Below are 72,089 nucleotides of genomic sequence, written 5' to 3'. Positions count from 1 at the left end.
CTCACAAATGACGCAAAGCTCAGAGTAATCGCTGAGGGTCAGATGGTGGGACCAGGAGTCAGAATAATATTAAAAGGCCAAATTAATAGTCCCAGCGTATAAGATGTAATGTGAAAAGATGAATGTCATGTCTTTTACTTAGCTTTGAAAGATCAGTTGCTCACTAATAAGATTGAAAAAATTTGTTCACGTATGTGTGTGTTGGGGGATATCCTAGGAATTTAGATGGACAAAGTCAATAGAAACTGAAGGTGTGTTGTGATTGCTAAAAAGTTAAAAGGCTGTATTTATAGAAATAGATTGCTTAAATTAAAGGAGGTTATACCGCGCTGTTATCTGTATTGAGCAAACTCATACTAGCCGTATTGTATTCAGATCCAAACCACTATTATGTATAGCTGGTGGACTAGAGATCATCATCAAGGAATCAGAAATTCTATGAATTGAGGAGCAGTTCAAGTGGTTACATTTAGAAAGGGCGGAGGCAAGAATGCACTTGGTACTTTAGGGTATATGACTGATTCTCACAAGGAAGGATGTTCATTGATCAAATGGTAGAACAAAAGCCCATGAGGGAAAATGTTACAGATGCAGAATTTGGCTCATACAGAGAATAATTTTCTTTTCCAACTTTTAAAACAATGAAGTTTACTTTTACTGAAATTAAATAATATTTTCTCATTACAGAATTTTTATAACATATGAAAACAAAACTATAAAAAAGAATTTAAAAATCAGCCATGACCTTAGCATCTAGAGATTATTGCTATTAACACCAGGGTTGACTTTGTAAGAACAGTGCAGGGGCACCTGGATGGCTCAGTTGGTTAGCATCCAACTTAGGCTCCAGTCATGATCCCATGGCTCGTGAGTTCTATCCCCACATCAGGCTGTCTGCTGTCAGCATGGAGCCTTCCTTGGATGCTCTGCCCCCCTCTCAATCTGCCCTTCCTCTGCTTATGCACTATCTCTCAAATAAACATTAAAAAAAAAAAAAAGAACAATGTAAAGCTGAGGAGTTTTTCTTGGGGGTTATGGTAGTTTGAGCAGATAGACTAGGAAACATCCGAGGGACTATTCTACATGTTGAGATTCCATTCTTTATAATTCTATATAAAACAAGGTCAGGCTAATGCATACTTCCCAGAAAGCTTATTTGCATCATTTCCACAGGACCGTCTATAGGTTGACCCAGGGTCAAGACAAGTGTTGAGCATTCCAGACCCTAGGTCATGATCAGTATTAGAAGAAGAGGGGAGAAGAGGGCAATTTTGTATCTTTCAAATCACACTTGGTGATAGCTAGTACCTGTCAACCTGCTTATGTTATACAAACACCCAAGTTTAGAACCCTATAGCATCTTCTTGGCTTAAGGAAAAATTGCTCCCCTCCATCTTAGCATCAAAAGACTAGGAACTCCATGATGTCCCAGCCTTAGTGGACTGAGTATGGCACAGTTGGGTGTGGGTCCTGAAGTCAGAGCAGGCAAATGTCATGACCATCCAGGAAAGCATGGGAGGCCTCGGGAGAAGCTATAACTGGTGGACAACTTAATGGCCTGAACCATGAATACCAGAGTTAGCATTTAAGTGAGAGCCAGGGTGGAAAGCTAGCAGGAGCTAAAGTGGTAGCAAAAAACAATCACTCAAGGAAGATATCAGGGCAGACCAGTGAGATCCTGCAAAATGTGTTTTGCCAGCATTAGACTGGTTCCCCCTTCTCCCTCCCAATAATAGAGCTTTCTATCAGGATTCCAAATTCTAGTACTAATCTGTAAATAGCAGATATAAAGTGGGGAAATGTGATTTAGAGCAAGGATTGAAGAAAGGAGTCCTTGTGAGTGGAATTGGTTTCATATGGCATTCTAATGACACAGGAAAGTATGTGTGTGCCCCGTTGGCTTGTGTACCAAACAAGAGGCTGGCCTTTGATTAACTGAAGCTAACGTGGGTGCTGGGAGGTGGCGGGTACTGAATAGTCCCCCTGCCCCCAAGACACGCCAGCACCGACATGGAAACAGCAACAAAATCTCACTCCTCCCAATTCACACTTTTCAAACAGTAGATCAGCACACCAAATTCTAAAAGAAAAATAAAAGGGAAGAAATTAGAAGAAGGGAAAGATTTAGTCTACATTTAAATTTTTTCTTCCAAGGCTTACATAGAAATAATGACTCGGAAACGTCTTAGAGTTTCCATGGCATATTCGTGGCTTCGTTGGTCTTATTGTTGCTGTTTACTTACAAGCCACTCAGAGTCAAAGGTCCTAATAGCTGCTTCTCATTTTACTTTCACTTCCCCAGTCACTGGCGGGATCAGGATCAATAGTTAGATGCCCACTTAGAAGGGAAGGTAGTATTTACCCTGGTTCTCTGCGTCATCATGATCCACGGCCTCTTTTGAAGGCTGGGAGTGCACCCCGAGGCCTGTGATGGTGTCGGAGATACACAGAGGCACAGAATCGAAAAGCTTAGAGTCGCTAATTCAGTGGAGCTAGCAGTTTTAGAACTGTGGAGTCCTGGAATCCCAGATAGGGAAGGGCCACTGAAGGTCATGCCTCATCCACCCTGAGCCTCTTGCATGAAAAGGATTACGGTAGAAAGAGAGGGACGGCGAGTCTAGCCAAATTGCAGTAGCTAGCTCTACCATACCAAGAGAGGTTTAATCCATTTCACTTAAATTTAATTTATGACTACTTTGGATTGGTAACATTGTTGGTAACGAAAGCTTAAAATATGACTTAGTCTTTGATTCCAAATAATATCAGATTTCTTCATCCCGCAGAGTGGTGGGTTTATTTTTTGTTGTTGTTGAGCTTTGTTTTAAGGGCTAAATCAAAACATAGCCAGTCTTTTTTTTCTTTTTTTTTTTTTAATACGTATCAGCTGAGGCTTCAGAACACTTCCAGTAGACTGTAATAATGAAGAGAAACGTTTAGTAAGGTAGACTACTTAGCAAGGCATTGGAAGCCACATGCCATTATAAAGAAGCACGTCTGGTTTGGCCGAAATCCTGCCTTTGTCTCCAGAGCTATTTTGCTGTAAATTTAGAACAGAAATACCCTTTCTGGAATAAAAATGTAGCTTTGTTGGCTACAAGTGCATGTTTGCTGCCTCACAATTTTAGAATTAGACGATGGACTTATTTAGTAGACATCGGAGGGCAAAAAGCAAAAGCCCATAATTTAAAACATTCCACTCCACCACAGTCCAAGAAAAACATGGACCGGTGAACAAAACCAGCAGTATTGTAATAAGAAAACAACTAGGTGCATTTTTTCCAAAACCTAAAAACCAGGAATCTAAATGTATGAGTTACTGGCTAAAAATTCCATTTTCATGTCTCAGTTTTGAGCTGGAAAAACAAGCTAGGCCCCGTTTTAAAAAATGCACAAGTTCTACTGCGGCCCGAGGTGTGGACAGCAGCCTCGCATCCATCTTTATACACTCAGGGGCACTTTTCTGTTGCCTGGAGGAATCCTGTGCTAAAAGGATTTTACTTTGCAAGGATTCATAGGCCTCCAGTCAGGCCTGCAGTGACTTCTGAGGCTCCCTCCCCACAAGTTATTTGGCAGTGCCGTTAAGGTATTTTATTTTACCCCTAAACACTTTGAATATCTGTTCGAGGTCCGTGGAGTTTTCCAGGGCAAATGATGTGGTAACTTTTAGTAATGCAGGTGGGCTCACCCAGGCTGAAAGGTAGGAGGGATTGGCATTTCTTCAGGAAGAGAGCGGAGGCCTCTGTTTGGAGACAATTACAAGCGTGAATCAACCAACCTGTGGCACAAATGGTTGTGTGTGTGTGTGTGTGTGTGTGTGTGTGTGTGTGTGTGAGAGAGAGAGAGAGAGAGAGACAGAGACAGAGACAGAGAGACAGAGCTGGCACAAATGTCTGAAAAAGGCTACAAGTGACTCAGAAACTCCCAAGAACACATAAAAAAGACAGCAGTCAATCTACCTGAGAGCTAAGACTTGATTCTACAACTGGTCCTGGACTTGTAGACAACAGACAAGGCTGCAGCTTGTGAAGACAGAGTTCTGGCCCTAGGACAACACGAGACATGGTAACATAAAATGATGAGAGAGACGAATGTTTTGTGAGCCAGGAAGAAGAAGAAAATAACTTTTTGAGAAGAGGAACTTTTCAGAAGGAGAACTTTTCCTCGTCAGTGGTTGGTTACCCACCGGCAAGTGCCTCAGGCAGCAGCTTGCAGGTAACCGGCGTGACGCCTGAGTGAACAGGTCTATCACTGGAGCATATGTGATGTCAGAAGAAATACATGCAGTGTCTGAAGGAGTATGTGTAGGGAGTTTGAGTCTACAAATTAAAAAATCAGGATATCATAACAATCATAATTTATATTGCATCCACCCAAGAAAATCTCCTGCTTGAGAGTTTTGACAGAAGGAATGTGTGGGGACAATGGAAGTGAGGAGACTCATTGATGGGCTCTATTTACACATAGGCTGTCTCTTCTAATTCTTGCCTCCCTGCTCAGGGATCGAGTCAGGGTTATTTTTCTTCCCTGTGAATCTTTTCTTTTGCCCTTTTGTGGAAGGCAAAAATGAGCAGGGCTATTCACTTGCCATTTAAATAAGAGGGGGTTTATTACCTTTAACCAGTTGTTATGGCAAGAATGCCATACATGTCAGTGGTGGCTAAGTTCCCAGGTGCCCTGCTGGCTTTTCTGGCTCCCAGAGAATTCTTCTGTCTGCACTGCGTACGTGTCTGGGGACTGGACCTCTGGAACACAGCCAGAAGAGAACCACACGCTGAGGCGCTGCTGTGGAAATGCAGGCACGTGCTTCCTACCTCTGGCGACCCCTACCATTTTCTTCATCACTCAGTTATGGCTTCGTCAGAATTGAGTGTTGAGTGCAGAATAATGCCTCTTCCTCTGCTACTCACTGGCTGGTTCTCGCGTGGCTACACTCACTCGTTTGCCTGTCTGCATGGCAGTCAAAGGGGAGGAAGACCACTACGGGTGAGAATTTAGGCAATTGATACCGTCTTGGGATACAACCTGATGATATCATAAGCATCAGGGGGACGTATCAGGGAGTTGATACAACATGTTCTCTCAAGACCTCACCAGCACGTCTTTTGTCAGGGCATAATGTGGGGCACATGCCATCCCAGGCATTAAGAAAGGTGTGTATCAAATATTTGAGGGCTTGAAACTTTCTTGCTAGACTATTACAAACAGTGCCTTAATTTCTCTGCAGAGCTGTGAAAAGGCTGACCACTTCCACACAGCTTTACTAAAGCTGGAGACGAGAAAAGGGAAGTGTATCCAGACGATAAACTGGAAAACAGTCATATCTGGCTGACAAGCCATGGTTTGCTCACAGACCCTACCTATACCATCCTACCTCCAGACGTGCCTTTTAGTGACAAAAGCCATTTCACCACTCACCTCCTAGCGCCTAGCATGAGACAGTCTATTATTTGTCAAATCTAGGTCCCCTAATGAAAGTAGGGGGGGGCCCTCTCCACCTGCAGAAGGGTTCCTATTAACTATATGAGGACCTCGGCCTTTGCAGGATAACTGATGACTGGTAGACCATACTCATTGCCTGAGTTTCTAAGCTTCACTATAATAGCTTTGATCATATTCATGTCAAAGATGTACCCAGAGTAGTCAAGACAGAACAGATCTTTGCTTGAGGCACATCGCTTCTTTCTGAGTCTGAGTGAATTGGACACAGGGCTGTGGGAGCACTTGTATTCCAGGGAGGTCACAACCTATTCTACAGAGATTATTTATCTGGATGCCTTAAGAAACTAACATTTTTGCATTTCACTTGTATACCTTTACTGTAAAGAATTAAATTGTAGTGTAGGGTCTCTCCATAGAGGTATTTTATGGACAAATCCCATTTACTTTTTTTCCCATGAAGAAAATCTGTTAATTATTCCCATAGAAAAGATTATGGAAGTGACGTGTTCCAATTTACATAGCTATTAAGTATCTAAACCTAGGCCTGATGTTAATAGGCATGCATAGTCTACATAAAAAATTGCTGAAAAGGTAGCAAGGGGACTGTTCATTATTACTATGACTATTAAGCCTTGGTTATTATTATATTAATATACTGCCTTTTAGACTGTAAGCTTTATGAGGGCAAAGGTCAAGGTTCACTATATCCTAAGCGCCCAGCACAGTGTCTAATACAAAATAGGCATATGAATATTTATTGAATTAATGAGGGAAGAAATATTTTGTCCAGCATACCAACCAATAAATTATATATTTTTGTAGTGTTGTTAACAATTATAGCCATACGTATTTCTATAGCATTTTAACTTTTCAAAGACTTTTCTTTTTCTCATTAAAGTTTGCCTGAGCACACTTAGCACAAAGTGAAAGTTAAGGGTCCAGACACTGGGAATACACATGGGTTTCCTAACCCTGCAATAAGACGATTCATTGTGATGGAGACAAACCTCACAAAATTGCTTCTGCAGCCTCTCTTTCTGGGCCATATGTTCCAGGTTCTCTGGAACATTCCTGGTTGCTATATCTATTCCATTGTCCCCATAAGGATATTCTTACTTGTCAACCATGTGTCCTGATTTTTCATTTAGGAAATATGGTCACCATATGCATGTTATAAAACTTGAGTCCCTAGACTAACTTCACTCTCTGTGCAGGTATTGCCAAAGCTCATATCCTGTTAAATTTTCTGCATGTGTTTCAAGGAAGTGCTGATTCCAGCTCTTTGCATTGATCATGACCAGATTCATTGAGTCTATTTAAATTAATAACTTAGTTTTCCTTAGAAAGATGCTTTCAATGATTCATTAGAAAAAATGCATTTTTTCAAAACACATTTAAATGATTTCTCTAATGTAATCAATGTGTGCCTTTTATTCAATCTGAGTATTTTCTGGTTTTCTACAATAAAAGGTGATGATTCTGATAGGAATCCATGAATTAAAATATGCTATGACCTTATGCCAGATTTTTATTTTATACATTTTCCCAAATAACGTGGGCCAAGTCAAATGGAAATATTTTGATAAAGTTAATTATCTGATTCCAGGGATATCCTGGGTGAACTTTTGAGACAGAGCAGAGAAATCTCAGTGTGTAAGTCAGAGCAGGCATTGTTTCTAGCTTAGGTACTAATACCAACTTATTCTGTGACTGGGCAAACTACGTCCACTCCTGGGGCTCAGTGTCCTCCCTTGTAAATTAAGTGACTTGGTCTGGGTCATTGATTTTCTTCCTAAGCCCTGTGAGCCCAAGTCCTTGGAGGTCTAAGGCTCTGCCTGGGAAAACTTCCTCCCTTCCCCTTACTTCATCCAGAGCAATTTGGTACATATCAATTATTTATACATACCAGTCCCTGTGTAAAATACTATTTGGGAAAAAAAACTCTATAAAAAAATTTGATAGTCTTTTGGTGTCTAGATCTATGTTTCCACCTCATTAAAATATTTCTGTGAGGTATATGGGGTCTACCTGGATGGAGAAGAGGCCTAGACATGTTTATAAGGGTTGGATATGATAAGAAATCTTTTAGTATAACCTTCTGGAGAAAAGGAGGCAGTGGTTAAGAATATTGTCAGGCTGGAGTAGAGTAATGAGGTAATCACTGACTGACTTACAGACCTGTGAAGGGAGTATCAATGTGATCAAGGTAAAGTTTCAGCCTATGGTTATATCTCTGGTTCTAAGCATTGGTAAGAGAGAGAAATTGAGTTACTGGTCACATCATGGAAATAGACTTTCAAGTGCACCACAGATAGAGATATTTGTTGAGAGCTGGTCCTCCAGAACATGCACCACACTTTGATACAGTTTTATGCATGCAGGGATTGAATGGGTCTAACAGGGAAAGCTCCAGGAAACTGAGAGCACTCCATCACTGAGATGATCAGTCCTTGACTTCTCAAGCTCTAGGCACTAGTGTTTTCAATCAGGTCCCTCCCACTGAGGAAATTTTGACCAAGACTGACAGAATATTTGCAGGACCAACCCCTCTATATAGTGGAGCCTGAAATTCACCTTGTTGTGCTCAGCCCCATTATTCAGTGGCCTAGAGGTCATTCAGGGTTCCATATGACCTCTGAATTGCTGATTTACCACTATTCCTGATACACTGATCCATTCAAACTGGATTTCTTATTGCTATACTGACCTGCTGAGTAGATTTTCTTTGACAGAAACTCCAGCCTAATTCAAACTTGAGCTCACCACACTCATTTGAACATATAAAGGTCCTTTGGCATTTCCTTTAGAGCAGGGTCAGTCCTTTTTTCTTCTCTATCCTTTCAAGTATTACTGCAGAGGGTCCGATATATCTTGAGATAAGTCTGGCCGACTTATAACCATTAATCTCATGCTCGGATGCTCCGAAAGCAGCAAGATTTTGGCTGGAATCTTAAAGTTATGCTTGTTCTAGAATTCTGTAAGTCTAGAGAAGGGCTCTTTCATGGGGCAGAACCAGGCAAGTGGAAGGGTCACTGAGAGTGCAGCTCAGTGTCAGCCCTGGCAGTTTTTCTAGGACACCAGCTGTAGTGATTCCAGAAGCCTGTCCAGCCCCCCTGGCCCCTGAGGGCCACTGTGGCTACTAGAGCCTGGAGTGAATTCAACTTTCCCTCACTTAATTCCTTTTTAGTTCCTGGCCCCACACATCGTAAGTCCATGGTGCTCACTTTCTCTCTATTAGTGTATATCTACTCTTATCCCTATTGTGGCTTTTTTCCAGGAAATTTTGATCTCTCTGAGGACCTCGAAGCCATTTCCAGGAGCTGAAGCCTAATTCAGAGGATAATTGGCCTCAAAAAGGTCCCTATGTCCCCTGGAGAAGGGTAGGCCAGAATTCTAGCATCTTAGCGATAATACCACATTACTTTGCCCTCTTTGCTCCAAGATTCTGTTCCCTGAAATAAAGTTTCACCAGCAGAGCCCATGGCAAGTTAGTTGATTTTCCCTGAATGTGCCATATCAAATCTCTCTCCCCAAGGAGAAGTGGTGTGACAGCCTCATTATGTGTTCTGACCTTCAGAGGTGCACACTGCCCCCAGCCCTGTCCCCCACCCTGACCTTTACTTCCCTTCCATCTCTGTGGTTCAGACAAGAGCTGAGTGGGACAACACGTGAGGATACAGCGTTGTCTCAGTACACAAGTATGTCTTGTTCTCCAATGGCAGATCCTTAAGAATAGGGTTGACATCCCCTTCCCTGTTCTAACCACCACAGTCTGGCTGAGCTCAGCACTGAACACACACACGGTTGACTGAGTGTGTGATAGCACAAACCTGTGTGCTTGTGCCACTTCAAGAGCACCGTTATTTCATTTGACCTTTTGTGATAACCATGGAAATCAGGAAAGGCTGAATTTGACTGGCAAGTTGAGATGGCTGGTCTTTCTCTCTGTCTTTATGTATTCTAGGGCCTCTCCCTCTCCAACTGACCTCTCCATTTGGTTTCTCCAAGTGTGCTTTCTAGCAGGTGGCATCTCAGGACTCCTAAAAGTGCAAACACGGTCATCATATACTCTTAAAGGCTGGGCCTAGAAGTGTCACAGCATGGCGCTGCATTCTATTCATTAAAGGGAATCACAGACCAAGCCAGCTTCATTGTGGGAGGAGACCACACCAGGTCATGAATACTGGGAGGAATGGTTCATTGGGGAGGCCATCTTATCTTTGAAGACAAGCTACCATGAACTGTCATCAACTTCTTGGATTCAAGGCTCTTACTGCTGTTTTAGTATTGCAGTGTCTTGGCTAGTGAGAAGAATGGCCAGGTAATTTTAAGTCAGCAACATAAGGCTCTCCCTCCTGAGTAATCCTAAAGTTTAGAAGGAGGAACTAATATTTCCCAAGAAGATCCTCTTAAATCAGAGTGATGCTCTATAGCCCTGAAGATAAAGATGACCTTAGGCATGTGTCCAGGTTAGCCTTTATGAAGAAGTAGGCCATATTGCCCCTTACGGATAGCATATTTTAATGCACAGCCAGAGATAAGATAATGGCAAATTAGGATCTGTGTAGGCCTTTTCTTATAGCCCTCCTGTTAGCCCCAAAGCAATGACCGTTAGAGGCATATGGTATATAAAAAAAAGCAGGAGCATTCCAATGACACAGGCCTTGGTTTGGTTCCTTGTATCACCACTAAATGGCTTTGGGCACTATAGTCCTTGCTTCAGAGTAGCAATTTAATAAACGTTAGATTTTCTTTTGATCAGGTACATCTGTGCCTTAACATAAACAACAACAAACAATTAGAGAGACTACACAATGAGTCAGGTAATGTTGTGGTTGCCGGGAATATTTTTACTTGATGGCTGGAGGATGTAGGGGGTAAAGGCCAGGGAGAAGTAGAGAATTACTCATGTACCTATTTGTGGCCCTGGGAAGCCAGCTAGATGGTGAAGTCATTCACTGGATTAAGGCATACAGCAGGAGGAGACCGTTTCTCCCCTCTTGTAGGATTTCCTGATTATTATAACACCATCTCTGAAACATTAACTCTTTTCCTTTGAAATCACGTTCTAGCATAGAAGTGGATGCATCAGCATTCACTGGGTGAGGCTCACATTACACAGAAACAAAAGAAACTTCTGGTTGGAAGTCACTGAGATTTTAGGTTGTTACCATGGTCTTACCCAGTGAAAGCTGACTAATGCAGAAACTACTACCAGAAGTGAGGTGTTACCGTAACAAAACAAAATGAAACAAAAACAACCAAATTACGTGGCACTAGCTCATAGTCAAGCAGCAGGCAGGGAGGACACTATTTTTGAAGCTGGCAACAAAGTGACTCATGTTAGGCAGTGGCTCAACATTTGGTAAAACTATTTCCTGGGATAACTTCGAAGACAGATAATTTACCTAATGATGCTGTGGCTTTAGGAGAAGAGTTTGGCAAACAGAATGAGACTTGCGTGGCTTGCTTGCTCTTAGCTGCGTTGTGACAAGACACTGTAAGAAAGAAATGAGTCCAGAAGTGCTTGTCCAATTTTCAAGCAGTAATAAAAGGGAAAAGAGAGAATCAGGAACTTTCAGGACTTGTAGGATATAACTGATTCTCATCTACAACCCATAAAAGTTAAACTGAAAAATATGTTGAGCAAAAAGGCTAATGGTATTTTGGCCTCAAGGCAAAGTTCAAATCAAGGGTGTAAACTCCACACCCTTTGTTAAAACCTTTAAATGAATTAAGGCGGTGGCTCATCAGATTATTTAAAAAAAATTTTTTTTTAATGTTTATTTATTTTTGAGAGAGAGAGAGACAGAGTGCAAGCAGGGGAGGGGCAGAGAGAGGGAGACACAGAATCCGAAGCAGGCTCCAGGCTCTGAGCTGTCAGCACAGAGCCCGAAGCAGGGCTCGGGCTCACAAACCATGAGATCATGACCTGAGCAGAAGCCGGACGCTCAACCGACTGAGCCACTCAGGTGCCCCTCAGCAAATTATTTAAATTGGACAAAATAGTTAATGGAAAGGAAACTAAGGGTTTGCGTTCTCATGAAAGCATGAAAAGTTTGAAGTACTTCTAATTAATTCTGGAAAGAGAGGCATATCTTGAACAGAATTCTGAGTTTGGCTGTTGACATATAAATTTGGTTGGTGAAAATGCCAATAATGTTTTTGAGAGATTATTACTTCCAAAAGAGCTACAAGCATGAATTAAGAGACTATAACTATTATAGATACAAAATAGATTTGGGGCCTCCAAATTTCTGCCACTCAGCTCCGAAGGACAGAGTATTCTCTAGTGTCTTCTACAGATGTGCCCAAAGAGGATAATGGAAAAGAAATTATCAAAGTATGGAGCAAAGAGCCATGGAGAGCAATACTGGCACCCAGGGAGCCCTGGTATCTGATCAAAGAATATTTCCTACTCCTGGGTATGGATTTATAGGATTTATCCAGTCATATTTCAAAATTGCTATGGACCAATGACCACTTGGTACTTCTGTTTTCCCATTCTTCTCCTTTAGAAGTGGGAGAGTTCGTTGATGTTATCCTGGCCCCCTTCCACCAATTCCTGTTGAGTTTAAGAAAGAAAAGATAGCTGTCTTTTGGTTGTCTCTGGATTAAGAAGAGCCCAGCCACATTTTGATCATCTTTGGTGTAGAGACAATTATGAGAACTCAGACTTTTGACTTATTGTCATTAGCCTTTTGGCCTTTCCTTTAAGGAGTAGGTCTATTTTGTGTGCATAAGGAAGGAAAGCAAATAGTTTTGAGCAGGGTACTTATTGTGGAATCTTGTTTTATGGTTCCCAACTTCTTCTTCCTCCTTTCCAACAAGATTATATATCCCTACCTCTTGCCATGTGCTTTGCAGAGCATTCCTAGGGGGTGAGTGTAGTTCCTTACCCTTATTCCATTTAGTCATATAATTTCTGATTAATGAAATAGGAGTGAAATTGTCATGTGCCATGTGTGAACAGAAACTTTAAGAATCAATGCATGTGGCCTCTAGCTCTCTTGATCTTTTTTCTTTGTCATGATACCAATATAGAAGGTGTTTTTCCAGTCTGGTTTCTAGGATAAGGAAGCCTTTTTTTTTTCTCCCCAGAATGCAGACAATCTACAGTCCACATGTAGTATGAGTAAGAAATAAATATCTTTTGAGGGGCGCCTGGGTGGCTCAGTTGGTTAAGTGTCTGACTTCGGCTCAGGTCATGATCTCACAGTTCGTGAGTTTGAGCCCCATGCCGAGCTCTGTGCTGACAGCTCAGGGCCTGGAGCCTGCTTCATATCTGTGTCTCCTCCTCTCTCTGCCTTTCCCATGCTTATGCCCTGTCTCTCAATAATAAATAAACGTTAAAGAAAAAAAGAAATATCTTTTGGAAGAAGCCTCTGAAATTTGGGGATTTTTGTTATTGTAAGCTTGCTGCCATCACGTAGCTGACTGATACGTCTTGATATTGGACTAGTGGCCCTTTGGGGTCCAGGGTGGTCCTCTCTCAGATCTCTGGGTTACAACCCTAGAATTTCACTAGTTTTTGATAGTTTTATTAATCACAGTTTACCTCCTGCCTTTCAAAATTCAAGCAAATGAGGGATACTTTTTTTTCTGAGGATATCATCATAATTTGACTATATGCAATGTATTACAGTATGAGAGTACACAAAATACAAAAGGAGTAGTGTTAATGGAGTGACATAAAAACTTTATTTCACATATGTGAAATAGATATGAATATATATGAAATAGATATGAGTCTATCTGCTAATTATAGAACATTTTAGAAGTGCAAGAAAGTATAAAGAAAATATTATCCACTGTGCAATATTACTCTATTTAAATTTTTTTCTTTTTAAATAAGTCAGACTTTAAAAAAATTGCAACTATAATATAAATAATTCTACATACCCTTCTCTCAGATGCCCTAAATGTTTACATTTTGTCACATATATGTCATCATTCTTGCCATGTATCTTTGCCTGTCATTACCTTTTTTTTCGGAGTCAATTTAGAATGAGTTGGAGACGTGATGTCTTTTTATTCCTGAATACTTAAGGATGTATTTCCTTTAAAAAAGGATAATATCTTCCATAACAAAGGTTAATTTAGCAAAATTAGGAAATTAAACTTGGTACAATACTATTGTCTAATCTATAGACCTTAACCAAATATCTCTAATGATCTCAACAATGTCTTTTATGACAAAAGAAAGAAACCCTGCTGTTGGATCTAATCTATGATCATGAATTACATCTACTCCTCATGCCTCTTTAGTCTCCTTGAAATTGGAAGAGTTAGTTCCTCAGTCTTTTTATTTTCTTTCATTATCTTGACACTTCTGAAGACTCCTGGTCAGTTTTGTACACCATCTCTCAAATTGGTGTGACTTTTTTCCCCCTGTGATGGAATTCAAATTATGTAGTTCTGGCATGAACATCAGAGAAGTAAAATAGTGACCTTCTCATCACATTATATCAGCCACAGGATGTAGATTTGTCCCCTTACTAAACATGTTAACTTAGATAACTTGACTAAGGTGGTATCTACAGGCTTCATTTTGTAAAGTTACTCTTTTCCACTTTGAAATTAGCAAGGGTTTGGAGAGAAGATACTTTGAGACAAGGTAGATGTTTTGTTCCTCACTAAAATTTTACCTGGGTTAGTTTTAGCATATATTAATAATTCTTACTTGACTCACTTATTATTATGGTTTTCAGATAGTGATTTTATAATTTTATGATCATTCATTTGTTGAAATTCTACTATAAAAATAACTTTTCTATTTTCTTCAGTTTTTTAATTAAATTGATTAATTAATACATTTCCCCCATACATTTTTTTAAACTTGAAATTATACTATGCTGAAATTAATTAATTTCAGTATGAGCTCATGGATTCTTATTTTATTCTGTGGGTTATAAACCATTACTATTATTTTTTCAGATATTCAAACTGTCCTAGATTTGGCCAGCGGGATTCACACGAAACTGGTTTCTGTGCCCTTTTGACACACCCCTGTCATTTTTTTGAGCACTTACATACTGTTGGGGACAAGATGGTATCTCAAGCACATCTTACATTTTCCCAGTTTCATCCCTGGAATCAGCCATTTATGTAAGGATTCCTGGTTCCTTCCAGTGGGGTATGGTATTTAGAAACCAACATCTGGATGCTAGGTATTCCTGTTGCTACCAAGGAAGATATTATTTCAACATTTAATATTTAATTTAACATTTTGGTATTTCTTTTTGCATTTTTTTCTTGTATGTTATTTTTAAACACTTGAAATTGAACCATGCTGAAATTTTTATTCCTGATTTTTCATTTTAACGGTATAGCATGAGTACTTTATGGTTCTTCCAAGCAACTTTTTAGATGATTAAATAATTTTGTAAGTGGACACTGCCAAAAATTACTTTTGCACTTGGCACCATTGTGAAATTAAGTTATTTTCAATTTACTTTTGTAATTCACAATAAGTAATAATGATTACATTTGTTTTTAAGATGCTTTCACAAGCAGTCTCTATTTTAATTATCAAAACAATCCCACAAGCTAGGGATGCTCTTTTATAGTGGAAGATTTTGAGACTATGTGGCTCAGAGATACTCCATGATCCCACGCCCATTGGAGTCAGAATGAAGCCCAGTTCCCTCTGGTTGACTTATATCGCCAATCACCAGCTTATGTGTATGCATTTGTCTTACTAACTTAAATCTAAAGGTACCTGATGGCAAAGGCTGTGTTTTAATGTCATCGTGTCCCCAGAATTTTAGTACACCACAGATACTCAATAGAAATTTATCACTTAGTTCAGAAAAGTCTGAAAAGTCTTTGGCCCAAGCAAATTTTTGGGAAGCTTTTTCACTGGAAATTACTTATTAAAGCGCATCTCCCTCCTTTTCGGACATTGGTGACCAGACATCTTAATTATGGCAATTCTTTGCAGGGGTTGTCATCAGCAAGGGAGGGAGAGAAGAGCAATCTGTTTGGATAAGGAGGGGTAAGCCCAATAAATTTGCCAGCTGCATTTGCTATCTTAGCAGCAAAACAAGTCCTCCCACACTGCCTTTAACTGTAACAGAAGATAGAGGACATGATAATAAACTATCCCATGGTAGGGATCCTTATCTGCCACAGATTATGGGCCCAGATATCACATGGGGACAAATGTGTAATTAATGATATTGTTCCAATTAGGGCCTGGCTTTAGCTGAAAATTAAAAGCACAAAATCAAAATCCCTCCATCCTTAGCCACTTCCTTGCAGACTTCCGGACCAAGAGGCTTTTTGATGTTGATTGTCTCCTTGCAGCTTTCAGTTGAGGACAAGCCAAATTGCACCACTTGTGCTAATTATCCCTCTCCTGAGATTGCAGATTCCTAGTTAATAGGGAATCAGTCCAAACTCCTTACTGATTTTCCAAGGTGGTCGCTCTGTGCTGGGGACCTGGGCCAGCATAGACCTCAGCTTCCACTGGCTTGAATATTTCCTCCTGGGTCCATTTACCAGGAAAGTGAAGGACTTTAGGGCTTTGAAGAAAGAGTGGGAATAATAGGTGCTCCTACAGGGAAAGATAACCCATCTCCTCCTCTGGATCCCCTAACTCAGCCCATGGCTTTGCCATCTTCCTGGCTTCTTCCACCATACCCTTACATACAGGCCCCCAACATCTAAGTACATATCAATCCCTGTTGTTTGTGCTGTTTAAATGTTTCCCATGTCTTACTTCACCTGTCCTCACTGCCATTGCATTTACTTCATTGAGGCTCCAATCATTCAGGTGACAGGACGTAGAGCTGGTATTTGAACTCAGAATTCAGGTGCCAAGTCTCATACATTTTGCAATCTGGTGTGTGTTTTATTTAGTTCACTAGTTTAATTGCAGCAAACTAGAGCAGGATTTAAAATGGAAAATACTGAGCCGAAATATTTTTATAAGTCATGTTCTTGGTGGGAAGGCATAAGGAACAACTACCCTCCTGATTATGGTTACGGTCATATTGTTGCCATTGGTAAATTTTCTATAGGACCTCATAGCAAAGTGAGAAAGAGATTGTGCTGGTTCTTTCCACTGGCTCCACTGTAACCTCTACCAGTCCGTGCCCAGGAGGCTAACTTGTCTGCATTGCTTTGCTCAGATTCTCTTGCTCCCCAGCTGTGGTTGGGTTTGGCCTATGGAAAGCACCAGCAGGAGAATGCTACATGGGACCTGGCTCCATTTCTACCAGAGAACTTTGTATGGTTATATCCCTTTATGAAGGGTAGAGCTCCTATCAAGTGACCCTCTTTGACAGCTGTAGCTCTCTCTTTTCGCTCCCCTAAACACTACCTAACTTGTTCTTTCAGACCAAGGAGTGGCCGTGGCTCCCACCGTTGCTAGCCCTGGGGTGCTGCACACTCCTTGTTAGTTTCCTTTGATCCTTCCCACACCTCTATAAATAGTTCCTTCATTAAATTCTCCTTTATTACCTGTTTGAGTGTGCCATTTCTTTGCTGCGTGACCATGATTTAGGGCTTTGAGTAACTCAGACCCAGTCACAAGGAGTAGAAGTACACGGACAAAGATATGGCGTGCTTGATTCTAATCAAATTCTGAGCCCTTAATATGGAAATCAAGAGCTTCTACTAGGTAAAATTACCCTATTAACTGATGATAATAAGAGTGTCAAGCTTTTACTATACTTTTATCATGCGCCCGACACTGTTCTAACCATTTAATATGTATTAACTTGTTCTATCCTCACATCTTGTAAGATAGGTACTATTTTTGTCACTATCTTCTAGATGAGGAAACTGAGATACAGAATGGTTGAAGATCTTGCTTAAGGCCTTGCGCTTTAGTGTGTCAGTCAAAACTAGACAGTCTGGTTCCAAGTCCTTAATTTCTACACTAGACGTGTCCAGATAGACAGAAAGTCAGTGCCAATGGATACATAATGAGAATGCATTTAATTGCCCAAATTATACAATCATCTGAATGTAACTTTTGAAGGTAAAAGCCATAATGCTTGAAAACTATTTTTAACTTTGGTATTTCTAACATAAATGCTAACACCCAGTAGTGCCATTTTTAGAAACCTATCATTTATTTAGGCAGATGGAAATGGATATTGTGTATTGATTTGAATGTTAAACACTATTTAGACAGTGCAGTGCTATGAAAAGGACCCAGATGTGGGGTCTCCCCGTTTGTTAGCTGGACCACCTTGGGTGAGTCACTTAATTCTCTTGGAAATTTGCTTCCTTGTCTCAGGTTTACTAGGTCTCTAGCCCAGCCCTCATCTGATGGACACGGTCATCCTCAACATGACCGCCATGAACACAACATCAACAACTCACATTTGCTTACTGGTGTGATTTATAATGCCCAGACATATGTGTTTTTTTTATCATATTTCAAACAAGAAGACATTCTGCCTTGGGTTGAATACTTACTGGGATTAGGATCTTGTTACCTTCTCAGGAGGCCAGTCTTGAAGGGTGGCCTGACTACTTACAGGGCAGTTAAAACACCTGCAGGAAGTCCAGGTAAATATGGTGTTATAGTTGAGAAGGAGAACAAAGAGGCTTTAACTGTTGGTGAAGTTTTAGGAGGTGAGATGTGACAGGTTGAAGGACACAAAGGATGCTTTAGGATAAAGTCTCCAGGAGACCCCCTTGAACTGAAGACCTGTTACCTGCAAGGGGTTTTGTGATTGCCTGGATCACTGTTCCCTGACTTTCTCCTCTACCCCTTCGTACTTTTGTTCATGCCATGCAATTTGTCTAAAACGACCTCAGCCTGTCCAGTGAAACCCTCAAGGACAGATAAAACCTCTGAAGCCCCAGAAATTCAACCAGAGGCTTCTCTCTCCCTCCAGAACTCTGTGTGTTCTGTTTGGACATCGTTCATGGCATTTGTGTACGTGTGCCGTTATTATTTGTGTACATACTGAATCTCCCCCACTAGGGGTGAACTCTGTGCATATGAGTGATTAGACTGGGTCTTATAATCTTTGTCAGATAGATGGGGTGGAGGTCTCCAAAGCCAGTTTCTAATGCTTAGCACACATGCACATGTGCACAAGCAGACGAACCAACTGCAAATTCATGCACACAAGTCTGGCATGAAAATACCTGCAATGGCATGTTCGTAAGTGGACCTTTGTAATCCACAAATTAGTCTTTGTTCTCAGACCTAAGACACTGGAAGCTATTTTGGCAGACAATAAAGAACTCGGATGCCGTTTTACGCAAAGCACTGTATATGATTCCTTAATATTAGATCCATATTAGCTTTCAGGCCCACAGATAATGCCAGCCAGTGTAAAAGGTAGTAGCCAGTTCCAAAATTATACTGTTGCCTAAAATCCTGTTAATTGCTGTTTTCACACACCCATCCTTGCTTGCCAGCCACTGCTAAGGGTGCCTGCCTCCCTGGTTAGACACTCACCAGCGTATAAATGGCCAGACACTTTTTTTTTTTTCAACGTTTATTTATTTTTGGGACAGAGAGAGACAGAGCATGAACGGGGGAGGGGCAGAGAGAGAGGGAGACACAGAATCGGAAACAGGCTCCAGGCTCTGAGCCATCAGCCCAGAGCCCGACGCGGGGCTCGAACTCACGGACCGCGAGATCGTGACCTGGCTGAAGTCGGACGCTTAACCGACTGCGCCACCCAGGCGCCCCCAGACACATTTTTTAATGGCAACTCCTTCCACTCTGTAGAAATACTGAAATTATTGTCAGCAAAGAAAACTCTGGAATTGTTGGGAATCTGGAAAGCGGGGGGGGGGGGGGGGGCAACATTTCACCTCATCAGCAGATACCAGCCTCTGAGTTCTGTTTTTTTGGCTGCATGCTGGGGAACAGAAGCCAGCACTTGACAATCTTATATAATTGTGGGGGGTGGGGGGTGGGGAAGGTGCATTGATTGTGTGTGTGACTCTTGATGGCACACCCAGCCGATACCTGGAAATTATCTGTGCTTGATAAGCACCGAGTTTTTGGTTAAAAGTGATCGGTCTCCTCTCATTTAAGTAATTAAATTAAAAGTTACTTTGTGTCTTCTGGAAAAGACAAAGAGGAAAAATCCATTTGTACATCTTGGAGGCGAGGACGAGTTCAGAGACTAGGGCTGCTGGGACTGAACCCTTGCAGAGTTACAAGGGGAGGCCCCTCTTGCCCGGGATGGGTGGATAGACACACAGTGGAAGGAGTCCTGTGTCTGGTTGGGTAAAATCAGAAGCCCCAGGGGAGAGCAATGGGGACCCTGGGGTGGCTGGAGCAAGTTGTTCTGACTTGGTAATTGTGCACTTGTCTGTGCAGATATTGGGTTAGACTCAGATTCCCTACCGGACCATCAGCACTGGGAGGGCGGGACACTCTCATCTGACTTATCTTTATATCTCAGAACCTAGCACATGCCTGGGGTGTAGTAAGCCCACCCTGACTACTCCTGTACTAAATGAACCTGCCTGCTAATCAAGTCCCTGGCTCAGCCTTTGCTCAGCCCTCAACATATCCCTATGGCCTCCCTTCCTCAGCCTGATCCTGGCCTCTTCTCCCCACCGATCCACAGGGGTTGGAATGCACAGGGACCCAACTTGACCTTGTCCAGCCTGGTGTTGGGAGTGGGGAGGAGCACTGCTCATTGACTTGCTAATTGCAGGCCAGGAATCAGTGTCCTCTCTGGGAGGTAACTTAGCAAGCGGCCCTTCCTCTTGAAACTTCATCTGCACCAGATTTTTTTTCCTGGAGCCCTCAAATGTTCGAGGAGGGGCAGGTGTGGTGCAGGACTGCGCTTGCCAAGCCAGCTCCTCTCGTCCTGTGAAAGGAGCACAGAGGGCCTCTCCCTTCCCTCCGGCCCTCAGGTGCAGGATCAGAGGACCTGACAATCTTCTGTTTATCAGGCGGCTTTGTGCCTTTTAAGGGGGAGCTGGGTGGCATGTAAGCCAACCTCTGAAAGGCAGAAAGCTGCCAGCTGTGCACAGCTCCAGCCAAGCTGTCCCCCAGCACTGTCCTCCAGGGAGCTGTGAGCTGGTGGCTCTCCTCCTGCCCTCACAAGGACCACTGACTTGAAATGAGAAGTCCCAACCCTGAAGACTCAGCTGACATAAGGTGGCTCTTCTGCAGCTTTATGCACAGTTTCAGCCTTCCCACCTGAGCCTTTGTGATCAGCAGAAGAGAATTCTGGCCATTTGTGACTTCAAATTGAAATAATAATAATAGTGATTACACTACCATTTATTGAGAGCTCACACTCTGTGCCAAGCATTGAGTTAATGATTATTAACTCATTCCTTTCAACCCAGGAGGAACACTATTATTAAGCTCGTTTTTAGGTGAGGAAAACAGGCTCAGATCACAACTTGCCCACAGCCACGACACGGCTACTAATTAGTAGAACCAGGACTTGAACCCCAGGAGTTGGATCCAGGCTACTCTACTCTGGCTCTGGTTAAGCTACTCCATTCTGCCCCTTGCATGGATCTTTTTGGCCGGGACTTTGTCTCTCCTCCTACCTACAGAAGTCAGATTTTGGAGTATGTTAGTGTCTCTTGTGTGGCTCATCCCTCTTTGCAGTCTCAACATAAATGTGACATCTTCAGATTTATTTACTGTAACAAGAGTGTTCTCTCACAGTTCTGGAGATGGCACTCCCTGTGGATGTTCCAGGGGAGAGAGAGCATGTTCTCTGCTTCTCTCCTAACTCCTGGTGGCCGTGGCAACCCTTGTGTTCCTTGCCTTTTAGACAATCAGTCTGATCTTCACATGACTGTCTCCTCTGTGTGTCTGTGTGTCCTCTTCTGTCTGATCAACTCTCCTTCTGCCTTTCTGTTAGAGGGACATACGTCATTAGATTTAAGGCTCCCCTGGATCATCCAGAATGATCTCATATCAAGATCCTTAATTTATCACATCTACAAAGACCCTTTACCCAAATAAAGCCATATTCACAGATTCTGGGTATTAGGACACAGATACATCTCTTTGGAGCCACCATTCAGACTACATGAGCCAATGCAGAGTGGATCCTACTGTCCCCTCCATCTCATTACCCTGTTTTCTTCCCTGTGTAGCATTTTTCACTGTCTAAAGTCTCCTTATTTCTTTGTGTGTTTTCATCCATTGTGTTCTCAACCAGAGCACTGTTGGCTTTTGAGCAGGGCAAATCTTCAACTTTGCAGAAATGAATCCTTGATTTCAGGACACTTAGCATTTTACAATCCTGGTACAACCTGAATGCCGGATGAAGTGTGGAGGGAAAGTCTTCTCGACAGTCACCCCTCCCCCCAGTCCACCATATCTCCCACAAACACGTGATGTCCCCACATGGAAGGCAGTACCAGCCCGGGTCATAACCACCAGTCTATGTGTTTATCATACATGTCTTTTGACAGGAACAAAAGTTCCATGGGGCCAGGGACCTTATTGGGCTTGCGTACTATTGTATTCCCTGAGTCCCCAACAATGCCTGGCCTTGAGTAGGAACTTAAAATATATTCTCAGGGCACCTGGGTGGCTCAGTCCGTTTAGCGTTGGACTTCGGCTCAGGTCATGATCTCACAGTTCATGAGTTTGAGCCCTGTGTTGGGCTCCAAGCTGACGGTGTGGAGCCTGCTTGGGATTCTCTCTCTCTCCCTCTCTCTCTGCTCCTCCCCCAATCAATCATGTTTCTCTCTCTCTCTCAAAATGAACAAATTAAATTCAAAAATATATATGTATGTATGTACATATATATATATATATATATATATATATACACATATATATTCATATTCTGAATGCATGTAGAAGATAGGGATGCTCTTTCTGGAAATGTGTGACAGATGTTTCTCTTTAAGTTGCTCCAGCTTAAGAAGGAAGGGTCACATGATAGGTCTCAATAATAATGAAAAATAACCAGGGAAGTCTATATCCTCACTCCAGCTTCCCTCACTCCCCATCCCCCTGCCCCACTCCCCCTTCTCCTTTGCAGGCTTGTGGGGGGACTCAGAGCCATTCTTTCCCACTTCTCCTGCTGTCTGCCATGTGGTTCTTCGCCGTCCCCCTGAGGTCACCTTGGGTCTCCTGTCATCCCCACAGGCCTCCTCCCAGGTCACTGCCAAAGAATTGGGTGATGAGGTCCAGACCAGTGTCTCGTGATCCTGCCGTCTGGCTAAGTGGCTACCCTTCCACCCTTGCTGGTCTCCAAAGCAAGTTGCCATTTTATTTACCACCTGTGTGAACACAGGTAAGTCACTTTACTTCTGTGATCCTCAGAAACCTCATCTGTAAGCCAGGAATGACTTGGTGGGATTATTAGCAACTATAGCCCCTAACAGATATAGTTATAAAAATACTCTTATTTTATTTTCCTTGTCTTTAATAAAGAAAAGAGAGACTGGAAGGGGTATAAAGAAGCTCCCATCTTTACCGGGATTACAAAGACATCCCCAGTTTGCTTTGAAGGGAGTGGCAGCCTGTGGGGTGGACGGATCTAGGCAAGGCCTACAGGTACACACTTCTGTCTGGAATCAGATTGGATTAATGCAGAAACGAGGAAGGCAGTATTGCCCAGTGGTCAGACAGAAGGGCTCCAGGGTCAGTAATCCCAAATGTGACCTTGGGCAAGGTTTATGTAAGGACAGAGAAAATAAATAACTCACCCAAGGTCATATGGCTGGACATGACAGACCTGGGAATCAGCCTTTGCGATAGCAGAAGTTAGTGTTTTTCCTAGCACACCATCCTGCCTGCCTTCGAGAGTGGCCCAGGAAAGATTGCTGTTGCAGGCCCTGGGGCTGAAAAGCAGCCAAGAATGGTTTTGCTCTGCCCAGTGGGTGACTATTTGAAGGACTGCTTCAGGTTTCCAGATACAGTGGGAAGCAGAGGCATAGATGAGAGAAATCGGTGTGCACTCCCCAGGCTACATGGGAGGCTGGTGGTGATAACCACACGTATACACACGCGTGCACATGCACCACCATGACTACCACCGTGCAGGCACCACTCCAGCCTGGGCCACCTTGAGAAGCCAGCACGGGGCTGGGCAGCCACTCACAAATCAGCAAGGCTGAGGCAGAAAGTTATGTGCAGGCAATCGAGAGGCGGTTGTACAAGGGTCATCGCCTCCATTTAGGTGTCAATTGTGTCATTTCCAGCTGTTCCTCCGCTCAACAGCTGGAGCTCAATATGCTCAGGGCTTATCTGGAGGCCCCCAGCCAGGGAACTCAATATTAAGCTGGCTTCCAGGATCTAGGAAAAGCAGCTACTCTTGCAGCAAACCACAGAGGAAAGGCCCCCTTTTTTCCATCCATTTAAGCAATGGTGGCTCTTTGGGAACAATATTGGTGCTGCCTAGAAGTGGCTGGCCTAAAGCAAACTGCAGCTGGGGAGGGGCAGATAGCTTCATACAACGGTACAAAGTGTGCTAATCCCTTTACAGGGGCTGTTCCATTTTGTCCAGTCCTAGGATGTGGTGGCATTATTATTATTTCCATTTTACATAAAGGAGGTAAATAGTTTGTCCTACATCAAAGAAAGCATAATCTGCAAAACCGATGGCTGATGGCAGATCTGTTTGGCCTAAGAACCTAGGCTAGGTATCACCTACAATCAAAACCAGTCTCCACAAAGGGCTCTGGTGCAGTTTGGAAATACACTGCCAGGTTGATCAGATTCCTCCACTTAGGAGGTGGGCCCACAGTGGACCTGCTCCAGGAGAGGAGGGAGGAGCCCCCCTAAGCAGAGATCACAGGGGTCTGGGGGAGGCGCTTAGCTAGGCCTCAAATGGAAACCAAGTGTGAATAGGAGGGAAACACTACTTAGGAAGGCAAGGTCTTCTCTCATAGTGTCAGCAACATCAGAGTAATTTGGAGTGGAAATAGTGACTTTATCTTTTAATCCCACCTTTGGTTCTGCTTTCCCACCCTTTCCCCTTCCACAAAACCAAAATGCACCCTTTTCTTCCTCTCTCTCCTGCTACCTAATTATCTTGTTTGGGCAATAGCAAGTACCTGGGCCACACTATGGGGCCCTGAACCCATGCCAAGCCTTACTAATTAATTATAACATTCCCTTCCAGAAAGCCCAGAGACTGCCTGAGATTTCTTCTTAAAGCAGAACTCTAGGAATTTACTTGTAATAGTTGTTAGCTCATACGCTGAAACCTAATGGAATACGTGGTTACTCATTCATTCACTTGTTCCTTCATTAAATATTTGTGAAGGACCTGTGTATATTCTAATGATGTGGACCAATCACCTCAAGTTAAAGATGGTGAAAATGGTACCAGAGAGCAAAGGGACTTGACCTTTGATTGCTGATGGGGCAAATGTTGCGGGACATAGGAAGGTGGGCAGTGCTGTGAGCGATAGAAGTCATGGGATTAGCCCTCTGGCATGTCATTCCTGACCATGAGACCCTCTGGGTTCATGGCTCTGGAAAGGTGAATCTGTCTGGTGACCAGAACCAGATATAAGGACATCTGAGCTGGGGAGTCTGGGTTCCACGGAGGACTCTGTCACTGATTTGGTGTGCCCCACGAGTTCTCTGGGCCTCAGCTCACTCTGGTTCATTTAACTGTCACTACACTTCCACTATGCGCCAAGCACGGGGCTGGTGAAACAGATATTTTTCAGTCTCCTGTTTCTCTTCTTTTAAAGACCAGTGGATCAGCTGGTCCCCAAGGCCACTTTTACCTCTGATATTTTCTAGCACTTGGGGAGGCCATCTTAGGAACAGGACTCCTGGTTCTGGCCAGGGAACCAAGTCATTCTGTATCCTGGCCTTTGATTGATGCTGTTGATGGGAAGGCCTGTGGGTCACAGATTGCCGGCCCAAGGGTGAATCCCATCCCTGTGTTCCGTGTTCTCTTATGCTCAGGCTCGCAAGCACTGCAACATTTGCTCAGTTTTGGCTCAGGCCTTGAGTCATTATTTCTTCTTCGACCATCCAGAAGCCCCTGACTTCTAACTTCTTATTAGATCAGAAAAAGCAGAGACTGTGTACCTTCCCTGTCCTCTCCCTGACTCCAGGTCATCTAAGAGTTAGCTGCGGGGCACACCATTCCTTCCAAAGGAATTCCAGAAAGAGCAACTCAAGTATAAGGAATTTTCAGTGGTGGTAGGCTGGCAAATAAGTGTATACACCCAGACTTTAAGGAATCCTTTAATGAAATGAAGGATGGTCGTGAAATGTCGTGCAATGAAATAATAAAAAAGCCATCGTGCTATGCCTGTGGCCAAGCTGGAAGGAAAAAAATAAGAAAAACACTGTGCGTACACATATATATTTGGAAGGTGTATTTAGGAAGTGTGTCCAAAGTACAATGCAGTAGGTAAGTACCACAAATGCATGAGTTTGGAACAGAATAGAAAAAAAGAACAAAATAGAGAGGCTATATATTAAGCTATCTTTAGATGGTGGAGAAAAGACATTGAATATTTTCTACTGAGCGAGTTCAATAGGTTGGATTTGCAAGATTCTCTCGAAACTAAGTTATATGACTATGCAACATGCCTGCAACTTGGTGAGCAGTGTGCATATGCTAAGGTAGCAGGAGATCCCCGAATAAGAAAGGCTCCATCTAGACCCATGGGCTAATCCATTATTTTGTGCTAAAATATATCTCTATGTTAAAATGATAGCTGTCTAGAAATATTTGTGTGTGTGTATGTATATGTGTATGTGTGTAGGTACATATATCGTATTCACGCAGAATCCATATCTTTACCAGCCCTGCCCCCCTTAACAGCCCAGCACACCTTGTGGCACTTAGTTGGGGCTCACTGCTCATTAAATGTTTCTTGAATAAACTGATTGAAATGCAATTGGGTCCTTTTTCTGTCATGTAATGATTCCTCCTGTCCTCAGGGTGCCGCCTACTCGAAGGTCAAGGTCGTACAAATGATGCATTTAGAAGTTTCTGTTCTGGCTCCGTATGTTTTTAGTTCATCTGTGATTCCCTTACCCAAATCCCTTTTAATATGCACGGAATGCCAGGGTCCACTGCAGTTCTTGTGTGACCTAATAAAAACGAGAGCTGACAGCTGCAAAAATCGGAAATTGTTCCCACCTGTGGCTTCGGAGTGTGAAAATTGTTGTCTTTATAATAGGATTTATTGTACAACAGTAACAATAACAATGATGTTATTAGTAATCATATAATGCCTGCTGTATCTTTAGAGGCTACTGTGAGGGAGGAACTATGCTGGACATTTTTCATATATGAAAATGAAAATGAAATTACTCTTATTGCTAAAAGTAATATTAATATTATGGCATGAAGCATGGTGCTCAATTCATTATGCATGTTATCTCATCGAATCTGTGCATCTCTGTGAAATAACTGTCATTATTTCCTCGTGCAGATGGTGAAATTGAGGCTCCAGGAGGGCTGAGTTACTCTCCTTGAGTTACCCAGACAGTGAGGGGAGGAGCCAGAATTCACACTGAAGGAAAACTGTCTCAGAGGCCCGTGCACTTTCTGGTACAGACACACAGTCAGGGCAGTGGTAGAAAGCATGGAGGGACACAAGTCGCAGACTCTGGCGGCGAAATCACCACAGTGGCCACCACCCGGGGGCGCAGCTTGGAGTGGAGGAGGTCAGGTGAGCCGGGCATCCAGACGGGTGCAGGGAACAGTAGGGACTCAGGCAACAATGGCTTCTGCCTCTCCCTGCGAGGCAGCGACTGTGACTAATGTAATAGTGTGAAATGTCTCGATTTTCTTTCTTTTTGAGTGACATGCAGATATTTCTAAACCAGTTTTGATGGGGATTCATTTCTAGTGGCTATAGAAACACTCATAGAAATACTCCCATTAGACTTATGTGCCTGTTAATCTCACATGTGGATCCTCACGGCAGAGGTTACTATGATAGACCAACACATAATAAAGCTGATAATAGTCAAGTGGCAAAAGCCCCAAACTTTTTAATACTGTAAGCTTTCTGTCTGAAAGATGTCATTTCTTTCAACGGCTTCAAGTTTCTTCAAGGCAGAAAACCATTGAAGCTGCAGTGTAGCTGAACATCTGTCTTATCATGTGGGCAGATATTGGGATTAAATTAACTAGAAATGAATAGAATGATGTATGACAGGGTGCAGATGTCCCAGGCACAGTGTGATAATTTCATTGCAAAACTATGTAATGAATTCCATACATTATGGAAGTACAAATGTACCACTTTAGGTAATTGTGATGAAAAGGTATAATGTGCAATGCATAAACAGAGCGTGAGCCCAGGGGCATTTCTCCTCTGCTATTTCTCTTTAGTCATTTCAGAATGACTTTATTTGGTTTAATGCAAGCCTATTATTATTATTATTATTATTATTATTATTATTAGAGCCTTATTTTTTTTGGTCAGCCCCTTCAGCATTTCTTGCCTGGTTGGTATAAGAAATATTTGGAGTACAGGAATAGAATTTGGGCAGGTCAGAGCTTTGGCCACCTGGAGAGTAATAGCCGGAGACAGGATTTACAAAAATATTTTGTTGTCAGAATTTCAGAGCAGAAGCTTACTCTCTTCTTTCTTCTGTCTCTCTCTGTTTCCCGCTCTCCCTTTTCTTCCTGGTAAGCTGGGGAGATTGTTTTGCCCTCTCCTGCTATTCCGTGCATAGGGATTCAGGGTAACATAATGGAAAGAAATCCGATTTTAAAGCCAGAAGATTGAGTTTCTGCTTCTGACTATGCTCTTAACTGCTGTGTGAACTTGGGCAAGGCACTCCACCTCTCTGAGCTTCTATCTCTCTCCTCAATTTTAAAATGCTGCTAATAATACTATATCCCCGTTTTGCCAGGTACGAATGAGGGAACTAGAACATGAGCTCTGAGAAGAGGGAGACTGTGTCTGTCTTGCTCACTGCTTTATCTCCAGTGCTTAACAAAGTGATCACACAAAACAGATAACCCAATAATTTTTTTTTTTTTTTGGTTTATTTGTTTTGAAAGAGAGATTGCAAGGGGCAGGGAGAGAGAATGAATCCCAAGCAGGTTCTGCACTGTCAGCACAGAGCCCAATGCAGGGCTCGGTCTCATGAACTGTGAGCCGAAATCCAGAGTTGGACACTGAACCGACTGAGCCCCCCAGGTGCCCTGATAAAGTGTTTTTAAATAAGCATATCGATGATTTATATGAAAGTACCTAGCCCAATGCCTGGCATGTAGGAGACACTGAATTAATATTTCTTGAATTTCGGCTGGTTTGAAGAAGTTTATCTGCAGGGACCTTCAGACTGGGTTTTGGTAGCACGTTCACTGAACGGCCCATTACACGACCAAAGTCCCCGGCCAGGTACCTGTTACAAGCCAAGCCCCAGAGAAGGGCTGAGGGTGCCTCCCGGCACAGAGGGCAGTGGAGCAAGGCCAGAACCCCCTTCCTGATCAGCCTCATGCTTGCCTGCTATGCAACGCTGCCTGCCTGCCTGGGACAATGGGAGCCAAAGTCAGGGCTGGTCTGAAGCAGAAATCCCTGTGCTCCTGAAGAGGGGCGTAACTTCACTAGCATGGTTTTGATCAAGAAACAAGAGGAAGGTTTCATGCTGCAACAAATGCCTGGCCTGTGGTCCTGCTTCACAGTGAGGAGGCCACACCTCGGGTCACAGCAGGGGCCGGTCCGGGCCCTGCTTCTCTCTCCATCCCACTGCTCTGTTCACACAGCAGCCCCCTGCACCCCGCTTCCACTTAACTCTGCTCTCTACCGATTATTTGCCTGGGGTGACATCAGTGGAAAATGTGAGGAGATGGGAGCAGAGCCGAAACCCTAGCCTTCCCTGGGAGGCCAGAAAAGCCTGTTTTCAATGCTCCGATTGGTCCCCTATTTCCCCGGCTTGTTTGTGCCATGTAATGCTTTCTGCACATTGAAGCAGGGTGCCCGGGGTGATTCGAGGCCACCAGAGCCCAGGTCTCCCTGCCCACCAGACAGATGCTTTGCTGTCTGGCCTCTCTGCTTAGCCCAGACACCCCGAAACCAGCCCCAAGGAGGGCTGCTAGGGCAGACAATCCACATGGTAGGGCTTCCTTCTCCCCTGGAGCCCTAAAAGCTGTGGATTGGGGGCTTGTCTCTGCATCTCTTCCTTCCCCAGCTCAGATCTTCCCACCCCTCTCTTCTCCCCACGAGCTTCAGGCCTGTCTGCAGGCTCTGAATTTTCTGCCAAATTTGGATGCCTTGAAAGGAACATTGTTCCAAACAGAGACTTCGAGGAAGGTGCTAATCTTCCGCTGCTTATCAAATTTGAGCAAAAAATGTCGACATCCCACTTTTCCAAGTGCTAGCTCAGCTCTTCTGTGTTCAACTGCGAGAGGGACCAGCTGTGTGTCTAGCTGGGGATAAAGACCCTACTGGACTCCACAGCCCTCCTCGCGGGCCCCACAGGACCCAGAGGCCAGCAGGGGCTGTGGGCAGGTGGGTGGTCTCTCCATCCCCAGCAGCACAGACCCACTCGATTCCAGGAGAGGCGTCCCATTTGTGGCTTCTGTCACTGCTACTGCTGAAACTCTCAAGGAAAAAAAAAAAAAAAAAAAACGCAGCCGCGAAGTTCCTGCTCTAAATATGGAGAGAGCTCTTCATTTTCTCACGATGAAAGACATATTTGGGATCATCTGGTTTTCCAAGCAGATGCCCAGTTTATCTCACTTTAAATCAACTCTTTCTGACTGGACCCTTTCCTGGATGAATTAATTGAGCGTGGCTAAAACCAAAATGCTCTCGCGATTAAGGAGCTAGGCATAGGGGCGCTGTGTCAAGGATGTCAGCTTGCGAGGAGGGTGTCGAGTTGTTTACTTCTATTCTCATAACAGAAGGAACAGGCAGGCTCAGCCCACTGGAAATAATTTTGAATAATCTCACTCTATTACTCGAAGCGAAATTGAGTCTGCTCAAGCTACCCTAGTGATCCGACATCTCAGTGAAACTGGGAAACTAATATCCAATTCACGCGGCATAAAATAAGTGACATAAGGAAAAGCAGGATGAAATCTGGAAGTTTTTAGTTTTTGATTTGTACGGCTTGTCTTCTATTAGTGGATCAGCTCACTAATGCGGCTCACACAGGGGAAGGGGTTTCATTAAGCTGCTGGTCATTAGTGGCGGTGGGCGTGCGTGTGTGAGTGTGTGTGTGTGTGTGTGTGGCAGCTGTTGATGCCTGACACTGATATCTGATATACATTGCCCTGCATAAATCAAATCTAAACAGAGAATTTGTCTAAGAAATGGAAGTGGAGCCCCGACTTACCAGCGAAAGCTCTTCTGGCGTAGGGGGCGGATGGCCTGGAATTTAGATTTGACCCTTTAGAAAATGCTCCCGGTGTGAGGGGATCGGCTCATTAGCTTCAGTCACCCATCAGCCCTGACACGGTCTGCGCTCCCTCGTGCGTGCTCTCTGCTAAGGGAGCTGTCATCCTCCGAGCCCAGAGGAAAACCTTAACATCTCTCTTAACTCTCTCCCTCTCGGCCCTCACACCTTACCAGTACCTAAGTAATTGGTTCTGGCTTCAAATTATCTATTGCTTCCACTCTCCCCTCTCCATGCCTGGCTAAGACTCTGACCCCATTTCTTTAGTAATCCTAATTGTTCTTTACCCTGCCGATACCCCTCCTGCTTTAAACCCTACTCTTTATGACTGTGGAGTCATCCTAGGCACAGCCCTAACATATCACCCCCTGCTCAAAAGCATCCCATGGCTCCCTGTTGTCTAGCAACTCAATCCAAGCACGCAGGCCTGTCTTTCAAAACTCTCTGCAGTGTGGCTCCGGGCACTCCTGGTCACTCATCCTGAACTGAAGCCAAGTGAAAGTCATCTGGTTCTTTATTGCACATGCCATAGTGCTCTGCCCCTGTTTCTGCGCATACAGTTTCCTCTGCATGGAGTGCCCTGCCCTGCCCTGCCTGTCTGTCTCTGATTGTTCAGATCCTACCCATCCTTCCAGATCTAGCTCAGGTGCCACCTCCTCCAAGAAGACTTCCTTGATCCCCTGCTTGAAAGGCTACCCTCCTCCTTAGACCCCTCATTATTCTTTCTTCTTCCACCATGACCCTTAGATGCCTCGTTGTCTTCTTTCCCCGTGGCCCATTCTAGCCTGGATGCACTATATTGGGTCATCATTAAGTGCTAGGGCAATCAGTCAAACGCCTGAATGAAAATCCTAGTTGTGGGGCCTTGTGCCTGCCACTTACATTCCCTGTGCCTCCGTTTCTTTTTTGTGAAACCAGCCTAGTGATAGTGTTTACCCCTCAGAGAATTCTAGGGAATGAAGGTGGGGGGTAAGTGCAGTGTGCTCAGCATGGTACTGCTTACATGGCAAAAGGTCAACAAACTTTTTCTTCTTGGTCACTGTCTCCCCTGCAATAGTGCAAGCTTTGTAAGAATTGTTCAGACCCATCGTTTAACTCAGCATTTACTGAGAACCTACTGGAACCATATTTTTTGTTACGATTTGAAAATGAATAGAGAACACTAAGATATGTTATGTGCCTTCAAGGAGCTCATGGTCAAGAGCAGAGGAGATGAACTAGTAACCAGAGCATGGCAGTGCATTTGGTGAAGGGCTCTGAGAGAAGTGAGCACAGGCTGGGCAGTGTGGTGAGGGGGCTTAGCTCTCAGTGCTGGAGTCAGGCTCCCCGGGCTCAAATCCCAGCTTGGTCACTTCCTACTGTGTGACCTTGGGCTGAGTAGTGTGCGTTAGGCTTTCTGTGCTTTGGTTTCCTCACCTATAAAATGGAGAGAGTAAAGGATACCTACCTCAGAGGGTGTGGTAAGAATACCACAGCTTGAGAGTCAAATCACACTTAGAACAGGGCCTGGCGTGTTTTAAGAGCTCAGTAATGGCTAGTTATCATCTTGGAGCTCTTTGAGACCTAATTGATGCTATGTCTTTGGGCGATTTCTTTCTCTGCCAGAATGGTGAGCTTTTATGAGGATAGAGACATCACCGTAGAAGCCACCATCAGAGGGAGCATAAGACTTTTGGGAGTGCACTTTGAAGCGGGTTTGGCCTTCCCCTCCCCATCCCCAACCCTTCCCTCCTTTTGGAACACACACACTGCAGCCTGCCTGCGTCTTGGGCACAAAGACCCCCCCTCTCTTGCTGAGTGTGGTTTAGCACATGTCTTTGGCCAGTCTTTCGCTTAATCTCTTAAAGTTTCTGAGTGATGAGGAGTCTGCTCCTACCATCCTGGGCTTCTGTCCAGAAAGTTTCCATTCAAGGAACCCGCCCCCACCCCTTCATTATGCATGGACATAGAGATCTTAGAAGATGGGAAAGGGGTGGGACTTCATCAGGCCGTTTTAACTGGGCTCAACTCTAGTACCCACTTTTGTGGCTTTGGTCATCGGTCCTTGTGAAAAATAGCAACTCCTCCACGTTTCCCAAATCCTCATCTCCTTATGCCGAGGGGGAGTCCTACTTGGTTGAGGACGGCTGGGTTTTCAGCCCTGGAACCCTTAGTCTGGGGTTGCATTGGGTCCTTCCTGGTCTGAGATGACAGCTGAGGACATTCCCAGATACCACTGTCCTGGGAGACCTACCTTTTGACCAGAGCAGGGCACATCCACCTGCGACATGAGTCTGTATTCTGCCAGTCACTGAGACGACACCAGAAACAGCAAGAGCCCATAAAGCCTGGAAGAATACGTGAGGTAAGTGTTGGGGATGGAGTGGAGAACCCAGGTGATAACATGGAGCATTATACAAATCAATCTTTTAAATAGCAACTCCAACAAGTGGAAGGAAGTGAAGGACTTAGACGTGAAGGACCGTATTTATTTCAGAAAAGGCAGCCGGCACAAGAGCAAGACTGGGTCCAGGGCCTGTGTGTGTGTGTGTGTATGTGTGTGTGTGTGGGTGCATGCACGTACGTGTGACTTGTGGGCAGAGAAAGCAAAGTTACTCTGAAGTCCGTGCACAATTGCACATCCCTTGTTTCTCTGGCTCACCTGCACTCAGGAAAATCCAAGTGTGCGTGGGTATGGACACAGAAACCACCCGACTCCCCCACTGGTCCCCTCACAGCTCTGAGTGAAGACCCACGTGACTTGCTGGCATCCCTTGGTGGGCCTTTAGGTTCTGTGGCTCCTGCCTTGGATGCTGACCCCTTCTCTGGGTCCCTCTTGCTCTCACAAAGTGGGGCCAACCCATCATATCAGTTGGAGTTAGACTGACATCCAGATGTCGCCCCAGCTGTGATGGGAAAGGATTTCCTTCCCCAACTCATTTTTTTAGGCTTTGGGATGGAAGACTTTGCCCTTCTCATGCATACTTTTCTGACTTGAGGGTCTTGGGGCTGAATGATCAGAAGCCCCTTGAGGGTTATCAACCAGTGTCTCATTTGAAAGCCCACTGGCCCCTGGATTCTGTCTATATCACAAAGCAATGCCTGTCTATCTGGGAAACTGTGGAGAGGCCAACATGGATTTCAACTTCCACTGGCTGCATGGGATCACTGCGGTGACCGACAGCAGCCCACCGGTCCCTGGCAGCCCCATCCAGCCGTGTGGACAGAGCACTCACCTACCTCACCGAGAAGGACCCCCCACCCCCTGTGAGGCAGCGCGAGAGCCTTGGATGCGCCAGGCAACCCAGCGTCAAACCCCACCTTTGACCTTCCCTAAGCAAGAGACTTTGGCCAAGTATTCGAATCTTTTCAAGTCCTATTTCTATTAAATACAAAATAGAAGGGGCGCTTGGGTGGCTCAGTCGGTTAAGCGACCGACTTCGGCTTGGGTCATGATCTCACGGTTCGTGGGTTCGAGCCCCGCGTTGCGCTCTGTGCTGACAGCTCAGAGCCTGGAGCCTGCTTCGGGTTCTGTGTCTCCCTCTCTCTGCACCAACCCTGCTCATGCTCTGTCTCTCTCTGACTCTCAAAAAATAAATAAATGTTAATTAAAAAAATAATAAATAAATAAATAATAGAAATAATATAATATCTCCCTTGCAGGATTGCTGTGGGAATTAGAGATGACCCATGCAAAGTGAGTGGCCTGGGGTCTGGCAGGTCGTAATGGTGATGATTGTAGCTTCCATTTATTTAGTCGCTTACTAAGTGCCAGATGCTGTAATATGTTCTTTACATATTTTAGTAGAGATAATTTTTATAGGCCACACACTCATCAAATAAACATCATCCTCTGTATTTCTCTATAACTTTATTTTTATTATTTTTATTAATTACTTACTCATTTATAAAAGTTTTTTTTCAAGCCCCCATTCTGAGTGATGGCAGACACCCACTTCTACTCATCACTGGGGCTCAAGGTGACTTTAGTATTTTCCAAGTTGCATTGAGTTCAGTGAATTCAGAATGTTTCCCTTTTTCCTCCTTTCCCTCAGTGTGGCATCTACATCCTGGAGTTGAGTAGTGTCTCGGCATGAGTGTGGGTGGAGAAAAGGCTGAGGCTTCTGGCCCAAGGTCATTCTTTTTCCAAGGATGGTGGCTGCCCAGATGTATCTCCTGGTGTTTGGTCGCTGGTATCCTTGCCTCAGGCGTGCAGACACCACTCTGTCCCAGCTGGTCCCTGGCCGCCTGGTCTCTGCCATTCTCTGGCATCTTTCTCTCCTAATTCTAAACCATTTTATGGGGTACAGGAAAGCCCAGCTGTTTTCCAGCACCATGCTGGGGCCACTGGAGACTCATGGGCACCCAGGGCCTCTGTCTCTGGAAGAGTATTCTGACCCCTCTTTCTTTCTGGAAGCTGCCCCCCAGGGCCAGAGAGGCTGGTGTAGAGTGTAAGAGCAGCTCCTCTGAGAGTCCCACTGCTTTCTCTCGGATGCTCTCTCCCACCTTTGGAGATTTTATGGGGGTGGGTGGTGGAAAGACAGGAAAAACTGGTTCCAGTTGATCACATATTCTAAGTATTTCCTGTCTTGCTTCTAAACAGAGAGCATTGACCTCAATGGCCAAGAATGTGATGTCTCTCTTCTCAGGTCCTACCATGACACCTTTCCTAAAGTGGTAGGGGCTTCAGTCTAACTGACCTGGTGAGTGAGGGTGGACAGACATGAAAGCAAGGAATGCAAGGTGGCCTGGTACAGGGACACGTACCCTCTCCTGGCACAAATACAATCTTACCTAATTTTTCACACGGTCCTATTATGTAGTTTCTATTAGCCCCATTTTACAAATGATGAGCTGAGGCTTAAACGACTTGGGTGTTGAACCTAATTCAGTCACGAGATATTTATAGAATGTCCACTAAGTGCCAAGCAGTCCTCTGGGTTTGGGGGGAATATGGCAGTAATCAATACAGACAAAACCCCAGCTCTCATGGAGCTTACATCCAAGTGGGATAGTGGGGAGTAGGGAAGAAGCAGCAAGGGAAAAGATCAACAGGTAAACCATATAGTTTATCTCACCATGATAAGCTCCAGGGAGAGACATAAATCATGGAAGGGGTTGTGAAATGCCAAGGAGGATATGGCTTTGAACAGCTTGCCTTTTTGAGGTGGTAAGATGGGTGAAGATGATGGAGTAGACAGACAGGAGCTGGAGGCAGGGACCATGATAAATAGGTGACACATTAGAAGCCTGAGGGCACAACATCCAGACTTTGTGGCTTCCAAGACCCCTGTGGCTAACAAACCAAGAGCTGCAGGTGCAGAACCTGTGCTCACCTCTTCCACCTCTGCCCCAGGGTAACAATTAGATTCATTATAATTCATTTGCATAGAGGTTAGCACCCCCCACTGTGGGGGAAAGCTGCCATGATGGCTCCCCCCACACACACACACACACAAACCTTGTAAGGTCAAAAATTCCACTTCCCAACCTGTGGGAGGAGTCCCCCAAATGATTGGAAGGAGGCTCTATTAGAAGCCACCTCATCTATTACACAAGACCCCACTCACATAAAATGAAGACCCCTGTAGACTCAGGGCTGTTGCCACCTCTGGGCCTGCTGGTTCTCCCACCTGGAGAGTGTCCTTAATTAACTGCTTTGTGTTTCGTACTTTCCTTCTGGCTATTTTTATTCAAGCCAGTTTCCTCAGGTAAATCTTTCTTGGGGAATCCAAGAACCAAGACCTCCATTCACACAATGCAGACTCCCCCACCAGTAACAAAGAATCCCATGTTGGAGGGAAGCGAATCCCAGGAAGACTGACCAGCAGGAACAAAGGCCTTTAAGTAAGAATCTGCTTGGCTGAATTGCTAAGAAAAGGAAGGGCCAAGCGTTCTAACCCAGTTAGGCTGAATGCACCTTATGGGGCCCAAATTATGACTGCCATCATTGCTATTACTATGCCTTTGCCATCAGCCTGACATCACCAACTCTCTCTTCCATGTTAGGGATCTTGGTGGGTAGTTGCAAATTCCAGATACTCACTCTTCGCTCTCCCTGTAACTAGGGATGGTTGTAAGCCCCACGTGCAGAAACACCACCTGGGTTTCAAATCAGGAGTCAGCGATGCAAGGAGAGATGAAGAGGAAGAGTCTTTCGTGGCCAGCGGCCGAGGATGAGAGCATCATTCGTGGCTGAGTGGGAGCAGTGGTGGACACTGTCCAGGGCTGGTTGTGTCGTCAGCGTGAGATGCAAGGTCAGGGCGAGGTGAGCAGGACTGGTGTCTGCACTTGACCAGTTCTGTGCCTTGACCTTGGGTGTTGCTTCTGGCTGCGTAGCCCTGAGCCAGGTTCCCGAGACTTCACAGCCATTCGTTGAATTAGCTATTATCCATCTGTTTTCTCCTTCAAAAGTAACATAGATTTTATTTTTAGTTCAATAAAAAAAAAAAAAGGACTGATGGCAGAAACATTTTCATCCTGCCACCCTATCTCTCCAAATTTGGGGTTTGCAAGTTTTATAAGGTTTGCATGATGATAAATAAGAAATAGAAATGTTATTAAAATTGAAGTGAATTTCCTTTCGGGATGTGGAAAATAATGAAAAAGCTATTTCATCTGTTTTCTTTCCTATTTCAAAATATAGAATGGAAGATGAGGCCGCTTGCTGTTTCGACATTGTCAGGCGTGTCTCAAATGCCCTCGTGTTCTCACGTTACCCCCGCAAGGTCTCCGAGCAACCAAAAGAAATGGCTCCTGTTTCTCTCCTCTGCTTTTGTCTTCCCAGGGCAGTGAAAAGACCAACATGTCCTTGGAACATTTCACGTCACCTGAAAAACAGCCTTTTTTTTTTTTCCTCCCTAAAAATATATTGACTAAAATAAATTAAGTACAAAAAAAAAATGAACACACTTTCTTGGTACACATTGCCCCCCAAGATTATGATACTTTAGATAGAGTCAAAACCCGCATCTCAGGCCTTTATCTATACTATTTTTCCCCCTTAAAATTCTTTTTTTTCTTTTTAATTTTTTAATGAAAGTTAATTATGGACAACATTTGGAGAATTAGCTTTATAAAGTCAGTTATACCAAACTGAAGCCCTCTGTCGTCATCTTCATTACCCCATTCTCAGAGGCAACCAGTTGTCCCCAAGAAGCTGAGAATTTTGTTATTTACTCCCTTACTCATAGTGCTCCTTTCTGAGTGTTTGTTTTAGACACCATCTAAGGACTTTCCATCGTGGAAGACGGAATTTATCTGTCTTTGCTCTCCCGAACTCACTTCACAGTCTTCCCATTCCCCACATCCTCATTATAATACAGCAATAGTATGGTTTTGAGAGATAAAAATCCAGTGTTTATATTATTATTCCATGTGATGATCTTCACAGGTGATTCATTTAGCCACCTGATCGTTTTTCCTTTCCTTCACAACATTTGGTTTTTCCTAGAACTAATATTTGTCATATTTTTCATGGCCTGGGATGGCATGTACGAATCAGTAATTAAATTCCAAACTCTTCGCCAAATGTCTACCTCTCCCCTCAAGACTTCCATTTACGTAAAGTTTGTCATCATTTTCTCCTCAGGAGCCTCCTGACCTCGTTCGGTCTGCCTTGTGCACAGTAGTCCTCCTGGCATCTGCCTCCCCAGCATCTGTGGGGCTGTCCTCACCTCTGGCCTGGTCTGGCCCTCTTGTGAACTGCGCCCTACATCATCATCTTATTCTGATTATTCCCTCATTTTGTTGGAGTGCCTCCTCTAGTGGCTTCCGGAGAGAGTAGAATGGAAGGCAATTTGTGTGTGTGTGTGTGTGTGTGTTGATCTAAAAATGTTTTTATTTTACCTTCACACTTTATTTATTGGATCTATTTATAGTTTGGGAATAAAATTCGAGATTGGAAATTAATTTCCTTCAGAGTTTTAAAGGCATGGCTCCATTGTCTTCCATCTTCCAGATTGACATTGGTCTATAGCTTCTCTGATTCCTGAAACTGTGTGACCTGTTTTGTTTCTGCCCCCACCCCACCCCTGGAAACTTACGGAATTTTGTTGTGGTCCTTATTCTTTGGAAATTTCACAATGTTGTGCCTTGGTGTAGGTTGTTTTTTAATTTTTTTTAATCCATTGTTCTGATGAATACTTTTAATCAGAAACTCATGCTTTTAGTCCTGGGACATTTTCTTGAAATATATTTTTGATGGTTGTATTTACCTCATTGCCTCAGCTTCCCTAGAAATTTCCTGTTATTTGGTTATAAGATCTTTTGGAATTATATTTTTATTTTATATTTTACTTTTTTGGTCTTTCCTCTCTTAGCTTTGTCCACTTTCTTGGAGATCTTTTAAATTTTTCTGTTGTGTTTTTCATCTTTCTTAACATGTTTTTCATTTCCAGGATCTCTTGGGGCACCTGGGTGGCTCAGCCGGTTAAGCGTCTGACTTCGGCTCAGGTCATGATCTGGCGGGTCATGAGTTCAAGCCCCATGTCGGACTCTGTGCTGACAGCTCAGAGCCTGGAGGCTGCTTCAGAGTCTGTGTCTCCCTCTCTCTCTGCCCCTCACCCGCTCACACTGTGTGTGTCTCTCTCTCTCAAAAATAAATAAATATTAATTTTTTTTTAATTTCCAAGATCTCCTTTTTGCTCCTTGAATATTTTGTTTCCATCTTCCTATGCATGGCCACAACAATAATTTTCAAAAGCTGTAAATGATAGGTATTCTTAAAAGTTTACCTTTTCCTAGTCTCTATTTTCTCCATGTTTCCCCATTTTTTTCTTTTATCATCTATGATGTCAGAACATTTCATTAAATACCTGGATTTCTGATCGTCCTCAGTTGTGTGATTGTATTTCAGGATGGGAGACTTCAAAGCTGAGTAGAGACTTGTCAACAGTGAAATTCAAGGTAGATGATGTGGGTGGGCTTTAGCTTACAGAACTCTTCATATCAGCATCTCACAGTCTGTGCTTTTTGTGTTTGTCAGATGCCCCAGAGATGATGCTGGTCTCTTTCCTGGAGTCTATATGTGCCTTATCTGCCAGCATTCAGGACTCAAGGAGGAAATAATGCTGAGGGTCAGCATTTATTAAGTGAATTTTTCTAACTCCCCTTATTTTTAGTGTGCACATTCATCTCAGTTATGCTTAATGCCCTGCAGTTCAAAAACCCTTTGTTTTAGAGCAGTGGTTCTCAGACCTTACTTGGAGGGATTGTTAGAAAAACAAAAACAAAAAAACAGGTTTAAAGTTTGTGCTGTAGGAAGTCTGGGGCCCAATAATTTGCATGTGTAACAATATTTCAGGTGATGCTGAAGCTGCTGGTGCTGGGACTCTAGGGTGAGGACCACTGCTTTAGAGAACAGAACTCCAATCATCACCTGGGTGGGCAGGAACAGTTGCCTGGCTGGGAAGGATGGTGGGATCTAGTTGATTGTTTACTAGACTTTCATCCAAGTCCACTGGTTTTAACCCCATCTTCCTCCAGTGTTCAGAAGTTCTTAGCGGCGGTGAGTCTCTGAGCCTTTGGAGAATTCTGGGATATGAATTGGTTGTCTCTTGACTTTTCTCACCGCTGTTTAGGATTCAGCTTTCTCAAGTTTATGGAGTCAGCTTTCGATTTGTAGCTTCCACAGTTGTGTTGTTATTGCCTTCTCTCTTGTTCTTTTTTTCTTTGTTAACTGTATGGCTTTTAAAATCCCTTTACTGTCATTTTACTGAGGGATTTCGGTAGGGATAAAAGCTCAATGAATACATCTAGTCCTCTATTGTCAGCCAAAAGTCCTCACATCTGTCTTCAATCCTTTTAGTTTATCAAGTGCTACTTCTCTTTCATTTATTCTATTATCAAAATCTCCAATTAGATGTATGTTGGAGCCTCTCAATCCATTCTCTGGGTCTGTTAATAGTCCTTTTTATCAATTAAAAAAACAAAACAAAACCATTTTTTTACCCTTCCTGCTGAGGTGTGATTGAATTCTTTGTTCTTAACTTCTACTTTGTTAATTTTCATTTCAGCTGTGCCTGATTCAGTTTATTTTATTTAGTATTTTATTTCAATGACTACATTGTTCACTTCTAAGAATGTGAGTTGGTTCCTTTTCATACATACTTCACATTCATTTCCTGATTTTTTTTTGCGGGGGGTTCACTATTTCTTTCTCTTATTTCATGGAATTTATTTCTTAGTTGTTCTCTTTGAGAATTTTAAATACTCCTACTTTAATATCTTTGGCAGACTGATTTAATAAAATCAATTTTATGTGGAGAGAATGCATGTTCTGATTTTTAATGTTGTTAGCTTCTTTATTAGCTTTGGATTTTTAAAATGTGTTTTATACTTTTGGTCAATAGGATCATTTTCAGGGGAGGTTTTATTTTAGGCTGTTTTTCCTTCTCTTTCTTAATGCTTCCTTCTCCCTGCAGACCGGTTCTCATGGTCACTTTTACTGGGCACCAAATCCCCAGCTAAGAATCAGGTGTGCTGTCATGTGGCAATACCTATCCCAGGGGGGACAGTGGGTTTATTGAGTGAATCACTAAGCCAGCAGCCTCCTTATTTGGGAAGCTCTGACTGTCCTCTAACGTGTCTGGCTTTGGTAGGAAGTGGGAAGCGTTTCCAGTTTTCAAAGTTTCGCAGCCTCACCCCAGCAAAGGACTCATCTTGTATTGAGCACTTTCAGCCTGGAACTGGTCACAGCCCAACAGGCCCTTGGGGCCTATCCACTAGGGATTCACCTTTCTGCTCTGTTTCTGGTGCACAGTTGTGGTTACTTGTTTTATAGCCTGGCTCTGCTGCTTTGGATTCTTGAGTTTTATCTTTTGTGTAGTAAGACTCTTGGGTGAGAATTTAGTCTCTCCAGGCTTCGTGCTGCCCTGTGGCTGAAGATCCACTCGAGGAGAATGCCTGCCCTTTGGTGTGGGTTGGGCTTCTAGCTTTGCCCAGCAGAGCCAAGGATGGCAGAAAGGAATACTCAAGATTTCAGGTAGTACAAAAACTCCCTTTTTTTTTTCTGTTGTGCAAGATCTTAGAATAATCCCCACTGTGGGTAAGGGGCCATATACAGACATGATCTTGTTCCTTTAAAATTAATTCTGAGGCTGGGTGTAAGTTCAATCCTGCACTTCCTGTGGTGGCTTCTTGCAAATCTGTAACCCGTCCTTGACCTGACTTAAGAAAACCTGAGGAATAGGGTTCTGTATGGTTTTGCTCCATTTGGGATTGGGGACATGGGAGCTGACGCCCCTTTCCTCATTTCCCAAGAGGGGTTGTCCTTCCTTATCAAATTTAGATTGGCATTGATTTGCCCAATGTTTCCCTTTTCAACAATCCTTATTGGGTAACTTATTGGGTAAGGTTTGTCCTCTTGTTTGTTGGTGACAGTCCTTTTGCATGTGCCCTGGTTTTCCCAGTTAAAGCAGGCACGAGAGGCTGGAGACAGCTTCATAATAGCCACAAGAACATGTGCGTTAATGTGTTTCAGTCCCCACATTTTGGCACGCCCTAATGAATTCAGCAATACCTCTGGCTTGAGTACATATGCCAGAGAACGTCGCCTGACAGTCCACGTTACCGTTTCGTAGGCCAGTTGCTGCGGTAAAACTTGAGCAGCTTCTTCATTATCTATTTACCTGGAGAAAAGTCTGTTGCAACCTGTTCATGAATAAGGCTCAGTGGCTCCCTGCCGTATAGTGGCTAAGGAACCTGGTTTTGTCTTTGTGTCTGGGACTCGGGACGAGGCAGCGGATGCAATAGGAGAACATTGTTGGAATAACCCACAATCGGCCTGGGCTTGGGCTTGAGCTGGGGTATAATGGCCAACCATAATGACTATAACACCCTGTAGCATTTCTATTCCTATCGGAATACCCAAATCTCAATTACGAATTGCCTGTGTGGTACGACCCTCTTGATATTCTAAAGTCCACACAGCATGCTGGTGGGTGGAAGTATGGTTTTTGTTAATGCCTTCCAATCCCAAAGTGTCATTTCATATCCACTTCCTATTGCTTCAGTTATCCCCTTAGTAAAGCAGCTTTGGATACCATTCTCAGGAATACTTCCTTTCAATTCCTTAAAGACAGTAAACGGGAGGGACTGAGGCCTAGGTTGGTGTCTCGAGTGGTAATGACAGGGAATGCGTGAAACTCCCCAGCAGCGTATCCCTCTTGTAAACATTGCTGCGTAAACGAAGGTTTATGTCCCCCTGATATAGGTATTGGCTTTAAGGGATTGGAAGGAATAGGTACAGGAGGAGGCAGTGGAAGGGAGTCATCCTCCATTGTAGGAGGTGCCATAGGAGAGGTGGGTGTTAGGCTTTCTTTCTTAATTTGTTCCTTCTCTGGAGATACATGTAATGGGCATAATGCCGTAGGAACTAAATTCCAGGTCACTAAGATGGGAGCAGGAACCTTCTCTCCTTTTTCATGTTTTCTTTTAAAAAAAGTTTCCCACTTGTTCCCATAGATTTAAATCAACTGCACCATTGTTGGGGAACTAGGGGCAGGCATCTCTATTGCTCATAACAACTTAAGTGATCTTTTGCGACAGTACAATGAGCCACCTTTAAAAGCTGCTGTTAAGTTTTTAAATATAATAGCTGTTCCTTTGTTATTTTTTGGCCCATGATAAAGAAAGAGAAAAGAAATACTCTCACTGAAAACTACATACGTTGGCAGCTATCCCAAGCGCACTGCTGTCCCTTACTGGGATCTGAAGTCTGGACAATTTCACTTTCTTCTCCTGAACGTGTGGATTCTGCCACCTGAAAATCTTCCCCTCAAGGCTATCACTGTCACATCAGGGTCACCAAGTGTGGCTTTAGCTTTCCCAGGAAGCAGTGTTCTGCTTTGCAATGCATTCCCTACAATCTGCTAACCCAGGAAGGATATAGCTATTTGATTTCCCACACTTTTGTCCCACCCCCTATTCCCAAGACTGGTGACTTTGGAGCCTGAACCTGAGCATGACTAGCTCAGTCCCATCCACCCTCTCTTTTGTATCTATCTCTTGCAGACAATTCTCTCTGTCCTCATGTCATAACTTTTACAAGAGGTGACCCCGTCCCCTAGGGGTAAGGCTTGTGGCTGTCTAATACTATCCATCACTGGGTGGGCAAGTCAATCTAACTTCTGGGATTCTGCACAAGCAAGGCTGTGCTGTCGCCCACCTAAGAATACAGTGGAGCTGTTATTGGTAATAAATGTGATACTTTGATTTCCATATATCTGATTGCTAATGCCTGGCTCTCAATTGGTCCTAAACTTGGATGGGAGAGGGGAGAGAAAATTATGTATTTGCCCTCTGAAAGCCCTAATATTGCCAACATGTTTAGAGAAGAAGGATCTTATCAAACTAACTTTATTAGAACCAGTTTAATTTCCCAGTAAACTTTTATCTTAAATCCAACCTAACACTCTCTTTTAGGTTACAGATTTAGTATGCTTGTATTTGGGGTGTGTGTGTGTGTGTGTGTGTGTGTGTGTGTGTGTGTGTATTTAAATAGAATTATACATATATATAATTCTATTTCTGTTCTGTTTCTATTTTCTCATTTTACTCTTTTTATTTCCTCTGATTTTCTGCTTGTTTTCCAATCCCTGTCTTTTAATGGATTGACCATGTTTTCTTTATCCTCTTGCCCCATCATGGGTTTGGAAACTTTTCATTCCGTATCTTTTCTTGTAGTCATTATCCTTAAATTTTTTAACATGCTTGCCTTAGCACCAATCGTACTTTTCCCATTTCATATGCTTTTTGTCCTGTATTTTAATTCTACTTTCTTCTTCTACCTTCAAGTTAGTCATATTATTCATTTGTAATAATTTGATGTTTATTTAGATTTATTCACATGGTTTCCAAGTTCATTGCTCATCATTCAGTTATGCAACTTGGTCACCATCCACTCTTCCAATGTTCTTCAAATATAGCATTGAGTAATTTTTTGAATGAAAATCTGTTAGTGGTAATTCTCATAGTTTTCGTGTCTTCAGAAATGTCTTTGTCCTCAATATTATGATTGAAAAATGATATTTAGCTTGACATAGAATTCTAGCTTGACCATTATTTTCCCTCAGCACTTTGAAGATATTATTCCACTATAACTATAGTGCGTTGTCTTTTGTTTCTGTTGAGAAGTCTTCTGTCAGTTAATCTATTCATTTCTGTCATTGCTTTTGAGATCTTTCCTTTGGAGTTCCAAAGTTTCATTGTAATGTATTTCTTTGTGGTTATCTATCTACTATCTATCTACCCACCTATCTACCATCTATGTATCTAATCTCTGTCTTATGACTAATTGTGAATCTCAAATCTTACAATTTGTGAATCTCAAATCTTACAATTTATTAAGTATAGAATGTTCTCTGCCATTAGCTATTCAAATACTCCATCTCCCCCATTCTCTATATTGTCTCTTTTTGGGACTCCTAATAGACATGTGTTGGATAGTTTCATTTTTATCTTCACATCTTCATCTTTCTTTCTTTCTTTCTTTCTTTCTTTCTTTCTTTCTCTTTTTTCTTTCTGCTACATTCTGGGTAATTTTCTCAGATGTACCTTTGAGGTCACCAATTCTCTCTTCCTTTCCAGGTAATGCATTCTTTAACTCATTCATTGCTGCGGGCGGGGGCGGGGGGGGTTGTTTGTTTCAATGACTTCATTTTTTTAATTTCTATTACTGTTATTTGTTCTTTGAGACAATTAAGTTGTAATCATTTTTCAACATTTATATTATCTACTTTTTGTTTTGTTTTGTTTTGGTTTTGTTTTTTTGGCATCAGCCCTGCTTTTTATTTTACCCACTAACCTAACTCTTGGTAGATTTCCCCCTCATTTCATTAGTTAGGATTTGCTTTTACTGTGAGTTACAGAAATAAATAAAATAGAAGTTTCTTTTCTTCTCATATAAATGTCCTGATGTGATGTAAGCAGTCTGTGTTGCTAAGGTGACTCCACAGTTTTCCTCATGGTTCCAGGTGGAACAATAGCTGTCACATCCATGACCCAAACAGCAGGGTGGGCAAAAAAAGAAGCAGCAAAGGGCACTCATCAGCTTCCCTTTGAGGAAATTTACTGGAAGCTCCCATACACCACTTCTGCTTATAAGATATTATCCAGAATTTAGTCATATGGCTACCCCTAGCTGCCAGGGAATTTGGTAACTTTTAAGAGCTAAGCAAGAGAGTGTGGAAATTCTTGATATAACTAACAAGGCAACTCTCTACACTCAAATACTCCATAATATCGAATTATGTGCACATCTTTAGTGGGGCTAGTATGACTGTATGACTCCTATACCACTTGGGTTGAAGGTTCAGTCCTCCCAAGTTTTCCAGCCTTGCTGATGCCAGGTTCCCCAAAGTATCCCTTGTTTGGAATTTCATTTTTTTTTTTTTTTTTTTGTTAACTTCTCATGTTGGGAGGGCAGGGTCACTAAACAATATGGATAATAGAAATTTGAATTCCAAACCTGTGTGAAGCATGTCCTTATGGTTACATATTCTTAGAGAAGATTTTATTTTTTCTCCCAGAACTCAACCAAGATAGACAAGCAAACCTGTACACAGAGAATGGGTTGAATGGATTTTTAAGTCTGTTCTTTTACCCAGAGAGTCCTGGCTTTATGCTTTCACTCAAGCATCAACTTGTGCAGGCCTTAGGCTTGGCCTTTTCTCATGTAGACATAAAAATCCAAGCCTTTAGGTCAATGAGACTGACACTCCCAAACCCCTTTTCATCTCCCCACCTACTTATCAAGTTGCAGGGTCAGCTCACAGGGGTGTAATTTCCTCTTTATTTTAACCCCCTTGGATTTCTCTTACTTAAAACTCTTCTAAGCTCATATGCATTTTGTCATTTCTTTCTAACATTTCTAGGTATTTTTTAGCAGGAGGATTTCAAATCTGAAATCTACCAGTCTAGCCTTTTACACTTTTAATTTGATTACAATAGCCAGAATGTATTTCCATTGCTTTCCATCAAGACTAACTGACAGATATAATTTGTGTGTTAGAATCTGCCCCTTTGGGCCTGGGCCTGATTCTTGTTGTTCCCTGAGGTTTAATGTTTTGCTGGCGAGTTCCAGCTAGAGAATGACAGACGGGCACTCACAGGCTCCCTACATGATTCCCCACTAGAGCAGTCAGAAAGAGTATCTTATTCCAAGCCGACTTAGGCAGACCCCATGAACTCAGCACTCCCGTGTACAAGCTTCGTGGAGCTCCAGCTCCAGCACTCTCCTGTCTGAGGTAGCAGCTTGGGGATTCAGAAAACCCTAGCAAGAAGCACATTTGTTACTTAGGAGGGACTGACATCCAGCCTATTGATGCCAGTTGCACTGAGGAATCAGAATTTGACAGCAAGGCTTTGGAGTATAGGGATGAAAGCATATTCATTCCATCACGGTGGAACAGGACCCTCAGTGCCTACAGCTGGGATAGAACTGGACCAGGTGCTTCCCTGGCAGACCCTGCGTAGCTGTGGGGTGGTAAGAGGCACTGGGGTGGGAGGAGTACCCAGGGTGCATGGACAGAGGAGTTTGGTTCATCTGCCCTTTGGTGTCTGGTCTGCTACTTACCTCTAAGTCACTTTGGGCTCACTCTGCCCTCTCTCTTAGCACCAGGTGTTTTGTTTGCTTGTTTTTGTTTTTGTTTTTGTTTTTTTGCTAAGGAAATGAAGATAAGCTGGTCAGCCATGCCGAGTTGGCCATGTTGCAAGGGCCAGATCCCTCACAGCTGTTATATATGTGCGGGAGAGAGGTCACGTTCCCATCTTCACATTACAAATGAAGAAACCGAGGCCCAGAGAGATGAAGTGAGTTCTCTAAGGTCAGAGAGTCCCCGAGTAGCAGAGCTGGGGCTCAGATCTGAGTCTTCCGACCCCAGAACTCACTCCTTTCCACAATGCCACCACTGTAGAAATATAAAGTAAAAGCAGGGAGAAGGGGATTCACAGTCTGTGAGCACCTCCTCTCTGCCAGCTGCTGAATGGGTAGATTCAGCGTCCATACAACAGTCTAAGGTGATAGGTTAGTTTTCTTAGGCCTGTTTTACAGATGAGAAAGCTAGGTATCAGAGACTTCCCATGATTTACCCAAGGTAACATAGTGATTTCAAGAGTTAGGATTTGAATCTGACATTGTCTGATTGCAAAGTCTGTGCTCTGTCTCTCTCTTCCAGTTTCTTTTTACAATACTCTCCAGATATTGGCATGCTCCCCTAAAATCCATATGCATTTAGACAAGGTTCAAATCAATTAGTTCACACTTTGCTGCTGAGGCTCCTTTGTGCCAAAGGTGATCAAGGTGCTTCCAGTTTTATGCATTCAAACCCAAAGAGGCCTCTTTCCCTACTTCTTGCATGACAGCCCAGAATTGAGAACCACGGTGCATATGGTGTTTGCAAAATGCCAGTTGTGTATGGGTGTTTAAACTTTAGTTTTGCTGCTTTTAATTTATTTATGCAAGCAAGCCGCCTTTCATGAATTTTAATCTGCGCTGCCTTAAAGAAGTGCTTTCCAAATGGGACAGCATTTGTGATCACCACTAAGCCATTCTAACTGCTTGCAGGCCTGGGGGGAGAGGCAGCGGAGAATATTAGCAAGCTCTGAGCAGTCCCTGTGTCATCCCGGGCATTGTGGCGTAAAATGCGCTTCGTGTCTAGAAGAAAAAAACCCGTGACTCGAGTCTTTGGTTATTTTTAATGCTGAGCGGCAGAACCACGGGGAATATTATGAGTTCCTAGATTTCTGACGGGAGGGATTCGCAGCGAAGTGCTTTCTTCAGTAGAGACAGAGAGACACTGCTACAAGTCTTTATTCATTTATTTATCATGCTTCAGTTCCCTAAAAAAGAAAACACTTCTCCTGTGCAGAGGAAATTGCTTCAATGGATAGATTGCATTTAAATAATTTAAGTATAAAATTACTCGAACAGGCCGACTGATATTTCGAAAACGAAACAGTCACGATCACTTAAGAGCACTGGCGAAGTTCGTGATTCGGTGTATAGATGAGGTCTGAGAAGAGGCTTTTGTCTGACTTGGGGTAGAGGCTCTGTCCTGCCCCAGTGGCTGCCCTGGGGACAGGCAGTTTCTGGTCAGGTCCGGCATGGAGAGGACCAGCAAGGAGAGGCTGGGTCTTGTAGATGTCACACATGTGAACTGCTTGCAACTTTTGGCCCACCTGTTTGGGTTTTAGCTTCCATCTAAGCAGCGAGGAGGATTGGAGAAGGCACCGGGTTGATGTCCAAGAGACTCTTATCTTGCCTGCGTGAGCCCACTGCTCAAGCTCCTGGTCCTTGATTCCCCGTCTACATGACAAGAAGATAATGCCAACCTCACAGTGCTGTCCAGGGTGAAATCAGCTTCCAGAGAGGACCTGGCATGGTGCCTGGAATGGAATGGTCCATTGCATCATGTCTACAGCACATTCTGGGACGCCATTCCCACCAAGATGCCATCTGGGCCTAGAGAGAGCCTAGACTTCATCTAGGCCAGTGATAGGCTCTCTGTATTCTGCCTATCTATGCCCACACAAAATATTGTTAGACTGAGGAGTTCTCCCTTTGCGTTTGCACAGAACATTTCTTTAGGTGGGTTTTATGACCCACTAAGACCCTGCAGAGCCCAGCAAAGAAACAGCTCTGTGGTCGAATGCATTTGCAAAATGCTATGCACCACGCGCCCCTCTTGAAGATTCACCATGCACCCTGGCTCTGAGAAGTCCTGCTGACAAGAAGCCTTTTTACTTTTTGCTTTTTAACTCTGCATCTGTTGGTCTTATTTGGCAATGAGACCCTTCCCACCCCACCATCCACACCAAATGCCCTATTCATATCTTTTGAAATAGGACTTAGTGAAATATACTTAAGGAAACTGCCCTTAGGTGGTTCTTCCTCCTCTCACCCAGCTCTACTGCTTTCTGTCTTATTTTTCTTTGAACCAGGTTTGGGGGTGTCCTCTTCTGTTTACTACTAACTAATTAAGCAAATGCACTAAGTGCTGGGCTTAAGATCAAGAAAGCATCATCGGTATCGAATCATGCAGAAGCAAGATGGAACAGACACATAATAGGGAAGAGTTAATCCCTGGGCAGACTGTTACTAGTATGTGTGAGGTAAGTGCCAGTCTTAGGGGCACTGGAGGTGGAGATAAAGAGAGACACTTCATGACTGGCTGGAAGCAGCAGGTGGACACCCGGAGGAAACATCACAGCCCATTGTCTGTTGTCTGTTGTGGGCAGTGCTTGGGGGGAATTTGCCTAGGAGGTATTCTAAATTCTATGGAAGCAACATGTATGGGTATGGGTGGCGGCTTCTCAGCAGCACCAATGTTTACTTTGAAGAGAAAATGTCTGCTTTGTAGGCAAATGTTTTCAGCATGGAAATGATCATTGCAATTGCTGTGGTTGTCACAAATGTTTCATCAGAGCCGATAAAGCAGCTGAGTGTTGGCAAAATCGATGAAAACATCTTGAGAAGTGTTCGCTGCCTACTTAGCCGTCTGTGGCTCATCTGGTGTGAGGGAGGAGGGGGGCAGGCGGTGAGCTGAGGCCACACATGAGACTGGAGAGGCAGTGTGGCATGCTGGACTGGCAAGCAGGCTTTGCAGTCAGACTGCCTTCTTTGCTCCTGTAAGCTCTGTGACCTTGGGCATATTACCTAACTTCTCTGTGCCTTCATTTTCTCACTTGGAAACTGTGGATAATAATATTACTAACTTCATTGTTATTACATCGTTATAAACGTTTAAATGAATCACTATATACTTGTCATTTGGTAAATATTAGCTAATATAATAATTCTTTGACGTTTAACATCCTCACACCCATTGTCTCATCTGATAGACTTTACACAGCACGATTTAATCAACAAGTATTTATTGAGCATCTTTGATATTCCAGACCCTGCCCTTGGGGCTGGGGACCCACTGGTGACCGAGGCAGGACAGGTTACTGTTTTCTCAGAGCTCTCTCTGTCCTAGGGTAGACGGAATAATCAAACACATAAATAAGATACCTTCAGAGAATGACAAGTGTTATAAAGAACATAAATCAGAGTAATGGAAAGGAGATGTAGTGGAGTCACAAATTGCCCACTGTACTCAGATGGATACAGAGAAAATATATTTTATTTAAGTTTCTAAACTTCCCTGACACTCATCATGTGCTTCCTGATGGTTAGAATGGAAAATAACTAGCTTTCTTAGCATAATCTGCAATTTTGATCTGATGCAAGAAGCTGAGGAGCCTCTAAGATTTGGCTTCTCCACCACTGACTGCACATCAAGAAGACATCTGGGTATATGGAGAAGGGGATGTCTTATCTGGCACCTTGTGCTATTCTTGGATCAGGGGCCCCAGGTCTGTGAGGCATTCTTATACTGTCCTCCAGCTTCTCTGGTCTCTGGAGTAGTGATTCTTCTGTCTGGTGGCACTCATTCCATTTGTGTCTGAGTCTGTGAAAAGTGTTTAGCCTTGTTTTCTGTTTCTCAGCTTAATCTGGACCTGGTAGCTTTCCCTGCCAAAAGATCCTCATCTCAGCTCCCTTTGGCACTGGAGACCCATCTGAGGCTCTGCATCTGCCAAAACACGACCAGCCCTGGCCTCCATTCTGCATCCTCTGCTGGGACTCACCACTGCCATTTTTACAATGGGCTCCATGACAGGTGCATTTACTCCCAAATCAACTGCCTTTTGAGTCCCCTTTCAGGAACTTCTGAGTCTTTTACACACCCCATGGGAACCAAGAGAAGCCTAGGAGAGCTGTAAACCAGAACCTCCTTCTACTAACTTTGCTGCAATGTCAGAATGGTGGGGGTAGGGGACCAGCTGCCAGGATATGCTCTTTCCCCAGAGTCCTGTATCTGAAATGGCAGAAAATTTCCTGTCCCCTTCATGGGCTCCCCTCATGCCAATCTGGATATCTCTAAGCCACTCCCCTTTAAGGTTCAGTTCGGAGATGTTGGAGGAGGAGAAATGAAAGCCTTGGGATCAGACCTTGTCTTCCTCCCCCTCTGTGTCTATTCTTTCTCTCAAACTCCTCAGGCAGAAAAGGATAGAATTATCCATCGTCCATGTCATAAACTTCTACTCTGAGGTTAAAAATGTCATGGCTGGACTCTGACATGGGAAAGAGCTTACAGGCCATCACTTCCACATTTACAACAAGAAAAGCTGAGAAAAGGAAACATGAAGGACTTTTCTTAGGCCTATCAGGGAACTGAGGTAACAGAGTAAACAAACATCCAATATCTGGAGAGACTGGTGAATCCAAAAAGATACAGGTGAGATCTACTTACCTGGAGCTGAAGTTGCTGGAACCACAAATTCATAGGAACACTGAAACAGTAAGTAATGTTGATGGATGGTCTGAGGCTGAGTATGGGTCAATATGAACATGGAAGACTGCTAGGGGCTACAGACTTAGGGGAACCACCACACATTCATGAGCTCTCTCTAGGAAAGGTTAAAGATTCAACAAGAATTCCCTGGTGGCCCTGGCAGGGAAAAGGGAAGAATAATAATTGTGAAATATGCCCAGAACGTTCTCCACAAACAAGGCTTACTTTCCAGGAGGGAAAAGATTACCAGAGCCTTATCCTACCTTGGAGAAGGGCAAGTTGCCAAATTCAGCTCCTTCTAATTTGCTTGTCCCACCTAAAGGGGCGGGGAGCTATGCCAATGTAGGAATACTTGTGAAGACCACAACCGAGAGAGACAAGCCTACTATAGGACTCAGATTTAATCATAAGATTAGACAGTCCTACCCCTTACCCATCTTAGCACCACACCAACAGGCCTCCAGCAGAATAGTAGATTTTAGCTGAAAGATTTGTTAAGACTCTCTTGAGGAAGAATACTTGGGGAAGCTCAAAGACAACAGAGGAGACTATTACAAGGACATGGTGCTTCATGAGGACATGAAGCCTCTCATATCTACAGCAAACATTAAACATAGCCCAAATTCTAGCTAGATTAACCCAAATCCTCATACTAAAGACCTATTTATTTCAGTTCCTACTACCCAATACAACATGTCTGGCTTTCAACAAAAAAACTACAAGCCATGCTAAAAGTCAAGAAAATACATGGTTCAAAGAGATATAGCAAACATGAGAATCAGACTGAGATATCACCCACATGTTGGAATTATCCGACAGGGCATTGAAAGTAACTATGATTAATATGTTAAAAGCCTAGTAGAAAAAGCAGACAGCATGCAAAAATAGATATGAAAATGCTAAGAAAGAATCAAAAGGAAATGCTAGAAATCATGACTGACGAAAATAAAGATTTCCCTGGATGAGTTTATAAGTAGACCAGACACACTGACAAAATAGTAATTTTGCAAATAGGTCAATATTTGCAAACTTCTGAAAATGAAAACTTCTGAAAATGAAATGAAAAGAGAAAAATGAGTGAATAATAATAATCCAAGAAGTGTGTGACAGTTTCGAAAGGTATAACATATGTATATTGGAATACCAGAAGAAGAAAGAAGAGAGTGGAACAGGAAAAATACTTCAAGTAATAATAGCGAGAATTTTCCAAAATCAACAACAAACTATCACAAATCCAGAAAGCTCAGAGAGTATCAATAAATATCAAAAACCTACACCTAGGCATATCATAGTCAAGCCACAACACACACACACACACACACACACACACACACACACACACACACACATCAAAAACCATTCTTGTTCCTATCAAGGAACAAGATAAGAATGCAGCAGATTTCTCATCAGAAATCATTTAGGTAAAAAGAGAATGGAATGAAAATTAAATTAAATTAAATTTAAAAAATCTACCTTATTTCCCTTAAAATCATAAGGGAAAGGAGGGAAGAATTGGGAATATTCTGTTCAAGTATACAAATGAAACCGTATAAAGTTATTTGAAGGTGCAATTAGGTTAGTTTAAAATGTATATTGGAAACCTCAGGGAAACTACTAAAATTATTTTTTAAAGAAGTATAATTGATATGCTAAGTGAAGAGATAAAGCCACATAAAATGCTATTCCAATTATATGACATTCTTAAAAACTGAAAACTACAGAGACAATAAAAAGGTCAGTGGTTTCCAGGGGTGGGGAGAGAGGGAGGATTGAATAGGTGAAGCATAGAGAATTTTTTAGGGCAGTGAATCTATTCTGTGTGATGCTATAATTGTGAGTTACAATTTGTCAAAACCCATAGAACTTTGTGGTAAAGGGGTACATTTTAATTGTGCAGATTAAAAAAAATCATTTAGGAGGTCATGGGATCCCAGGATGGAATGTAGAATGTGACAAAACAATCTAACTTTTTAGTATATGTGTGAAACAACTTCCTTTGAGGGGCTGGAGCAGAAAGGTGCTAGCATCAATAACTATGGAAATGAGTGGAGTCTGGAAGAACCAGAGTTAAAGGAAACTGAACATAAGCATTGTATTCTAGTTGATGAAGTTGTTTCCCATGCTGATATGCGTTAACAGTTTTGATATTACTATGTATGTATCTGGAATTAAACAGCTGAATGGATAATGGATGGTGGGAACCAGATTTCTCACTGTTGCAGTGTGAAGTTGGAGATAAAGGCAAGAGACAAGAATGATCCATGTGGTGATTGATTAAAGTTGGAAACATCAGTAATAATTTATGTTTATGCTTCATATAGATATAGATGGTTATGTATGGAAATATTTATATATATGTATATATACTTAGGTTATTATACACACATGTAATACCTTGCTATGTCAGCTGAAGTTGCCTAGAAACAATGACACTCCAGCAGCAATGAGCACTCCTGGTATCCAGATCTTGGTTTCTAATACCATTCTCCAGTAAAAGAAGAAATGGCTGATTCTAGAAGTTGGACAAGAAGTACAAGCATGGAACATCTTGTATTGTCATCAGTTAAGGAATTGCTAAAGAAAAAACAAACTCATAAATATACACTTGTGCGCATACACAAACATACACACACACACACACACACACACACACACACCACAGTGATAGGGATTATGTCAAAGGGACACAGGAGCCAACTGAAAGATCTCCCAATGGTCAAAACTAGAGTAGTGTGGTCAAACTAAAGTAGTATTGGATTATAACCCAAAGTATAAAAAAGTATTTGTGATTTCATACCAATATAAATAAATGATTCAATAAACTATGTGAGCTGAGAGAATGGGTAGCCAAACCTTTAGAAGGGTGAAAGTAAAAACAGGTATAAGTGGTTCCTCAGAAAGAGGGAGCATCATGAGAAAAAGTATAGGAAACCATGAAATATGTGGATGATTTTGTTTGATTGAAGAGAGTAAAAAGGAGAGAGGAAGGAAGTGAAGGTATATGAGCAAGAGATGGCCTTGAATGTTATTTTAGGAAGACTGAGATAAATCCTCTGGTGATGATGCACTGAAGGTTTCAGAACAGGGAGATCACATAGTTGGATTTCTTCTTGTCAATCATCATGTTGAGATTCTGAATACAAAATGGAGGGCAAGGCTGTTGTGTCAAAGGAATCAACTTTCAGGGCCCACAAATAAAGCCTGTGTTAGCCACGGTTTTCTTTCTTTCTTTTTATTTATTTATTTTTTCCTTTCTTCCATACTTGCTTTTTGGCTGGAGTTCCTGACATTGTGGAATTCTTGGAAAGTCACCTTGCCTGACAACAATTTACCCATGATACCTGAAATGATATTTGTTTTGCTTTATTTTATGTGTCAAAATTTACAGAGATTCATATTCAGTAACTAAGAGATAGTCACTGAGTGAGGTCTTATAGGACATTCAAAATAAGGTAAAAAAATAAAGAAAGAAAGAATTTAATGAGATTGTTGTCCTAATAGCAAGCAAGACTAATTCTTCAACTTGGGGGGAGGAAGGGGAAAGAAACATTTTTTTTTTTTTATGAGAAGGAAGAGTAACTTTTAAGCATGAGGAATGAATGGCAAAATATTCTGAAAGTTTCCTCTTTGAAGAAGTTCCCTCATCTAAAAACAATAATATCAACTAACTGCCTAAGGTTAGTGTAAGGATTAAATAAAATAATCAATACAAAGAGCTTTATTATTGTCATTGCTGTTCTTATTGTTATTATTACTGCGTCTTTCTGTGTAACTTAACCCCGTCTTCCTGTTATAATTGTATCTCTATTTTCCTTCTACCTGATATCCCCCTTTCATTGTATTGCAGTATTTCTAAAAGTTGCTTAAAATCATAATTGGAGCAGTGTTCTTTATAAGTAGATGATATAAATGTAAATAAAACAAGAATACTATTTGCCAGCCCTGTGTTAAACCCCACTGTGGAAGCCTGGAACAGATAAATCTTATATACAGGTACCATCTGGCTTAAGTGGTAACTGAGTGCAAGTGGTAATTCTGTTGAGTGTGGCTGGAGATGCGCCTCTCTCACACTTTACTATAGCTCATCTCAGGGCAAGAACTCAGCTCAGGACTGGGAGCAGAAATGGCATCATATAGTGCAAGGCCCCTGCCTAATGCCCTCATTCAGGGCAGAGGGGAAAAGAATACCCAGCCAAGGGCCCTGCTTTCAAGCAGTGCCAGGCCAATGGCTGCTGCTGGAGAGAATTTGGGAAGAAATAAGAAGAAAAGAGAAGTCAAGTTGAAAGAGTGGAGTGTAAAAAATCATCATAACAACAATAGCCATAAAAAGTGAATGCCATACTTCATAACTCCTTTGTGTAGGCAAGACACCTAACTCTTTGTGCACATGTTTAATCTGTGAAATGATGACTATGGTAAGGGAAGACCTGGATTACATCTTTCAGGGATTCTTTTATGTTTTTCTTTGTTGCCATGGACCCCTTTGGTAATCTGTTGACCCATCAATTGAACCTATCTTTGTTTGCATTCTTCCAGAAGCAGATCCCAAATGCAAGTCATTTATTCAGTAGGTGTAGGAAATGCCCATGGGGAAATGGGAAAGGAGAGGCAGCCAATAAAGTAGACAACTGGAGGGGTGCCTGGGTGGCTCAGTTGGTTGAGCGACTGACTTTGGTTCAGTTCATGATCTTGCGGTCTGTGAGTTTGAGCCCTGCGTCGGGCTCTGTGCTGACAGCTGGGAGCCTGGAGCCTGCTTCGGATTCTGTGTCTCCCTCTCTCTCTCTGCCCCTCCCCTGCTCATGCTCTGTCTCTCTCTCTCTCTGTGTCAAGAATAAACATTAAAAAAAATTTTTTTTTTTCTAGTAGACAACTAGAGCTTAGCCCTACAGGCTATTCTGGGACAAAGAATGTAAGACCACTTTTCATCATTTTCCCACCTGAAGGGGGAGGGAGCTGAGGTAAACTATACACTTGCTCCCGGGGTCTTAATGCCCTGGTACTTGCAGCCTTCCACACTTGGGCACCAGGCAATACTGCTTTGCACGGTTGGTGGAATGGACAGATCTCAGGCCTCCAGAGGATGCGGATACTGGCAGTTGGAAGCCAGCTCGAGCACACAGAAAGAAAGGTCCAGGGGATATGCAGAGGGGCACCTTCCAACATCTGCTACAGACCGCCTTCTCAGAATAATGTTTTGAAATGCATAAAATAAAATTCATAGGATTACAAAGAAAACCAATTATATTGAAATTCAGTTCTATCCACAGATCCCTTGGGGGACCCCAGGTTAAGAAACCCTGCTAAGGTTTCTTTTCAATGTGAAATTATATGGTTTTATGACCTAAGAGCATGGATTGTGTTACTCTGCCAGGAGGTGGTTGAGTAAAGCTCTGCACAGTCTATGTAGAAACTATTTCAGAAGAAAAATGCGCTCACCCAACCTGACAATCCCCCACAGCTCAGGGACTGTGAATGATGTTGCTGGCCTTTCTTACTCCCTTTTTATATTTTACAGTGTTTGTTTTGCATTGTTTATGCTTTTGCGTTTTTAATGTGTCCTTTGTTAGCCCTGAAAGCACTCTGGGGCAGCAATTTGCCCACATCACCCTGGCAGCCAGTCTACCCTCCTCGGCTGTCCCCAGGGAGCTCCATCTTTAAAGTCATGCCTCTGAAGGGTGCCCCAGAGCCCTTCTGCCATGTAGCCACAGTGGGCCAGGGTCCACCCTGTGGCACGATGGTGCCAACAGGTGGCTGTGTGCGGGGTGCCGGAGCAGCCACCCCCCTGGGAGCTGCACGCCACTGAGACACCATCCACCTCCTAATGTGCCTCCATGGCTCTGTTACTCACAGCTAAATTACAGTATTATGACTTCATTGTTGAGTCCCAATTCTCCTAATTATAGCCTAGAGATCTATTATTTGATTTGGTAACACCAAGTGCTTCTTTTCTAAATCATGTAATCTCTTGTAGCTTATTAATGTCAGGTTTGCGCACACGCAGGGACTTGGTTGTTTGCCAGGCAGAATCAAATTTTCAAATTTTCGCTGTGTTATGTTACAGGGCTTTGCTTGTTACAATCTAATTATATTGGCACTGAAATACCGAAAACCAATTTATATTAGAAAGCACTTTAACTCTTTCTTTGGAGTGAATTTACATGCGTAAGAGTCTGCCACACCATTGGTCTTTTTGTTTTTCCACTGGGAAATCCCTTCTGGAAAGGAGGTAAAAGTAACGGTCCTTTCTATTAAAAAGTCTGCCGTTTGTGGACAAAAAACATGAATGTGGCCATTCCCTTGTTTGGAGCATGGAGAAGGAAGGAAGCATGCCTCTTCCATTTTCCTGTGTTCTATTCCAGGCCTCCCTGCTGGGAGTGCCACTTGTCCAGGCACCCAGAAACTCTTGCTGGTGGGTGTTACCTGGTGGCAGTACCATCCCCAGCTTTGGACCATTTCACCTCCTTTCTGTCCTCTTCTTTCTTTCAGATGTATTTTCCCATGCTCTGTTTTCTACTAGGTTGCACGATGGGTCTTTTGTCCTGAAGACATTGCCCTTTGAAGACCAGGAAAGTCTTGCTGCCTAAGGAAGTTGCTTCAGCAGAGGGACCTCCTTTATTATCCCGCATTGCCTTCTCAGAGGATCTTGTGGCTGTTGCATCTGATTGTCAGGGTATTTGTCTTGCCACTGTATCCATTTCCCCAATAATGGCCATGGCTTTCTGATCCCAGGATCACTGCTCCTTGTCAGACTGTTATCACTAGGGAATACTATCTACATTTAAATCATCCAGTATCCCACCTTTGAAAAGGAGCCCTAACTTCCTCCAGGCTTTTTTTAAGGAACTCAATTTTAGAGTAGTTTTAGGTTCACAGAAAAATTAAGAGGAAGGTACAGTCTCACCCCTACACATGCATAGCTTCCCCCATCTCAATGTCACCTTCCCCACAGAGTACTACATATGTGACCTGGCTCCAACTTCACTTCTGTGTCATTCAGATCTATACTCTTGCTCACTCATTAACTTCAACAATACTGTTTTGTCTTGTTTGGTTTCTTCCTCAAATTCTCCTTTCCACTCTGTCGCATTTGTACACATTCTTTCCTCTGTCTGCAAATGTTCTTGGCATTTATGGCGTCCACTCATTCTTCACATATCAGAAAAAAATGTCACTTCCTTAGAGAATATTTTCTTTCCTTCTATTTAACCAGGTACCCCCCAACAAACACCTTATTTCATTTATTCTGCCTTGTATTTATTTGTTTTCTTCATTATTATCCCTCCCCACTCTTGAGAAACACTAAGATCCATGAGGGCAGAGATTTTGTTTTGGTCACCATTGAATTTCCACTGCCAAGTCCAGTGCCTGGCACATAGATGAAGATAAATATAGACTAAGGAATATGCTGCAGAGTGAAGGAATATGGATCCCAAGAAATTTATATTGTCTTATAATGGAGAAGAATCAATGTGTTACAACTTTTTGGACTTAACTGGCTCTCTTTCTTCTTTCCTTGATCCAATCATGTGGACCCCCTTCATTCTCCTTGAGACTACAGGGTATGGCCAGTCCTCTGCTCCTGAACAAGAAACCAAGGAGCCATCACAGGTTGGCACAGCTGTGACTTGGTGTCTCCATCCCAACTTCTTGAACCTGGTCTAATGATTCAGATCTTGTCTGAACCAAATACCTTGTCTTTTACGGTGCCTTCCCTGGACTTCCCTGGAGGTGGTTCTTACATGGTGCCCTCATGTTTCACTTGACCAGTGGCTAGTGGCAGCATAGGCCTCATCATGACCATGTCAAGGGTCACTCTTATTTAAGAGAAGGATGAAGGGGCGCCTGGGTGGCGCAGTCGGTTAAGCGTCCGACTTCAGCCAGGTCACGATCTCGCGGTCCGTGAGTTCGAGCCCCGCGTCCGGCTCTGGGCTGATGGCTCAGAGCCTGGAGCCTGTTTCCGATTCTGTGTCTCCCTCTCTCTCTGCCCCTCCCCCATTCATGCTGTGTCTCTCTCTGTCCCAAAAATAAAAAGAAACGTTGAAAAAAAAAAAAATTTTTTAAGAGAAGGATGAAGTGGTACAAGGTCAGGAACCCCTTTTCATGGCAATCAATCACTGAGTCACAGAAGGGTTCAGACAGATGGGAAACCAACAAGACCACCCCCTGAAGCAGGAAGAGAGGTTGGTCAGACACACACTGCCCCATGGAAGAGACCCACAGGAAACACTGATGGACTGAATTATGTACCCATTATGGCTCTGAATGAGACACTTGTGGAGTGAATCTGTGGATTAATGTGCCTACTTAATTGCAGTTGTAACAAATCATTGATCAAATTTGTGGAACTAGCTGATCCCTTTTTGCTCCTCCTAGTATGCTCTCCACAAGAGTGACCAGGTAAGGGGCTCCTGATCCACATATGAATACAAGGGAAGCCCCACCCCCTGGAATGAAGAAAACGGAGGGCCTCTTTCTCCTATTCTGTGGGTCTTCTAGAATATCCAAGATGCATTAAGGATTGGAAAGGTGCCCTCTTTTCAGAAACTCCAGCCAAAGAGCACAGAGCAAAGCAGATGTCTATGCCCGCTTTCCTTCAAGGAAAGGCTTGAAACACACTTCACAAGACTCTTCCATCATCTCTCATTTAGAGAGCCTGTGTCCCCAATGCTGTATCTTTGCCCCCTCTACCTGGAATGCTCTCCTGTTGCCACCACATTTCTGCTTGTAGACATTTAACCCATCCTTCACAGCCTGATAAAGGCATCTGCTCAAAGGAGTAGTCTCAGATCTACATGGTCAGAATCACACTCTGTCCCCACCGGCCCCATAATCAGGTGCTTATGCTGTCCATAGATGGGTTGTTCATACATCCCAGTTTCCTTGGGACCGTCCTGCTTTATGCCTGTCATGCCAGGATTCATTAATAGCATCTTTTCACCTTCAAAACTGTCTCAATTGAACGATAGACGGTATGGTGTGGTGGACACACCCTCTGGTGACCCCCATTGGGTCATATCTTTTTCTGACCCCTTCCCTTGAATGCAGGAAGAACTGGTGACTTGCTTCTGGCCAATAGAATGTGGCCAAGGTGACAAGATAGCCATCCTTTGGTTGTGTCACTTTTTATAAGACTCTGTCTTCGTGACTAAAGAGAGTGGGTCCCCTGCAGGCCTTGAAGAAACGAGCTGCTATGATGTGAACTGCCTGAGGGAAGGGCCTTAGGAACTGTGGGCAGGAACCATGGGCAGCCTCTACCTGCTGAAGGCCTTGGTCTTCTGGATGTAAGGAACTGAATTCTGCCAGCAGTCACATGGCCAGAGGAGGACCCCAAGCTCCAGCGAGGAAAATTGCGATTCCTCAATGACAGTCTCTGAGCCCTGAGCAGAGGACCCACGTTAGCTGTGCCTGGACTCCTGACCCACAGACACTGTGAGGTAAGGAACAGGTGTTGGTCGAAGCCGTTAAGTTTGTGGTCATTTGTTAGCAACAGTCAAAATTGATCCATATGGCAGCCTTGTTGTATTACTAACCAAGGGCTCAAATGGTCTTCTCTCTCTGACAGACTGGTATTTTCTTAAAGTTGGGGTGTATACCATATTCGTACCTCTGGTTTCCTATGGGCAGAGCAGTTACTTCCTACTCTGCAGGTACCACAGCACCTAGTGTAGCAGAGTACTTAAAAGCAAGGGTTCTGGCGTCCTAGTGCCTGATTTGAACCCGGGGCCTACCACTAACTAGCTATGTGATTTTAAACAAGATGTTTTAACCTTCCAGGGCCTCAATATTACCATCAAAAAAATGGAATTATAATATAGGGCTTTTCTCTGCAAGGTAAGATTTTTTTTTTTTTTTTTGTAAGTGGGCTCCATTGTGGAGCTTGAAATTATGACTCTGGGATCAAGACCTGATCTGAGATCGAGTCAGGTGCTTAACCGACGGAGCCACCCAGATGCCCCTGTGAGGTAAGATTATAGTGAGGATAAATTGATTTAATGTCAAAAAGTGTTTTACGGCCCCATGGCTCATGGTGCTGTGTAAATTTACTATCACTTGCATTCTTTGTTCTATTTCATCCTCATGCCATATCTGTTATTATCATCCCCATTTATAGATGAAGAAACTGAGCCATTAAGTAATTTTCTCAAAATTACACAGCTCATAAGTGGCAAAGAGATTCAAACCAAATCCGTACATGTTTTCCCCACTCTCTCCACACCTGCATCTCTCTTGCGGGTGCACATTTTTGAAAAAGAAAAACAAATGAAAACAAAGAGAACTTTTTTCAGAATTCCAGTGTATTTCCCAAGAAGCAGTACACAAACACACAGATGTCAAGTTTGGCTAAGCCCCATGTTCTGGAGTCACCTCTTTAGGCGTGGGTGGGTTTCTGGAAGCACAGGCAGACAATTTAGACAGTTTAGTGGAAGATGGTGACCCGTAAAGGAGCTCTGGGCCCATTAAGCTGACACACTACCTGACAAATGATGGGGGCTTTTAGACAATTCCAGGCTACTAAAACCTGGATATTTACATAAGTGCAGATTATCGGGATCCATAGATAATTTGCTACCTGCTCATTTTTAATGTGTTTGTGAACACTCATGAGAAGCTCATTAATTGTAAGTGTCTGTAAGCTTATTGGGTTGTAAACCAAGGTTGACAGCACAATAGGCACCGATAAAGGGAAGTGGCCCCTCTACCAGCCAGAAGGAGCAGGCATGCAAATCAGCCCTGGGGATAATTGACAAGATTGCTGGGATGCACATAAGCCCCTTATCTGAGCGAGTTTTATGTTCCTGTCCTTAGGTAACCAGCAGAGATACAAGCCACAGTCATGAGAGTCTAACTGCATTTAACCATGGTAGGGCGACAGGGTCAGGCACCCAGGCCCAGTAATTGGGGAAATGCGTGAAGTCCATGGCCTGACAAGGCTGAAATCCATTCGTTATTCTCTGCTTGGAATGCCCTTGCTCCTTCTCTAGACTGGCAGGCTCCAACTCATCATCTTTCAAGACAGTTCCTTCTCAAAGCTTTCTTTGACTTCGCCAGGGAGAATATTTCCCTTCTGGAGCTCCGAGAGCCCCTTGTACATCTTCTGAAATAGCTCTAACCCTACAGGTATCTGAAATGCCTGCCCTTTTCTCCATGCCCAAAAGAGTGCAGAACTCAGAAGTTCTTCATGGATGCCTTCCAGATATGCTACTTGAAACCACTGGTGAGCTAAGCTAATTTTGTAAATACTATGGGGGCCATGGAGAAGGAATCACATCAGGACATACCTTGGCTTTCACCATTTAGCTTGCTTCTTCCCCCTTCAGGACCCATGGGAGGGAACTCACAGGACTCACAGGGAAGGGCTGTAGAACTGAAAGCCCTGGGAGGCCACCTCACCCTACCAGGCTTTTCAAACATACAGTTTTTTAACAAAAGTGAGTTTCTGGGGTATATTACCTTATTAGAGACTAAAATAATATACTTTGATCGATCTTATTGTTGTTTTTTAAAGTTTATTTGTTTATTTATTTAGAGAGAGGGTGCATGCAAGTAGGGGAGGGGCAGAGAAGGAGAATGCCAAGCAGACTCTGACCTTCTTTGAGCCAGATGCGGGCTCAAACTCAAACTGTGAGATCGTGACCTAAGCTGAAATCAAAAGTCGGATGCTTAACTAACTGAGCCACCCAGGTGCCGTTCTATTGACCTTGTTGTATATATTCATATGTATATTATAGCAGACTTGTGATTCCAGAGAAGTAGAACATCCCTTGCACTTACTAGATACATGGTTGAATCCCTTGGCAGGATTCAATAGATAGAATACGCCACAGCAGATAGAAGCAGACAATGTGTGATGGCTCAAATGCAATGTAATGCTACTTCTTGCTTACATGGTAACCCCATGTGGTCGACCAGGGAATAGTCAGCTCTCTTCCATGCAGCAGTTCAGGGATCCATCCTTCTTTCATATTGGGACTCATTATCTTGTAGGGCATTGTCTTTGTCTGCACCAAAATGGCAGGACCAGAAAGAGCATGGAGTGAGACATGTGGCAGATTTTATTCCTCAACCCTCAAAGTGGCCACCATGTTACTTCCACTTAAATTCCACTGGCTAGAACTTACATAGTTATGCCCAACTACAAGAGCAGCTGGGAACCACCATTTTGCCATGTGTCCAGGAAGAAAAGGAAATGGATTTTAGCAAAGAGAAAGCAATCTGTATCACTTCCATCCAAGTTAGTTCTCTCCAGTTTCTCCCCCTTCGTACTCTGCATGGGGGACATAGATCATAACTGCACTGGGTTGCACACAGCCTCTACCACAGGCATCCCTCATATCTGAAGCATTCCTGAAGAATTCCATGTTTCTAGGTATTATTTATATTCAACTAGGTCCCACTTATTTCTATAATAATTTTGGAGCTGGGTCACCAAACAGAATACAAGTCCCATTTATGGATTTTTATATTTATACCAATCAGGTACCCCAATTTTGCCAATAGTTGATTCCTTTCACCTAAACCCTGCCATATGGTAGCCAAATATACAATTGGTTTCTCTGACCTTGTGGAAAGATTTCAACAAATTGATGTGTTAAACATAATACACAGCAAATGGTCATTTGGCTAACTCTGTGGGGCTTGACTTACCCATCTGCCACAACTACTTGGCCTTTGTTCTAGCACATAGCAAGAATATCTACCTGCAAGAGCCTCTTGAAGGTGTTATTCCAGAGGATGCCTCTGACAAGTGACAAGCTTACTCTTTCTAAATGGAGTTTCTGGACAATGGGCCTTTTGATGGTATGACTGTTTGGTCAAAAATTTGCCAATTTCAATGAGCAGAACTTCTGAAATGTAGGAAATGACTCATATGACCTACTCAAACTTAGAGTTCCTGGAACATGCTGGTGTCTGCTCTTAGTGACACCACAATTATGCCCAGTGCAAGACTAACCCATTTAAGGCCCATTATCTGTCTTTCAACTATTGTCAACCCTGCTGGGAAATGTTAATAAACAACAGGGATGAGCTGAAGGGAAAAATTTGCTCTTTGTTTTATGTTTACTTAAGGATACTTCCAGCTGAATATTATAGACTGCCCATCTAAAAAGTGGCTTTCAAACATCCACTCAGCTCACATAACAAGAAGTTAGGAGACAAGGCTTTGTGGTCAACATGTCTGCAATTTCTTGATTTTCTCCTCATGGTCACAAAGTGGCTGCTGCAATGCACTGTATCATGTCTTCACACAAAATCTAAAACAGGAAGTAAAAAACAGGTCTTTCTCTTGGAGTGTTCTGTGTCTTTATATCAGAAAGATCCTCTGCACACTCACATCAGCACACTGTTCCTTAAGTCTTATTACTTGTAGACCAATTATTTCTATATCAGCCATTCCCTTGTGTAATACAAGGAGCATATTTGATTTAGGATTAGAATGATTCATGTTCTAGAAATTAATATATTGCCCCAAATTTTGTCTGTTACCTGGAAAAAAAATTGGGTGCTGCTAGAAAAAAGTAGGGATCATTTGTAGGTAAGCAATCAGTTTCTCCAGGAGTTTCTAGCTTTTTTGTTGTACTAAGCCTGATTAAGAGAGAACATTATTCCTGCTTTGACTGTTATGACTCACTATGGACCAACTCACACTGTCCAAACACTGTGTCCACTCACAGAAAAGCTTTCATGAAACCATGCTTTAATGTAGTAATCTCACTTTCCACTAAAGCATTTCTTTTTATTGCTAAAACAACAACTACAACTAGTGAGTGCTTACTATGTGCTGAGCACTATAGCTAGGGATTTACACACATAATCTGATTATGGTCACCAAATGAGCAAGATGAGGTTGATACTGTGAAATCTTCATTTTGCAAATAAGGAACCTGAATCTTAACATGGTTCAATGCTTTTCCTTTAGTTCACACAGATAGTAAGGGGTGGAAACTAAATTTGAACCTAAGACCTTTGGCTTCAGAATCTAATTTGTTTTAACCATTATACTCTATTGACTTTGTTTCCTATATTATGAAGTGCCCTTCATACATATACTCCTATGACAAATTCACAGATTTCAAGACTTGAAAAACTTGTCCCTACAGGGCTTTCTACAAGAATACAAAAAAATTAAAGCAATATACCTAATATGGTTTTTGGTTTCTAGGAAGCTTGGAGGTTTGTTTTTTTTTTTTTTTTTTTTTTTTTTTTTTTTTTTCCCCTTGCTATTGTTTTCTTCAGTCAGAGATTCTTTTTTTGTTTTTAATTTTTTTTAATGTTTATTTATTTTTGAGAGAGAGACACACAAAGCGTGAGCAGAGGAAGGTCAGAGAAAGAGAGAGACAGAATCTGAAGCAGGCTCCAGGCTCTGAGATGTCAGCACAGAGCCCGACACGGGGCTCGAACCCATGAACTGTGAGATCATGACCTGATCCCAAGTCAGACGCCTAACCAACTGAGCCACTCAGGTGCCCCAGTCAGAGATTCTTAATAAAGTTTTCTCTCCTCTCATCCTGCTTTTATTTTTTAATACTTAATTTTGTCTTTTGCAAATCTTTTGGCTCTAATACATCCATTCTTTGATTGGAAGCCACATATTTTAGTTTAGTTTTAGGTTTTTATTTTTTAAGTGATTTATTTTAACAGAAAGTGTGCTAGCAGGGGAGGGGTGGGGAGAAAAGGAGAGAGAGAATTCCAGGCTCCACACATTCAGCATAGAGCCTGACATGGGGCTAGAACTCATGAGCCATGAGATTGTGACCTGAGCTGAAATCAAGTCAGATGCTTAAGTGACTGAGCCACCCAGATGCCCTTTAGAAGCCGTTTTGAGGGGTAAGCAAATCTAAGGTTGTATGATTGTATGCATGCTGAAAGTTAAGGAATGAAAAGTACAGATGTCCAGGACTTATTTTGAAATGCATCAAAAAATAGGTTAAATTCATGCATGGATGGAAGGACCAATAAATGAATAGGAAAATATGTTATAAGCAAAGGTGAAATGCTAATTGTAGAAGCTAAGTTGTGGACATATGGGTTTCACCATATAATTCTTTCCACTCTTCTGTGTTGAACATTCTCATCATAAAATGTTGGAAATACGTCAATAAGATTTTAGATACATTTTTATAAAAGAATCTCACAGAGGCGCCTGGGTGGCCCAGTCGGTTAAGTGTCCGACATCAGCTCAGGTCATGATCTCATGAGTTCGAGCCCCGCGTCGGGCTCTGTGCTGACAGCTCAGAGCCTGGAGCCTGCTTCGGATTCTGTGTCTCCCTCTCTCTCTGCCCCTCCCCTGCTCACACTCTGTCTCTTTGTCTCTCTGTCTCTCTCTCTCTCAAAAATAAACAAACATTATAAAAAAATTAAAAGAATGTCACAAAAAAGCAATTCTTTCTAAGTAACAAGAGGTAAATAGAGGTCAAATAATGGCGAGTCTTATATACCAACCTGAGAAACTGGGACTTAATCCTCCAGATAATCAAGGGATGCTGGAAGATTTAAGCAGAGGACTAAAATGTAAGACAGAGCTTGTGACATGCAGGAGGAATGGGTGGGAGCAAGGTGGAGACAGAGAGACCAGTCAGAGGTTGCTGTGATAGCCCAGACTGGAGTGAATGATGGTATCTGAGCAAAGCTGGCCACAGGGATAGAAGTGAATTCAAGGAAAAAACTTGAGAGAAAAATAAGGAGGCTTAATACCTGAAGGCTTGTGGGGATATAGGACTATCTAGTATGACTCAAGTTTCTGGCCTGGAGCGCGGGGAGTGGGGAGGCCATTCTTCGCAGGGGAGAGCAGGAAGCACAGGGAAGCCCCCATACCCTTGGAACAGATCCATTTCTCTCTCTGGGGAGCCCAGAAGCCCCACCACGGCCTGGGATCTGCTGAAACTCTGGATTTCTCCCCTGTGGATATTTTCCTTTTCTGCTTCCAAATAGTGTGAATTCATGCTCCACTCTCCTCTACGGTCAGTGCCTGCTGAGAAAGAGCACTACAGATGGCTTCTGAAATGCTTTCCAAGCCATCTGGAGCACAGGTTGTGGGGAAGCTCCCCGCCACGGGCCCAGCTCTGCCTCCCCGGTCCTTGCCTTCACATCCCTGTCTGCTGTCTCTCAGAAGCAAACCCACACTTCATTACGAAATTACAATTGTTTCCAAGGACCTCAAAGAGGGAAAATGAAATTGTTTTCCGCTTTGAGTATAGTCACAATAAAATGACTATGGGGGTGGGGGGCAATGTGCTCTTCTTGGATAAATGAGGAGCAGAAATACTCTTTTACAGTTTGTCATAAAGATCGCAATAGAATTTTTCACAAGACAAATACAATCAATGATTGAGGGAAGATGAGGGCATCCATATTTGTTCTTCCTTGGACATCACACACAGCGAGTGTCATCTTTGGTCTCTCCCAAGCTGGGGAAGTGGCAAGACAGGCTTCTGATTTGTTCTCCCAGTTACACCAGCTCCCTCCAGAGCTCAGAACCCTGGCAGCTGGCCTCTGAGGGCCCTGCAGGCTGGATGATGGGTCTTCCTCTCATGTAGTATGTTCCATGCCACTTGTGTGTACCTCTCCACCAGCTTCCTTGTTGAAATCAGTGTCTGGAGCCCGAGCCAAATTCAGCTTATTTAGATGGAGCACTGGCCACATACACTAAGCATGCACATTTTACTCTGTAAAGTAAGGAGTGACCTTCTTGTTTTCCAGATGGGAAGACCGAGACTCGAGAGGCAAAAGTGCTTGCCCCAGGTCTCCCAGCTGGTACATACAGATCCCCAAAGTTTTTCGCCCTATTCCAAACTGCCTCTTCTCCCCTTGGGATCCAGCCCTTTACAAGGCACCAGTGACTGGTAAAGTCTAGCGGAAATCATGCAGGATTCAGTGGCCAAGCCCTTGAACCTTGGGAAAGTCACTCAGAGATTTTTTTTGCATCTTGACATCCAAATTGGCAAAAAGGAAAGAAATCGATTTGACCTTAGAGGTTTGGATTTTGTAAGGCGTAACTGTGAGAACAATTACTTAATTGTAATAGTTAACAATGGTAATTGTCCAGGAGTATAGGCTCAAAACAAATTAGTTCCTTAATGAGGCATTTGTTAGCTTGTTCTGAGATGACATAATGCCTTAACTCTAATGAAGATACAGAAAAAAGGATTTTAAAAACGGTGCTTAATGTATAACTCGGTGTTCTATCTCTTCTTCCGTGTGACGTGTGGGTATACTCTCTCTGTCCCCATCCTGAGCTCCAGCCTGTGCCTGAAGGCAGAAACCAGAAGTGTGTCCTTGTCTCCCATCCTGAAAACAGAATAGTTTGGTACATTTGGAAGTGCGTTGTGTGCTAGGAGAGCACTTCCAAAAGCAAGTCTCTAATGCAGAGTGGAGTTTACCTCCCAAACGATTCCAGTGAGTAAGCCTTGTTGATGCTTGACTACTGGTTTTAAAGAAAGGTTGGGGTTTCAGCACCCTGAGTTCTCAAGATGTCATTTGTGACCAGGAGTCTCCAATTTGCTGCCTTCTAGGAGCTGTGTGAAGACCCACACCAGCCTCCCAACCCGGGGTCTAGGAGGAAAGGAGGCAGCAGCTTGTACACAGCTCTGTCCCCACTTGGTCACCCTTCAGATGTTGACAAACAGCTCGCGTTGCCCTCTGACACCCTTTCTCTCCTCTCCCTACCCAGTTGAATGACGCAGCTTTGCACCACGCTGGGGACTGCAGGAAACCTGCTGCTTCCTAATGCCCAGCACTGCCCTTCCCAGGCCGGGTTTTGCACCTATAAGCTTGAGTTGATGCCAAATGACATGCCTCTTCCTTTAACGCTCTTTTAAGCCTACACATTTAAAGGCCTGGCTTGGACGCTTCATTGGCACAAAGTGTTTGGGATCTTTGACTTTCCAGTAATAAATAAATCAGAGATTAGAGTAAGAGCTGCTAAATCTCAGAAATCTGCCTCCAGTTTATCGCAAATCTCCTTATGTATTCAGATACTTTGGATATACATTAAAGTCTCTGGCCCATATTTATGATTCTGAATATTGCGTTAACTTTTTTACAAATACATCAATAATTGGCATAGGAGTAGGGAGGGACCTACTTCAGCCGATGCCCCAACCATTACCCTCTCTTGGCAATAATTGCTGATACTTGTGAGGAATTAAAAGCGTCGTGGAAAATTCCACAGATTTTTCCCCTGTCTCCTGGGAACTCAGAAGCCCCTGGAGAAGTAAAATGATCCTTGGCATCATCATCAGGAGACAAGGGAGGTAATAAGAGTCCTCCCCTACGAGACGGGGTTGAAGAGGTATGAGGTGCTTTGAGGATGAAGGGCAAGTTGCTCATGTGGGGTTTTATCGGGGATGTCTGGGGGCCCACTCTCCTATCAGTATCTTCTCTTCCATTTGGATTGAATTCAACAGTATGGCCTTTTCTACTTACTCAGGGCCATCAGTGAGGAGGTGAGGTAGGGGCATATGAAGGCACAAAGAGTTTGGGGTTGTGGGAGAAGAGAAGACAGAGAGCTGTGAAGAGCTTCATCACCTCCCTAGCTGGACTTCTTGTTGGAACAGTGACGCCATACAAGCATCACTCATGAGGCAGGGTGCGTGCAGATCAGGGAGACCAGAAGATAGAGGGAAAGAGAAACCATGCTGTAAGGGAAGAGCTGAAGAGCCCAGGGCTTAAGCTCTGTTTTCATGGTCAGAGAAACCAGAACCAGAAGACACAAAGGAAGATATTCCCATGACATTTTAAAGGTGCCCCCAGTGAAGGGAGGGGCAATGGAATACTGCCATTTTCTGGGCACTTACAATGAACCAGGGTCTGTATGAGGCATTTTGTGTATTTTTGATCACGAAGTTCTCACCTTGTCTCTGAAACTTTCTGTGCTGAGAGGACTGGAAGTCAGAGAAGTCACAGAACTCACCTCAGATCCCAGAGCTAGTGAAGAGCAAGAGAAGGGCTTCGATTTGAATTTCCACTTCACGCTGACCCTATTCCGGTAAGTGATCAAGCAGAGGCTGTGTGACCTCATGGTGAGGGATTGAAGAGGGACCTACATGGACCTAGGCTCACTCTAGCTGCTCTCCAAGGTCCCTTCCAGCTCTGAAGCTCTGTGCACAGCCCTGGTGGCCTGGTGAAGCGTGACTGAGGGCTGAGGAGAAGGCAGAAGGGAAGCTTTGTGGGCAAGGCGTCTGTTTAGCAGAATGAAGTGAATGACAAATGGGCCTCCCCCGGGACTGATTCCCTCTCACTGTACCCAACAATAAAATGCTTCACAAAGAAACCTGACAATTTAGTTGTTAATTCAAAACATCCTTCTCCAAGCTGCCTGTAACTATAACCTAATTGTTGCAAGATGGTGGTTTACCAAAAAAAAAAAAAAAAAAGAAAAAGAAAAGAAAAGAAAGTAAAATCACATTAAATACAAATGTGCATTTCTTCTGTAATAAACTCACTCTATTCTTGTGTTCATTTTACCCTGTTGTCTTTTATGTTACCATTAGATTTTTAATCTGCACACTAAACATTTATTTCTATAAAAACTCTAATGTAATTTCAAGAATTTAGAGATTTCCCACTTTCTCTGTCTGTTAGGAGAGGCAACTCAGTGATGGATACAGCCTGGACCGTGGAGCACAGTACCTGAATTTAGTCTGGCTATTTAACTTCTCTGAACTTTGACTTTTTCATCTTGAAAATCAGATTATAATATCCACATTGTAACTTTGTTGAGAGGGTCAGTAGAAGTCTAGGAGAAAGTTTTTTAAGCTCTGATAAATAATACTGATGTTTTGTTACTCTTTTCTAGTCAAAGGGCTTGGCTCATGAGGCATTGTTATGCTCCTGGGATGGGTGACAGATTTATTAATTTGTTATTCATCTGTCACCCATCCAAGCATCCATCCATCCACCCACCCACCTATCTGCCCACCTGTCCATCTGCCTAACTAGCTTTCTGTCTGTTTAACAAATGTTGATTGAGTTTCTGCCATGTACCAGATACACAATCAGGATTTAGGAATATAGGCATGAATTAGATATAGTATGATTCCTGACTCCAAAGTCTTTCTTTCCAGAGAGAGGGG

At 43.1% G+C, this 72,089-nt stretch overlaps 2 long non-coding RNA genes across 2 annotated transcripts; both read left to right on the top strand.

The window, feature by feature from the left end:
- The first annotated feature begins 22,508 nt into the window (after positions 1 to 22,508).
- Positions 22,509 to 37,582, top strand: LOC123602588. The gene is made up of 3 exons (XR_006714514.1): positions 22,509 to 22,652; positions 36,748 to 36,947; positions 37,326 to 37,582. It is a non-coding gene; the product is annotated as an uncharacterized LOC123602588 (long non-coding RNA).
- A 22,498-nt stretch (positions 37,583 to 60,080) lies between these two features.
- On the top strand, positions 60,081 to 69,442 carry LOC123601420. The gene is made up of 3 exons (XR_006714104.1): positions 60,081 to 61,451; positions 63,136 to 63,232; positions 68,716 to 69,442. It is a non-coding gene; the product is annotated as an uncharacterized LOC123601420 (long non-coding RNA).
- Positions 69,443 to 72,089: the final 2,647 nt, after the last annotated feature.

This window comes from Leopardus geoffroyi, chromosome D1 (genome assembly GCF_018350155.1).
Source record: "Leopardus geoffroyi isolate Oge1 chromosome D1, O.geoffroyi_Oge1_pat1.0, whole genome shotgun sequence".
NCBI lineage: Eukaryota > Metazoa > Chordata > Mammalia > Carnivora > Felidae > Leopardus > Leopardus geoffroyi.
The sequence above is the reverse complement of the archived record's forward strand: the minus strand, read 5'-3'. Positions and strand labels throughout refer to the sequence as shown.